General features: G+C 41.8%; 2 protein-coding genes across 3 annotated transcripts; one reads left to right on the top strand and one right to left on the bottom strand.

The window, feature by feature from the left end:
- Positions 1-37,021: 37,021 nt before the first annotated feature.
- On the top strand, positions 37,022-52,385 carry PDIA6 (protein disulfide isomerase family A member 6). Its single transcript, XM_015621121.1, has 13 exons — positions 37,022-37,097; positions 40,011-40,152; positions 40,987-41,044; positions 41,681-41,807; positions 42,298-42,404; positions 43,756-43,889; positions 44,304-44,418; positions 45,307-45,447; positions 46,598-46,682; positions 46,778-46,850; positions 47,853-48,011; positions 49,937-50,033; positions 50,770-52,385. The coding sequence occupies exons 1-13, from the start codon at positions 37,064-37,066 to the stop codon at positions 50,836-50,838; spliced, it is 1,341 nt and encodes a 446-aa protein (XP_015476607.1). The 5' UTR covers positions 37,022-37,063; the 3' UTR covers positions 50,839-52,385.
- ATP6V1C2 (ATPase H+ transporting V1 subunit C2) lies at positions 52,286-71,241 on the bottom strand. 2 transcript variants are annotated; one of them, XM_033513065.1, is made up of 13 exons: positions 71,116-71,241; positions 70,292-70,450; positions 69,068-69,135; positions 63,717-63,802; positions 59,556-59,650; positions 58,776-58,867; positions 57,072-57,170; positions 55,958-56,026; positions 54,944-55,036; positions 54,435-54,528; positions 54,041-54,138; positions 53,493-53,622; positions 52,286-52,681 (listed from the first exon to the last, which is right to left on the bottom strand). In XM_033513065.1, the coding sequence occupies exons 2-13, from the start codon at positions 70,418-70,420 to the stop codon at positions 52,586-52,588; spliced, it is 1,149 nt and encodes a 382-aa protein (XP_033368956.1). In that variant the 5' UTR covers positions 70,421-70,450; positions 71,116-71,241; the 3' UTR covers positions 52,286-52,585. The 2 variants fall into 2 exon arrangements, with proteins under 2 accessions (XP_033368956.1, XP_018861521.1); XM_019005976.2 differs by lacking the exon at positions 71,116-71,241 and having other exon boundaries at positions 70,292-70,831.
- Positions 71,242-71,675: the final 434 nt, after the last annotated feature.

Genomic DNA, 71,675 nt, shown 5'->3' with positions numbered 1-71,675 from the left:
TGGGAAGACAAATTCTATCACTCCAAACATCCCCACCTCATCCTTCTTCCCCCTACTTTATATACTGAGCATGCTGTAACATGGTATGGACTCTCTCTTTGGTCAGTTTGGGCCACCTGTCCTGGCTATATCTCCTCCCAACCACTCATGCATCCCCAACTTCCTCACCAGTGTGGCAGTAAGAGAAACAGAAAAAGCCTTGGCTCTTTGCAAACCTTGCTCAGCAAAACCAAAACCATCTCTATAGTATCAATCCTTTATTCAGCACAAATTCAAAACACAGCTCCATACAAGGCTGCAAAGAAAACTAATTCTATCCCAACAGAAACCAGCACAGACACGCCTGTACCAGGGGGAAGAGTAGGAGGACAGAAGCAGTAGATCCTGTCTCTCTACATCTAGGGGAGGAAACCACAGGTAAGGGCTACAAAAATCAAGGGAGAGCTGAGTCTGATGCAGCAGAGTAGATGGCCAGGAGAGATAAGTGCCATTTGCTTTTATTATGAAGATACTGTGATCATTGTTACAGAAGAGAAGGCATAAATTTTCTTGTCATTGTCACATAGAAGCATGACAGCAATAGTAAGGTTGGAAGCAATCAATAAACCCTGGCTTTTTGTAGGGAGTCAAACTCCCCAAAACCTCCTGCTGTAGCTTCTTTACTAGAAGCAGTTAAATCCAGAGACAGTGCAGCACCCATAGGAAAAAATGCAGCTCATGTCTCCAGGTACTTCTGGAAACTCTCACCAGCAATAACATCAGGAGATGACACCCAGGACCAGAGAAGAGCTGGCTCACACAGTTGCCCTGAGCTGCCTCCACTGCATCATGGGCACAAGCCCTCAGTGTGGGGCTGGCAGCAGTGCTGGTGTAGGGCATCCCATTCTCCTCCAGCATGGGGACATGGGGTGTGGCTTTGTCCCAAAGCAGTCTTGTACACATGACCTGCTCCATCTGCAAGACTGACCACCAGCACATGGACCACCCCTCCCATGTTCCTCAGGACTGCTGTCTCTCCAGGGCTGTGCTTGCTGCAGTCATGGGGCACTGGGGAGCTGCCTTGGACATTTATTACAAAGGAAGAAGAGACCTAATGAACCAAAATACAGAACTTAGGATGCAACAGCTAACAACTTGCAAACATGACAATGACATTTTGTTCCTGTTATGGAGCCTTGAAGATGATGTATTTCATTTTTAATATGTGTGTTTTGTACTTTGTGTTCCTCTCTCAGAGGTGATTTAAATATCAACAGATTCCCCTTCAATAAAGTAGAATTGAAATCTCCTCAAACCACTTTGCAAAATTTCTGACTGCAGATATTTAGGGGCCATGATCTTTATGTTCCTATGTCATCCCCTCAGAACATGTTTGATCAGCTGCAATTTTAGATTTTGTCTTCCTAATTTTTCCTCAAGACTGATGAGAAGTTGCAGGAGTCCCTGAAAGACCACATCCAGCAGGGAGAAGTGAAGTGCTTTGTTGGCAGATCAGGCAGAGAACACTCAACTGCTTCTCCATCCATGGTGGTGTCCCACAGGGCACAACACTCATGTGTCATTTATGTGCCTGACCACTGCCAGCACTACTGACTGACACCAGCTGTACTTGATGCAGAGAAGTGTTACATACCTGAATTATATGCCAAAAGTTGCACAGATGCTTAAAGATTTTCTGAATCAGAACCTCTCTCTCGAGGGCACAGTGGCACATGATGAGCCCTTCACTGAAAGAGACAGTTCAGGAAAGTTCTGTTCAAACACCTGCCATGGAGCCATGCCCACTGCTTTCATCAGAGGTTGCCTCTTTGCTTACAGTGACCCAGCATCTGTGAAATCATGCTGTAAATCAGATTTCTGAAACTTTCTAGCTCTTCACAAGCGTTTTTGGGGGTGACATCACTTCACAGATGTGGGCTGTGCAAAAACCGGACATCCCTTAAGGCAGACACCCAAATCCCAGGGATTTTGTCTGTGCTGAAACTTCAGCTCATCATCTTTAGTCAGGGGCAAGAAACAGAAGTTTTGAGGAGAGATCCAGCCCTGTGCCTTTGGATGATCAGTCTCTGGAGATGCTTGCTTCTCTCCACCAACATATCCAGAATGACTGTTGCACACTGATATTGGAACAAGGCTGGGTGAGAAAGTCCACTCAGATGTTTTTTTGGACAGGGCACAGAGGATGGAGCTATATCCAGTAACAGGCATGAACCATTCAGACTGATGTGGGTGTAACCCACACCATTCAGACTGATGTGGATGTATCCTTCCTCGGGTGTTGTCATGTCACATTCATCTTTGATGGCACAAGCCTCAGCTGGTGCTCTACAGCCACAGGAGATGCTGACTGCAGCAGACAGGGGCCTGTGCCTTGGAAAGGGGTCTCTGGCACTAATGGAATGCAGCAGGTGTGTGTCTGTCTACTGCCTCTGGGTGCCTCTCCTTCAGAGGAAGGGACACAACAACAGGAGTGTCAAAGAATACCCTAATACTCACAAAATGTTTCACGTCATGGAACAAAGGGACAAAATTTTGCAACTTCCCAAGGGGAGAAAGAAAGGGGGAAAAAAAAAAGACAAAGTATATCTGGGATCAGTGGAAAAAATCTATTCTAAATATCTCCCTTTGAATTTTACATTGCAGGGAAAGTTACATACTTAATAGGAAATATATTTATTTTTTACAACGAACACGTGTCTCTAGTAGTCAATATTGCAGTCTAGTATCCTAATGTACTAATAAAGTTGCAATGAAATGTTTTGGCATCTCCTCAAGGAAAGTTTTATAGAAATCAATTTGTTCCCATAAAACATTGTTTCAATTAAACAGCATTTTTCATTGCAAGATTGTTCTTTGAGTATTTTGAGGTAGCTTTAGTTATGACAAGAAAGATGCATAGATTACAGATGCTGCTGGTCTGAATTTGTCCCCTATATAACCATATTTCTTGTACCATATTGGATGTGCAGATAAATCTTTTTTCCAAATATAAAATAAGGGAGAAAAAATTCAGATTAAGAGAGATTATTTTAATCTTAGAACTGTTAGAAAATAGATTGATGTGTTGTCAGAGTGAAAAAGAGACCCAGAAAGTGAAAGCTAAGGCTGAAAATGTCAGACTTAAAATAAATCTAGCCAGGCAAGTTGAATTTCAAATTGTTCCATAATATTACAGTGACACTCTCAGCAATAATTAAGTTCTCTATTGTTTGCATTCCATGAAGAACCTTTTAATATCCTGCAATTTATCATTCTAAAACTGCATAGCAATATAATCCTTTCCATTCTAAATGGAGCTCTAATTTTTAAAGGAATGGTAAAATGTATCAGAAATTCACCACAAACTACTGACACCATTTTTCTTGGGACATGATTTGGTGATTTGTGATGAGATACTGAGATTAGTTCATTATGAGACAAAATCTGAAGGATTACTAAGCGGTGAGCAGAACAGAGATGCTTAGGCACCCTGATGAGAAGGTTTAGGGCCTCTTTGCTGCATCTCCTCTGGACATGGGCTCAAGGTCTGTTCTTGGCTAGACTGGCAGATGACTGTGCTTGTTTTAGTGGGTTATCCCCACTGAAGTGCTTCCTGGTACAGATAACAGCAGAACTGAACCCTTGCAGCAGCATGTGGACCAGCTGCATGTTGCAGCCACTCATGGTTTATGCAATTTGAAGATTGGTGCCCAAGCTGAATGCACAGGTGAGATCAGTGACTCTCCATCATGCTGAGGCACTGAGATAGAGTCACAATCACCCAAGTTTGGACACTAAAAGATTGAACTTTTAAATTCTAAGTTTGCCCCAAAGCTTACAACTATCCTAGGTCTTAGGACTCCTTCTATGTAAAGGTATAGAATTCTTCAAATAAAGTGATGGTTAAGTTAAACAGCTGCTGACAGTTCCCAATTCAGATTTTTGGACCAAGAGAGAATGTCATCATCTCCAAGGCAAGTCATTCTCCCACTGCTAAAATTCATTCTCTCTCCTAATGCATGCCATTTTAAGGTATGTCATTTTTAGCCTCCTCAAAGAAGCAAGTCTTTTGTCCCTCCTCCTACTGAGCTTCATCAGTTTTGGCTGCAGAGACCTCCTGGTAACTTTTGTGGTGCCCCTTCCATCAGGAGGCTCCTTCCAAGCTCTATAATTTGGGAAGCTTAGATATGAAAACCTTCAAGCTGAGAACTAAGTGCAACATCTGCAGTATGGGCTAGTGAACGAGCACATGACGACAAGTATCCCAGAAAAAGTCAGGGAAAAAGTGTGAGGATGTCAAAATCAGGAGAAGCTGATAATTCCCAGATGTAAAAGATGTGCATTAGTGGATGCAGGCAATCCACTAATGCACAAGGAATGGGTATCTCTCTCGTTCCCACAGCATTATTTATTCCTCAGAAAGTGGTTGCATACAGGCAGTTGCCCACCACCCCATTTCACACCCTGGAGAACTGAGCCAGTTCTTAAACATGGCCAAAAGCTGAAGGACCCCTGTCTTGAGGAGGGCCTGCCTTGTGAAGGCTGATGACTGAACAGAGAATGCACAGTAGAAAGGGGAGCCACAATGCTCCCCTCACACAGCACCTACTCATTGGTCCTCTGGGCATGAAATTGTCTCCAGGCAAACTTCCAATGAGTATCTCAAGAGACATGGCCTTCAGAAAGGATCTGTGAAAGAGATCTGTGACTGGAGAGTGGTTGAAGAGAGAAATCATACGTCAATGAATTAAAAGAAACCAAAACAGGCAGCTGCCAAAACCTGAAATATCTATAAACACTGACTATGGAGACATGGTTAAGATAAAACATAGCATTTTAGCATAGGGTTCAGTGAGTTAGAGACAAGACTCTTTGTTTGCTTGCTTGAGGAGAAGAACATGAAAAAACTGAACTTCTCATAATGAAGCAGCAAATAATTACTTTGTCTTTTTACCTTTAATCATCTTCTTTGTCTTTAATCATCTTCCTCTTCCCCTCAGCCCTCATGAGTTATCACTCATCCCAGTGCCATGTCACAGGTCTGCTAAGGGAAACCACAGTCTGCTGGTGATGCTATGGACCAAGCTCTCCACTACATAGGAAGAGCTAACAGTTCCAAGCACCCCTGTCTTCCCTCCTTGCCCTTGCTCTGGCACAGGGAAAGAAATGAGCTTGTGCAGGCAGAGAAACTGAGGGAAACAGCTATCCAGGGGGGCTGCAATGCCAGGATGCAGGAAAACCAGGGAAAGGCAGTTAACATTAAAGAAACTGTATGAGAACTTGGGGTTTTTCCTCTAAATTCCCCACATCCAGACTCTTTGGGCACTATATTTCCAAATTCACATACCCATCTATAAATATTTTTCCTAATTTCTAGACTATTTTTTTTATTTTTAGGAGGAAATTTAGTATTATAGAAAAAAAAAAAATGCTCCTAGGATTTTGAGTATTTTCTCTTTAATTCCACAGAAGTTATAAGAGACAGTAATTAGTGAGACATGGGACTCTGGTAATTATTACTATTCTTTCTCAATATTGTGGCTTAAAGTATTAAGTTTGATCATATTTATTATAAATCCTCAGCTGCTCCTACCCAACCATTCAATTTAAGGACATAAGCACCACAGGTGGGTAAGATGCAATTTCCCCCTGTAGATTTGTACTACTATAGGTTTCTGAATCTCAGCAGTATCAGAAAGCAAACTATTCTACCCTTTTCCCTTTTCAAAAGCTGATTTATATGACCATCTCAGAAAGAGAAGCACCATCATTAAAAATGCACAGTAATTTGCTGCTCTTAAAATCAATCAAGCACAGCCAGCACTGGCTGCTATATTGACAGGATAAAAACATGAGCCTGCCCGCTGCACCAGCTCCAGCACTGCTGGCTGCGATTCCATCAGGCTGGAGACAAGAGTGAACATTGCCAACCATGTCCCCATGGAGTTCGCAAATATCCAGCTAAGAGTAACTTAAAATGATCAAAATAGCTATTGACTTTTTACTATTCATTCTAGGGACAAAAATCTCATACGGCAACATTCCCCAAGGGTAGAGAAATATAAAAAGGAAGAGTAGATTTTAAATATTTTTTGTGCATTCTTGAGAAATTTTAAAATATAGAAAATTTAAGGAAAGCATACTGTTGATTTTTTTTTTCTTGGTTTAGGCTTTCATTGAAATTCTAGTAATCACTGGTTAGTGCATAATATTCTCTGCATAAGTACTAAATCACTGTGGTGTTGCCTGTGCTGAGATAAGGAAAATGCTTTTGAGGCTGTGGCAGATTGAAAGATGTGTTGTCCTACTGTGATATCTTTGCTAACTTAAGTATTGTAACCATGACATTCTTGCTACAGGGATAACAATACCCATCCTTCCATAAACCCATAGGATAGTTTAAAAAGTTCAGGGAAGATATACTACCTAGTAGAGCTCCAGTTTTTAGAATATTTGTGTATAATAAATGGTTAGGGGTAAATTATGAACAAAATACCTAATCAGTGTCACAGCTGCATCTGTGCTATCTCAGAACAATCTCTGCAAAGGCAGACATCCTCATTTTAACTATAGAAGACATTTCTCTAAGCTGCAGCAACTTGAATGCATCTCATTCATCTTTGTACTCCTGACAAATTGAGTCTAGACTACCAGTCAGGGGGTGGGGGAGAATCTGCCTCATGCAATTATCTGTGTTTAAAAAGTAAGTGTAGACATTGGGACTAAAGAGCAGGAAAAGGCTCTTACTAAGACTATGCAATAAAGGGCAATCACATTTGTGATTTGAGTTTCTTGTCTCTAACTTCATGAGTCAGCTTTGCCATTACTGTTAGCAGACAGACCAATGGAAATATTTTGAGTATACCTCACTTCTCCTTTACTTTACGCTGCATTGGATTCCCCCAAAATAAGTATTCTTAATATGATCAAATACTAAATAAGGTTTAAGGTTTTGTCCATGCAAGTGGCATTTAGAGCCAGCTGATTTTAACAAGAGTTTATAAGGGGCTTGACTCAATTCCACTACATTAGCTCCAGCTAATAATGGATACGGTTTTGTTGGGAAATTTAGATTTTTCACATAATCATTGAGATCCAGACAGTCTCTATTTACAGAGCTCATTTGTCCTTAGGAAAGCTACATTTACTTTTCTGAGCAAAAAGTCTGAATATTCAAAAGACATTGAAGACACCCTGGGGTATGAATGAGGGGCTATTTGGTAGCCTGGGAGCCAAGGTCTGCAGAAATCTTGAATCTAAATGTTCTCTCAACCCTCTGATTTCCAGGACTGCTTTCACATACAGCCACAAAAGGAAAATATTTTACAAAGGAGTATAGGGATAGAGAAAAAAATCCTACAACAATGTTCATACTACTTTTATTAAGTTACCCTGCAAGGATTAGATTCTGCTCTCATCCATATTTTGTATCATGAAATGCTATGACTTCTGTGATCACAGAACCACAGAATAGTTTGGGTTGGACAGGACCTTAAAGATCATTTAGTCCCAAGCCCTCTGCCATGGGCAGAGACACCTTCTACTAGACCAGCCTGCTTAAAGCTCTGCCTAATCTGGCCTTGAACACTGTCTCTGGAAAACCTGTTCCAGTGCTTCACCATCCACACAGCAAATAATTTCTTCATAGTATATAATCAAAATCCGTTTGTTAAAAGATATGCCCCCTTATCCTATCACTACAAGCCCTTGTAAAGTCCCTCTCCAGCTTTTTTTAGGCCTTCCAGGTACTGAAAAGTGCCCTTAAGTGTCCCCAGAACCCACTCTTCTCTGGACTGAGCAAGCCTCAACTCTCAGACTGTGTAGGAGAGGTACTCCAGTCCATTGGTCATCTTTGTGGCCTCCTTTGGACCCACTTCAAAAGGTCCATGTCCTCCTTATGCTGGTAGTCCCAGGGCTGGATGCAGCACTGCAGGTGGGGTCTCCCAGGGCAGAGTAGAGGGACAGAATCCTCTCCCTTGCCCTGCTGCCCACATGCTTTTGCTGCAGCCCAGGACACGGTTGGCTTTCTGGGCTGCAAAGACAATATTGCTCTTCTTGACCTCTATGATGATGCCCACAACTCATGTCCTAGTCCAAGTCCCTCTGTTTAATAGGAATATCTCCATTATCTTCAGTGGAGCCATTACAGAAAGCAATGTAATAAGCAAAACTGGGATTTCAAAGTCTGTATTTAATTTAGTGTCCTAATAACATTGCTTTGCTGTGGAAACTAAGGGCAAAGATCTCAGTTTCTTAAATGAAATCTTCCCTTAGCATTTGTGTGCCAAATCAAAATAGTCTGTTTAATCAATGAAATAAATGGAGCAGTTAAATACAAATAACTTACAGACATTCACTTTCTACAGCTCAGAGAACTGGGGAAGCATATGGTGTTAAGTGCTCAGTGAATTCTTTGGCAGATATTCTGGACGAATAATAAAGCAGGAAAGGAGACAGCAAAACATAATAGAAAACAAAGAACATACCACATATAAATGTTTAGTGCTGCACTTATTCAGAGTGGACCAACTTCTAAAACATTTGACATCAATTTAATTTGAAAGCTTTGAGCACTTACAGGACTTCTTAATGCAGTTAAGTAACTATATGGGAAGAAATTCTTTACTGTGAGGATGGTTAGACACTGGAGTAGGTTGCCCAGGTAGACTGGCAATATTCCAGCTCTGCAGATGTTCAAACCCAGGCTAGACAAGGCCTTGAAACCTGTTTTAGACAGAGTTGTCCCTGCTCATATCAGGGGAGGCTGGAACAGGTGATCTTTGAGGTCCATTCCAACCTCTTAACATGTTATGATTTTATTACACAAATCCCTAAAAGAACTGAATAATAACAATATCTGAAACATTAGAACCATTTTGTTGCCTATGTGCTCTAATGTCTTTGTGCTGGCCTGAATCCCCAGATATCTCAGCAGCTCAAGCACAGCAACTTTAAACAAGCTGCTGCAGGCACCTTGGCTGTCCAACGAGATGTTACCACCAAAATAATTTGCTCCTAAGGCACTACAAGAGCTACATTTCACATTAACCAAGAGTGCTAAAACCTACTACTAGGTTAGACAAAACACTTGCAGGCTCAGAGTAAATGGCACTGGCTGTGCTGATACACAGGCAGATTACACAATGTGCATGATCCACACAGCAGATTGCTGTTGGAAATTGCACACCAAATGCTGGCAGCTGTCTAAAGCCCTACACAGTGAGAATTAGGTATGGAGAGCAAAGCTGGGGTGGTTCATCCCTTCTCCTACTTTCTTTGAAGCAGCAGAAGCTATCCCTGAGAGTCACCACAACTAGAATATAATGCCTTATAATATAGGAAAGCTTCTTTTCTATCTTCCTTAGGACAGACATTTTTCATTTAAGTGGCATGAGGTATATATGTTCCTAGGTCACTTGGGATGCAGCTACTGTTCTTACATTAGGAGACATCCCATTCATGGGAAAATCTGATAAAATTCTGTAATATGCTGCAAAACCCTTCACAGAAACCACTGTCAGCTCTCAAAGGAGTGTTTGCCATCAGCCCTACCTCAGCCACAGCAGCTCCCACAAGGAGTTTGGCGTAACTGAAGAGGCGGCCAGGGAAAGGTCTGGCAGCCTATGAGTGCTGCCAGGGGCATTTTACCAAGTTTTCATGCAAGGATGGGGGAGAAGTACCCCTGCAGTTTCTCTACTTGCAAGCTGTGCAAGGATTGGTAGATCTGGCCTCATGTCTTGGAGCAAACTTCTTGCTCTCACATTTGCCTTGAACAGAAACCATTTACTTAAATCCAAAGGAAAAAAATATCTGGTCTTCTGATTTTATGTATCTGTGAAAACAGACCTGTAAACTGTGTGGTTTACCTATTTCATGTGTCATCCCACCACATAGCTGGCTCTAAGGCCTGTCCAGAAATAGAAGTGGAAAAAACCAGACAGGTATAAGACATCTCTAAATAAGACTTTCTGAGCCAGGGAACAGCAATCCATTCTAACCATTGGTTAGAAAGATACTATTTTCAGCTGCCAGCTATAATTAAACAGCTCATTTTCCTAAGGCAGAAGAAGATCACAAGCTTCCTCCACAGAAAAAGGTTTCGGTTTTTAATTAAGTTGCCAAGGAGCTGCTCTCACAGCCAAGCTTGTGAGATCTTGAGATTGTGGGGTCGGTCTGAGGCTGTCAGATACATCCACATTTCCTGAGAAAAACTACATACTTTAATGAAGACTTAAATGAGCAGCCTTTTAGGCATTTAACCTCTTTTCCTGCTTCGTATCTTTGGACAAATAAGTAGCAGTTATTTGAGTAAAAATGCTTGGAATTATCATGGTCTGCTGTGAGTCACTCTCTCACAGAGGGCATTTTCCCAACAATGGGAAGCAAACGAGGACTGCAGGCAAGAGGCAGGATCCCAGGGTGGCCAAAGGGGTCTGGAAGAAAAGTGAGAGGGGACTGCAGTCAGGGAGAAGCAAGAGTAGAGGCCCATCCATGGGACAGGCCTCTCTACACCACCTGTCCTGCTGGGAGCAGTTCTAACATCTGCCACCATCCAGGGCAGCCATTCTTCATCTCCCTGCCACCTGCTCTCTCCAGGACTGGGAGTCCATGGACAATCCTGAACAAGCTAAATAAAGAATGGCCATACCCCACAATGTTGGAGGAAGAGGAAATGTGGAGGCAGAGACAAACACCACTGTACAAGCCCAGTGTCATGCATGTCTGATGATATAATACTATTTTTTCCCCTCTCCCCCCAGTCCTACCCTTCATTATTTACTCAGATTTTATTGTTCAGATCTCTAATTTCACTGTTTTCTAGAGCATTTGTATAATAGTCAGTGAGCTAAACAAATATGCATTACATGGCATAGTACTTTAAAAGGATGGGCTCTCTTATGCCCCCAACAATTCTTCCTTTTCCAGTAATGTTTAATGTATGTAATTATGTGCCAGATAACAACTTACCTTATTTGACATTTGAGAAATGCCAGGGTTGTTTCCTTGAGTGCACCCACAAGAAAGGCAGCATTTCTATGAGACCAATATGCTGAAATGCAACTTGGCACTGCTCTGGTCAAAGGGGGCTGCTGGGATCACCCCCAAATGTTGCTCAAAACCCTCCAGCATGGCATGGAGGGCTGAGGGAAGATCAGAAGCCCGTTTTAGAGTTGTGTAGGCTGTGCTTGGTGAGGGTCAGAGAAGAGAGGCTTACCTACCTAGAGACTAAGTTTGCACAGGGTATGGAGAATTAAATGGAACTGTGACATTTCTGTCTGTAATTACTAATTTATTTTTTTTTTCCTAAGAACAGACAATATACTGCAGTTACAGTAAGGGCATAAATGCCTCCCCTTATTATTTTCAAGAATCCCTTTATTTTTTCAAGGACAAAAACATTATTTCATTAAATACATTCTGCTTTCCAACACCCAAACCAATACTTACTCTTTACTGACAATGTAGTCAGACTTTCTGCTTCACTTGATATCCATTTTTCTTCCTAACTTGTCCCATGTCCCTTCCAGTCCCCACCATTGCAGAGCTGCTATAGCCCCAATAGCAATGGCAGCCAAAGTTGCCAAAAGTGATGACAGCAGTCAATGCATCCAACAATTTCCAAAAGTAGTATGGGAAAAGAAGGACTTTCTGCATTCTCCTTACCTTAGTAACCCTGATGCATTCACTGGGTCTGCCCAGGGAAACCTTGTGATTGGGAAAATTCAAAACTTGAACTTCGCAGGTAAGATATAAGATATGAGGCTTTGTGTGATTTTTTTTTTTTGGTGGTATTAGGAAGCTGAAATTTGAGAGAAAACACTTGTATCTCTCCATTTGTCTTGATTTATATCTTCCACCCATAAATAAAGGTTTCTTTCTATGGAAGCAACATTAAAAATACTGCAGAAAGAAAAGGCATTTATTTTCCTACAATCCTTTTACACTCATTTGTCTCCCCCCAGCACTCTACTGGGAAGTGGGACAGCTTGCTTTATTTAATAACTCCTGTGTGTTCTGTGCATTCCTTTGAAGTTTTGTATTTCTAATACTTTCTAAATAAAACACCAAACAAACTCATCATATAAAGTGCATCCAATCACCACCTGAATTTTAATGCTCCATTTCTGAAATCTGTTTTCTGCCCCACAGATTTTTAAATATATGTTCTTATTGTGTGTCTGGAAAAAGACATGACTCAGTAACAGCTAAACCCATTTAAGTAGCCATTTGTCTCCAGATAGAGAAAGCTTGTGCAAAGCTTGCAAAGCATTGCTCTGTGCCCATAAACTGTATAAAGCCGGGGAATTAAGTGGAATTCCCTGACCTAAAGCTTATTTAGAAAGAAGGAAAGCTAATCATATTTAAATACTCAAAAATGAGAGAACTGCCTGGGTGAGATGTCCCTGTCATCCCAGAGCATGTCTCAAGAAAGAAGAGGGTGGACAGGATTTAGGTGTGTATACATTTGCTGTTCTCACAGACCTGTCAGGCAGGTGTTTATGGACTTCCTGAGCCAGAGGCTACATCCAGACAACTACATTTAATAGTTTCTGACGGACCTGGCCTCTACTATTAGGTACAATGCCTTTCTGAACTCATTTTCACCTGCTGTGACCATGGTGTCCTTCAGCAATGAGTTCCACAACTCTGCTTTAGGAAGACATCCCTGTGCAATGCATCTGACAAAGTCACAGGAGTGACCACTATTTTTTATAGCATACCTCTCACCTGCCTTACCTCACAGCTTTCTGTTCTCTCCTGCTTTACCTTCTGAGGCTGAGGGAATATTTGACTCCACTGGGTAGCACTGGGTGCAGCTAGTATTGGAGTTGTGGAGACTGATTTCTACAGAACCAAAATGACTAAGTATGTTGTTCTCATTTTCTTAGTAATTCCTAACGCTCCCTTTCCCTTTCAATTTGATGTATCAGCTCCTCCCTGAGTGCTGGTAGCTAAGTCATGTGTTTGTGTTTAGCTAGGGCCGTTCTCTGACTTGCGCATTATTTGCAGTCAACTAATAGAATTTCACCTGCCATTTTCTTACCAAGCCAGCCAGCATAATGAAATTCTCACTGCAAGATGTACTCTAGACAGCAATTCAAAAATTTAACCTGAAAACAAACCAACTTTGTCTGCTGAAGGGTGAAAATGAGAGAAAATAGTAGGATGAAAGCACACTGCTTTACAGCACCTCATCTCTAAGGGAGCTGCTGTTCAGCTGTCTGCTTGGTAGCACAATTTACAAATCCCTTTATCTTACCAGAGATGAAATTTCCAACCCTGCAAAGGATCAGTGTTCAAATACTTCCCAGGTTCTTAAGAGTGACCGTAAGAGGGACTTAAGTAGTGATTAGATTTTATATTAATCTCAAGACAGAGAACATTCTGTAAGTTCATATTTGATCAAGAAGCTAGAGACTTCTGAAGGAAACTTCTATATCCAAGACAGAGGGCACCAGCTCCACAGAGGCTGTGGCTGATACCACAAACAATTGTTTGTAGTTGCTGTGACTTTCATAACTGCAGCCAGGAAATGGCTCGTGGAAGGACATCCTGCCAAGAGTAGACTGCAGGCATCCTAGGAGCTGAGCAAAACCGTTTGCTTTCAAAGAAGTGAAATAAATACAAGAGAGGTTGCATTTTTGAGCCACCCTAGGAAGAAAAACAGCCAAATGAATCTGGGTTTGTGTATTGGTTAATTTTTTTTTAAACTGACACCAGAAAATATAGTGCTATATATAGCAGAAGCAGAAAGGAAAAATAGGAAATGTTTCTGTGAGCAACAATAAATCCCAGGAACTACAAACTCTGGCAGCTGTAATGGCACTAAATTTTTAACGTGGCTTTAGAAAGTAGAGACTCTACATGTGGAAGTCAGGTTCTATTTAATTATTAAAGCCCCTGTGGAATAATAAGAAAGCAGATCAATCAACCAGATATTTAACAGTGCACAGGCACTGGGACAAAAAACATACTCAAAAAACTACATTTAACCCTCTGTATGTATGTGCACACTTCATATGTATGCTCACATGCTGTAGCAAGCCCGTAAGAGTGCACCTTGATAGCCTATAAAAAAAAGCATTTAATTTTCCAGCTTGTGCTGGCAATGGACTTTCTTGCCATTAGTGTTCAGTGCTTGGGCACTTCTGGGCAAGTAAATTAATAGTCAGCAGGTCATAGTTCACACCCAGGCATGTAAATAAACTTTCTATTTTTCATGTGTGTTTCTTACAGAAAAATGTACTTAATTTGACCCACAGGAATTTAAATTTAACTACATTTTTATCTTGATGATCACAGTTAATTTTTTTTCTATCTCATATGTAAAACTATTAGGAATATTAATAAGATCACAGAATTATGTTTGTTAATTGATCTATGTTAGAGTTTTAGAAGGCAATGTTGTGCACACAGTTAAATATAAAGAGATTAAAACTAGGATTTGCTTAATATACAGGATTCCATTTGCAGAAGTGTTCAACTGAACTGAATGAGTTTGTGTTTTATTTTCTGAGGTTGACAATGAAAAAGTAGTTTTCATTTTGGTTAGAGGTGAAGGGCTATAATATACATCTTTCTCCTTTTCCACAATACTACTTGATTCCTCTGAACTTGAGCAATCTAAAATTTTTAATCTCATTACGATTAATTATGTAACTGTAATTTCAAATAACACTATACAAGTATTTATATAGAAAAGCAAAATGCCTGCTTTTGTTCAGAATTCAATTTGGCTTCTTTCCAGCAAACAAATTGAAAAATTTCAGTTTTCATTAACTTTCCTTTTTTTGTAGCTATTACTCATTTTGGTATTTTTAATCAAAAAAGTTCAGTTTTGGAACATTTTAGCTAATTTCATTAAATCTTTTAATGTACATCTCATTTGTCTAGATCTAAATAAATTCACTAACAAAAACTTTATTAAATAAATTAAATAACAAAAAGCCCAGATATCTAAGGAAATTGTTTCCCTGAATTTAATTAGACATACAGGCTTCCTCTGGACATCCTCCTCTCTACAAAGCACTTTGTGGAATGACTTCACTTCTGTGTTTCAAATGACCAGATTTTACAGGATATTCAAAGCACACAATAATAGAGTCACAGTCTTAATGACTGGAAAGTAATTGAGCAATCGTTATTCCAAATGCTTGTATAGACATACATATTAAAAGAAATTCAGATAAGTAATATTCAGCAATATTTCCTCTTATTTCTACCTAGAACTTGTTGCATCAGCTCAACAGCAATAAACCATTGCTTATTACCTATGTGTCCTCCATGCTGCTGTAACAGAGGATCACTGCGGTCTCTGAACAAATGGGTTTCAGCTGTACCTTAGACTATGGACTGTATACCCAGGACATGATTTAATTATCCTACAGTATGAAAGTTAGTTTTAATACTTTTAAGAGTGGGGATTGTCTAAATGCAAAGGTATTTAAATGTTCTTTAGGACTTGCAAAAGCATCTAAGTATATGAAATTGTCAGGAGTTTAGCCCTCCTAGACAACCTCCTACACAGCACCTACCTGCATTGTCAGGCACTGAAATGCTTGTTAAAATCTTGCCCCTTGCTAAGGAAAACTTTGGCCCAGAACTGATTTTTCAGCCATTCAATTTAATGTAATTATCATGCCAGTACTGGAGTTGACTCACCTTCCAAAGAACTGCTAGAGTTGAGAACTCATTCCTGTGATGAGCTTCCAGCCTGGACACTGAAAGTGATGGTGAAGCATTAACTTCAAACACCCGGCAGAAATAACCCAAGTCTGGTGTTAGGCTGACCCTAGACTTTCTAACTACTGATAAAACAGACTCTTCCCCTCTAAAAGACACTGGAATATATTTACTGAGGATGTTTTGGGTTTTCTTTTGCTGTGTAGGAGTTTTGCCCCAGCAGTAAGGCCTGAGCAAAGCTTGAGACTGACTCATATTTGCAGGTTTTAGCCAGGATGGCTGAAAGAGCCCCAGCCCTGCTGCTCCCAGGAGCTGCTGCCCACAGAGCAGAACAGCAAGGTATTACTTATGTTCCCCCTCGTGCAGAGCAGCACAGAGCAACACCCTGTGCATCAGCACAGCATGAAGTGCACACAGCTACATCAGGCTGTAACTTCTGGCCTTTGGAGGTGGACAAGCATCCTGTTCAGCTTCTTCTCCAGGGACACCAAGCACTGCAAGAGGAGTGGTGCAGACAGTGGGAATGGCTGCAGCTACACCCACAGCTCTGCCTGTGAACACAGGCAGCAAACACAGCTGGAGCACAGGTAGGCAGGGATACAACAGCGACCAGACTTCAGAGATATGGCTAAGAAGAGTTTTTTCAAAGCAGAATTCCTCAGAACAAGCAAAAAGCCCAGAATAGGAATGAGTCTTGTAAGAGTTATGGACAAGTTCTTTCTCCTGCTGTCCACTGTGATGAAGAGCTGGTAAGGAACAGCTACACCCTGCAATCCTGAACTGAGGATGAGGGTCTTTGTGGCTACATTAATAAATTAAATAATGCTGGACACCAATCCCTGGCAACTTAAACAACTGGAATGGCACTGTAATGTTCCCCGTGTCAAACTGGATCAGGAGACTTGTTAACAATTTAACTGAACGGATGACTGGGCAGCAGTGCTTGCATCTGTGCCATAGCATTTTCTTATCTATTAGAAGGAACACTGTTCTCATAAAATCCTCTACTGATATTCCTCAGTGGACACTAGTTGACAGGAGTTATGCAGCTCCAAAACCCCTTGTTTCGTTCTTGGTTTGGGAACTGATGTTTGCTGTAGCCACACCTTCCTGGTTTCCCACAAATTTCTGCAGACATTCAAACCCAAGGTGCTGGCACACTGCCTCAGTCTCTTGAAAAAGAATCCCCACAATAAATTACAATCCCCTCCACAGAGCAGGCCTGTCATTACCTTGCTAATCAAAGCAAGTACTGTCAAAGGACCTGCAGAAAGGAAACTTGCATTTTTACGACAAGTTTTTTCCAATTTAAAAAAATTGCTCATTGCCTAATTCATTAAACAGTAGGAACTAGAAATGAAACATTAAATTTAGCAGAGATTCTACTGCTAATTATTAACCACAGTCTCTCATTAAGCACTTGTCTATCATTCTAATATACAGTATGAACTAAAGAGAATAACACATAATCTTCTAATCAAATTGAAACCTAATGATATCCAATTGAACAGGCATATGGTCATTTTCTCAAAAGATCAACTAGTGGCTTTATCTTGCTATTGTTAATTAACTGAAGCCTCATTGCTTGGAAATAGCATGTATTATTTCCATATCACATTAATTCCTGTCAGGAATAGGATAAAAGTGTATCTCACACCTGAACAAGAAGCACTGCCACAGGATGTAGCTTCAATCATACTGCTTTATTTGATAAGGGACAATTATCTTTACAGGACAAAATCTCCCCTGGTTTGACTCTTCTCACGGTTGGTTAAAGGAGGTGCTTTGTGTAGACACTACATGATTTACTGCTCTGTTTGCTGGACTCCAAAGCAAAACTGTGCAACTCAACTGCCATACACATCAACTCTGAAAGGCAGATCAATATCCAATTGCTCTGTCCTGGTAGCAAGTTAGTCATTTAAAAATTACCTATTCATACTTGTGTCGAGGCCAGTGTTTCTCACTGCGAATGATGAAATTGCTAAGGTAACTGTTGTTGTGTGGAAATCAGGAAAATAGCTGAAGGCAATGTTTGCAATTGTCACTCTTCCCAAGAAAATGTAGATTATAATGGCCCATTTTTTTTTTCCTGTGAGGCTTGAATCAAACTGAATCCAATGGATAAGATCTTTTATTTGGCTTTCTCAGTTTTTCTATCTAGCTTTGCAAATCTGAAGTGGGGACAGGGTAAAAGAGAAACTTTGTGATGTATGTGAGATTCTGCTGTTGCCTTGGCCTAACTCAAAGGATTCCTAGGAAAACATATTCAAATTTGAGCTTGCTTCTAAAAATGCACAAATGGCAACTGCCTTCCTCTCCATTCCCATCTCCTACCATTTAGGAAATCAATTACAGATGATCCCAACTGTGACAAACCACATGAGAGCAAAAGCAGTAAGATTTAAATGATGTAATTGTAGATATTGGAAAATTAATTGCCTATGTGTCAACTGCTCAGCCATAGTAATTCACAATCAAAAGGCAACTGCAAAGAACAATTCATTTGACCCACCTCAGCCTGAGAGAAACTGCCTTCTCCAGAGAAACTGGAAAAGCCTGGTTTGATCCACTGACTACAAAAGTGTTTCTGCTAATTACCTTTGACTTACCCACCATCTAGACAGATAGTTAAGTAGAGATGTATGTCACCTTACATCTACCATTCAGGACATAAAAATGATATTACATATTGATCCAGTTTTCAATATGTAAAAATTTCAGGTTTCCAGCCTGCACAACTATTTTCTAGGCTGCCTCCTTGATGATTTTCGAGCCTGCCTCCAGTATTTCTGCCCTTTGACAGAAACAAATGCCCCTTGATTTGCCTTTACTTTTCAGCTCCACTGAAACGCACCAATATTTGAATATGGGTTTCACAATATTTGGGGGTTTAAGAGGTAGCTTTAAAAAGCCTCTATTCTGCATTACTTAGTTTTCAGTTGTGAGCACACAGCAATTCAACACTCCCTATAGCTAAGGGTTATCATTTTTCTTTGCTCCAGATGTTCATTTTAAGACAGATCCTAAATGGCTAAAAGGGCACTTCAAGATGGTCTTTTCTGAAAGAGACTGTTAATTAACCTTCTGATTTCCTGTGTTTGCTAAAATCCGCATTGTTCTTTTTGCTAATTCCTCATCTCTTAACCTGCCATTTTAGCCTGTGCCTTCAGCCTTCAGAAGCAAACCTCCCTGTTTCTTGATCTTGCAGATAGGTCAAGGGGCTGGTTCTTTAGCTCTTTCTATCACCCTCATAGATTTTGCTACAAGGAAGATTTTGAAAACTTCTGTGAACTGTCAGCATTTTTCCTGGTTATTGCCCCTCTCCTTTATTATCAGAAAATCGCAAAATTTATTACTATTGCAACACCTTAATTACTGTTAGATTTTGTGACTGTCTAATAAGTGATTTAGTATAAGTTTGTCCAAAAGATAACATTCATCTTGTCAGGACAGTTAAAGGACTAAAAATGAAAGAATTCATCTTCAATTGCATATTACCTAAAGATTTACTGTGAATACTGCATTCCCAAATAAAGCTATTCCTACTCCTTTCCTCCAACAAGAAAGGCTGTCATAGTCTCCCAGGCTGTTTCAATATTTTAATATTTTCCTCCAACATACTGTAAAACAGTGCTCACCAGAATCTTACCTGCACCTTTTGTGCTCCATCTCCCTCTGCCAAGCACTCAAATTTGCACTCTTTGTTGCCTGCTGCCTTCATATGCCTTCATACGCCTGGCATAGTTCAACCTGTAACCACTCTCATCACTGCTGATCTCATCACAGATTGATCATGTTAGTTTGCAATTGACTTTACCATGCTGCCTGATGCCTTGGAAAGTAACTTATTGTCTCCAATTCCAAGACAGTGGGATATTTGATTGTGTTTTTCACAAAAGACTATCACAGTTTTTCAGCTATAACTGCTTTGGAATAACACGGTTCAGTTTCAGTCTGACCACATCTGTGAGCAGCAGTGCTCATGTATTAGGTCTCAAAAAGAACATTAATAAAAGATGTCAGTGATAACAAAATTGAATAGCAGGATTATACAAGCAAACCTAGGTATTAAATCATAGGACATTTACCTTTTGAAGAGAGCAGGAATGTCTTCATGGCTGTCAGCGCCTCTATGCAGTAGGGACAAGATTCCAGTTCCACTCACACCATGGTCCAGTCTCTCTCCCTGGCCTCAGAGGCCCTGCTTGCAGTTGAACACTATGGCCATTGGGTATGTGCACACACAGGGAAGAATTTGTCTGGACTGATGCAGGTGGTACTCCATCTGAATCAGCAGGCTGTACTGCCATCATCAATGGCATGTAGAAGTTTTAGGCCGTGATTCATCTGATTTATTTTGATGTTGCTTTAAGATGACATGAATCACATGTTAAAACTGCCTGTCTCTCACCACAGAGCTGAGAGTGACAGTGATTTAAATGGATATAGATACAAACACCTAGAAGTAACATCCATACTAATGTTGCAAACAGTATCAGGGCCAGGCTGTAGGAGCAGGCCCAACAAATGCTCTCTCCACCTCCAAGAAAGGATGGTGATGTCCATGGGAAAAAGCCCTAGCCTGGGATCCCTCCTCAGTTCTTCTCATGAACTGTCTGGGGAAGTGCTAGGTGAATGTGACCAAAACTATGTCAATGACTTTTCTAGCAAATTTACAGTGTGGACAATCAAGCTCCCAGTCCTCGATCCATGTCTGGATTTAATGTATGTTCCCAGAGTGTCATAGCTACTTTTTAACAGAATCCTGATACCAACTTACTCTCTCAGCTTTAGGTGCTAAAACAGACTTGGGAACAGGAAATTTTGGTATCTGTATTATTTTTCTTTTCTAAGGACACCAAGGAATTTTCAGGATCAACACCTTCTCACAAACTGTATTGCTTTGTTGAACTGTTTTACTATTAGACAAATCACAGTTTAGTATCACATGCCATCACCCAGTAACTTCAAGGACTGCACACATCTCCATTTGTTATTAAATGTTTACTTAAGCCTGGAGGGAAAAATGTGCCCAAAGACACACACATGCAGAGGCAAAAGGCATTACTCTGTGATGCTGTTTCCATACAAGACAAAAAAAATTACTGAACCCTCATCCACAGAAGTTCTACAAACTGTTCTCCAGGACGGGAACCAGAGCTTCCCTGCCCACACTAACCTGCTGTCTGCTTACCCTGCCCACTTACAGATGAACCTTCCATCCCTTTGTTCAAGGAGGAACAGCTTCAAGAGGAGGGGTTCAACAGTCTCTTTTTCATCCAGAACAACGTAGCTCAATGCTTAGTTTCCATATATGCAGCATAGGTCTGAAGCTGCTCAGTCAAAGAAGATAACAGAATAAATGAGATCCCATATACTGTTTTATTGCTTTGGTTAGACTGAGCTCTATTGGGCATCTATTAAATCTGCAGAATTACTGTGTCTTGTCAGAATATGGCATGAAATAAATAACTCTGCACAGCCCTGTAGAAAACAAGGTTATTCTGGCATGCACAGAAGGAGTCCCAGCTCTTGCTGGAGCTATTAAAGAAAACTGAGCTGCCTGTGAAGCTTAAGTATCTCTGGCAATAACCCCATGGGAGTTTTGAAGATTTAAGTCTTTGATACCTAAGATACAGATTAAGTTTGGGTTATGCTCAAAGGTGTCAGTCATTTGCCCAATAGAGAAAGTGTCATTTCCTCATGGTGGTGTAAAAGGCTGACAGAGATACCTTAAATCTTGATATATTCATAACTGTGGGTTCTCTTCCTTCCAGCAAGTTACTTGGATATGCTTTGAGAGTGAAGGTGATCTTGGGCCACTGGTTACAAAATCCCTAAAATAGTCTTTATAATGATTTTTCAAGTTGTATAATTTGATGTTTGCAAGAAAGGCAATTTGAACATACCAAATATCTCAATGCAACCTGGTAGCAATGTCATAGCAGATGTTTCACTGAATTTTGTAATTAATGCAGAACTAAAACACCTTTAGTTCATACTTTATGATTAAATTTTCTCTGCAGATTAAATTTTCTCATAACCCCTGCAGTAACTCTTCAGGGGACTGTAAAATTGTCTGTATCATATTTTTAGAAAAATATTCCTCCAACTATTGCTATGGAACAATTTAAATTTCTCTATCTTGGATTTTAGTCTCAACTTTAAGGATTTCTTATCATCTGCAGGACAAGCTGCATACATTTTTATACCACTTCTTCAAATACAAATCATCTTAAAATTCATCCACAAGAATATGACTTCTGTATGTTTACCTGGCATAAACTCAAGAAAAATTTTTGCCCTTTTGGGAAAAGCTCAGACTGGGGAATCATTTCTTTTCTGACAGAACATAGCATCAAGTTCATAGCCTTTGTTATTTTGAGACTTCTTTATCCACAGGAAGTTCTCTCGTGCTGCCTTCCTGCTTGGCCTCAGGGAATTTAGCAATGAAGAGTCAGGATTTAGCATCTGCCCCACTAGAGACTACTCATTCTCCCATCTTTGTGGCTTATTTAAGGTATAGCCTCAGCCTGTATCAGCTTACAAGACTTGCACTGACCTGTTTTAGGAGGAGCAGAAAGTAAGACATGGGCAGGGAGATAGAGAGAGCTGCTATGCTGCAATGCAGACTCCCACACCCAGCTCCCGTTGCCCACCCGGCCCAGCTAGAGAGCCCTCTTCCTTGGTTCCTCACAGCATGAACAGGAAGAAGAGGTTTTGAATGACATCTCTTTATTTCCTTGTCTTCAGAATCTGCATTAATGAGATATGCAGATTAGCAAACCAAAGTTAATTATTTTCTGACACAAATTACGGGAGATGAATCACTGATTACTAAAGCAGCTTTGAGGTCTTTCTCTGTATGGCTTATGTAAAAAAAAGGGAAAAGTGACAGCCACACAAAGCTCTGGTGATGTCTGTAACACCCTTGAGGAAGTAAATAGAGGTAGACATTTCCACAAGTATATTTCACAGCCACCAAAATCAGAATCAATTGGGCTGGAAGGGATCTTAAAGATCATCTATTTTCAATGCCCCTGTCATGGGCAGGGAATCTTTCACTAGACCAGGCTGCTCAAAGCCCCATCCAATCCAGCCTTGAGCACTTCTAGAGATGTGCATCCACAAACCCTCTGGTCAACCTGTTCCAGTGTCTTATTAAAAAATAAAAAAAATTTAAAAAATTAAAAGAGAATTTCCCATATGTGCCAAAGTGTCTGGAAGAGCCAAAATTAGCCATAATGGGCAGGAAACCACTTGCTCACATTTCATCTGCCTGAAGGCTCAGTATGGCATTCAACCAGGTTCTTCATACAATTTCTGACAGAAAAGACGTAAGTGAGATTAGCAGTTACCTCTCTTAACTACAGAGGCAGCCTAAAATCCCATCATGGTTTAAATAACTGTTTGACATAGAAGTCAAGCAGACAGCTCCTGTTCTAGATGATTCCTTTTGCACATTTGTTCCCTGGGCTTTTAATCACCATGACAAATGGCTTCAAAAATACAGATTAAATGTTCTTACAAACACTTATTGGGTTTTGTGGAGGGAAAAAAGTCACGGGGAAATTTAGCTTTTCATCTTGTCTCCTGGCTCTGGAAGTCATGGATGAACTACACCCCCTGCAAAAAAACACCAAACTAAACTAATGCTTAAACTTGTAGGACTCTATTTGTATTAATAAATTAAGTTAGAGGCATAGGTCTGACCACTGGATTTTCTAGAGTGGCTACATCATTAGAATAATCCATGGCATAATTTTGTCTCAGACCAACTAGCACTTTCCTGCAAGTGAACACTTGCCACAAGCCTCAGGTACAGTTTTGGATTTATTGTAAACCAGAGATTTTTGGAATTAATGCAAGGCAGGGATCAATCAATAAACACACTTTCTTCAGAAGCTAAAGAGCTCCATACTGTGATAATGGCTACATAAAGTCAGTTGGCTTCAAAGCCATAAAGGGCTCCAGGTTTTGTTGAGTTTACCACTGGCAGTATAACTGCAGTACATCAGTAGCCCAAAGCAATGAAACCAAAAGATCCTTTTTGTTCCTTAAACATTCTGCTGAAATTGCACTGAACTTAATCCATTTGGTGGTAAAAGGAGGAAAACTGGCATTACATGTTTAAAGCTAAAGATAGAACATAAATCTAACCATAAATTAATCCCCCTGGTGAAATCTAGACTCTGGATTTTGTGCTCACTGTTGGTGTCACTGTTTCCACATGCAGCAGTGTAAGGACAGTCCTTGGGGTTTTTGAGGGGTTTAACAGAAATAATCTGGGCAGGTTACTGTGATAGCAAAGAGCTAGAGCGTAACACCAGAGCTGCACAGGCTCAGAGGTTCAATCACAGGTTCTAACAATAGTGATACTTGCCCAAATTATACCTTGCCTCCTGATAATGTGTATTTGCACACTGACCTTTCACTAATCACAATGCCATGTGTACCCAGCTGGTATGATCATAATGTTTACTTCTCATGAGGCACCTCCAGAGGCTAAGGACATAAATTTGAAACATAGATGGTATAAGACAGGCCTTTAAATCCATCCAATCTGTCTACGGTATTGCTGTCCTCTCAGATTTCAAAAGCTTTAGCAAAGAAATAGCTGTGACAAACAGGCTTTTGCTCAGTGTATTGGAGACTTGACATCTGAGCCACCCCAATCCAAGCACAGTAGATTTTGTGACACCTAAAGTCAGAGTCAGCCTTTTCTCCTCTGCCCTGCTGAAAGACATTATATTGGTGGCTGCTCACCTGAGAGCCCAACCTAGTAACTGCAAAGTGCTATGAATCCCAAAGGTGAATATGTGTCAATAAACACAAAATCAGCATTTTGTGAGCAACAGAGGCACACAGGTCTCAAGAAGTGAAATGTTCTGTAAGTCTCCTTCAAGTCCGTATTTCCACCAGTAACGGAAAAAGTCAGAAAAGTCTTTACATCTCACCCAAGTAACTGTTGTAAACAACAAATAAGGTTGTGGTCCTAAAACATCACATTTCACAATAAGAATACAGACTAATTTTGATCTTTCCATGTACATGATCTTTCAGCTACTCAGTGCTGAGTTCTCCTTCTGAACCTCTTAGCATCCACTCAGGACTCTGCTCATTAAACAAATGTCCTTCAACATTCAAGAAGCCACTTGTTCTAACTTCAGCAATGTAGCAAGGATATGTTCTTGCATTTCCCTTCATTACCATAGTGTCAGCCTCCTAAATTAAAACTCAAGATCCTATTTCCATGTCATATACAGAGGTGACAGAAGAATTTATGTGGTTGAATTTGAAATATTGCCTTGTTCCCTCCAATTATGTTTATTTCTCTAAGTTGGATGAGAAGAAAAATATCTTACTCCGCTACATCCATTTCTGTTATACCTGGTGATTCTGCACTAGCATTTGCCACATTAAATCAAATGTCCCTATATGACACTGATGATGTTAAGATTTGGAACAGAAACTTCAGGATCAATCCCAGTAGAGAAAGAAGACAAATGTCTGAATGTGGATGCACCATAATGCATGGAAGACGTGGGGTGTAAGAATGGCATGTATTGACACCTAGATTAGCTCATCATCAAGTTCATAGCATATCTACCAACAGTTTCTGCATGTCTCACACCCAGGCTGGGTTAAAAAAGGAGTGCCTAAAATAAAGAACATCCTACATCAAGACTAAAACAAAGATTCAAGACATTACAAGATGATGGAAAGAAGATGAGGAACAGGAAATTTCATTTAAACATAAAAAAATGTTTACCTGAAAGGGTGTTCAAAAATGGTAGTTGTGAAGTCTTCACTCTTGGAAATATTCAAAACCACCCCTGGCATGGTCTTAAGCAAGCTGCTTTGGTTAACCCTGCTTTGAGCAGGAGTATTGGACTAGATAATCTTCAGAGCTCCCTTCCAACCTCCACCATTCTGTGATTCTAACAGGGCTGGATCTTAAAACCTCTTCTTAAGGAGACAAATAACCATAAGCAAATTCTCTGAAGGAGATGCAATAGAATAGTGAGATGAGAGCAAGGTCACCATCAGCTTCTGTGGGTGCAAAAATGTTTATCCAAAACTATCAACTGGTCATGAAACTATGGAGAACCCAGGAAATTTGATGAGTACTCAGTAATCAGAGTCCTTTGTACATTTTCCCTCCACAACGCATATGGACCAGACTATCTTGTCTACCTGATCAGTTTGATCATCTCAGATGCCTAAATGGTGGGCATGTGACTTGGACACACATGTCTTAGTGCTTGAGATCATTCAGGTATGAGGATGGGAGGAAATGAAATAACCTTTCCTTCCATATAACATCTGCCTTTGAGCTTTATAATATTGTTTCTACAATGGTGTGGAATTATTTCCTACAATGATGTGATGCAGTATGCGGCAGTGTGAGCTTTTTCTTCTACAGAAGCACTGTAAAATTCAGTGCGCACAATTTAATGTAGCATTTCCTCAGATGGGATAAATTAATACTGACCCAGCTCTTGACCTTTGCTCATTTTTAAACTGCAATTGTGTGCTTGTCTAAAAGATAAGGGCTAGTTCAGATAGGGGAAGCCCAAGGACCTTTGTTTTAACCCAGGTCAGCCCAGACTATCAGAATGAACCCTTCTTGCCCTAGAGTTGACAGCTATATTAACTTATGAGTACTCAGTTAAAAAATACAACACATTATGTCTAATTTTGCACATATGATTTTCCATTTTAATGCTAGAAAACAGTGCAAATTGCCATGTTAATGCAGTAGCTCAAATTAACCTTATTTCTGTTAGCTTTCATCAAAATCTTAAGGACAGTGAGACTCAGACCTGTTCAACTCTTTTTACTCTTCCCCTCCCTTGATCTCCAATCTCGAGCCACAACATTTTTATGAACAGACTGTTTTGACAGTATCAACAGTATAATGATGAAATATGCTGCATGTCAAAGGCAAGCAGCACCATCTGCTAGCACTTTCAGAGCACTGCAAGGAGCAGCAGGCTTGCATCAAACTTGGGCAATCCTGCAGTAGAAGTGGGTGAGAAAAGGCAAGATGATATTTCTCATATATACACCAATTCTCTATAAAATTCTAGAGTAAAGATGTCTTGACTGTTATGTGCCATTAAGTCAGTTCATGACTCAAACTAATCAAGATTTTTTGAAGTACACCAAACTACAACATATTTTTCTGAACATTTTGATTTATTGCAATAAAAAGCATTCAAAGTAATATGCTAGTTTAATTTAAAGGCTTTGGGGAAAAAGATTCCTAAAGTCCAAGATAGATATCTGGCAAAAGAGACCTGATCACAGGCATTCATGTATAACCAATATTCTCTTGTCTCAGATGATCCTCTAATTTCTCCCCCAGAGAATCTCTAAAATAGAGTGTAGATGCTGTCTCTAGTCTACCCATTTCTATTCTTTCACTCCCTCCATTTGCTCTCCATCCCCTTTCCAGATGTGTGTGTCTGAATGAATGTCGCCCTGCACAGGGACAATTGGCTAGATATTTTCGAAATACTCATTTTAAAGAAACTTTTAGGAAACAATGGTTTTTTTCTGGCAATATACAAGTTACGTTAGTTATGAAAATAGCCTCCCCCTCTGAGGAGGAGCTGATCCAAGCCATTCTCCCTGATAAAAGAAAAAAAATTATTAAAACGTCAAAAGAAGATAGATCTCCAGACCTCTAGCTTCCACAGCATAAACACATATCGCAGCTCTGAAGCTGCTAGAAATACCCTTTCCTCAGAGTGCTCTTCTGTATAGTAGTGGGAATTAGCTTTCCGATGGATGACATGTTTTAATTAATGACAACAGCAGACCGAGTGAGGGGAAAGGAAGATAAGTTAGTCTGCAGATTTACAAATTCTGGCACAGAAAACATGTGGCACAGCAAGAACTAAAATCCAAGAGGATCCAAATACAAACACAAGGCAAACACATGCCTTTTCAGATGCTTAATACAGAATTCACATACTTCTATAAGCCATCAGTTGAGTCCAGACAGAGTACCAGCTGGTGTCTGGAGATAAGGTGTTTTGACTTCTAGCTTGTCACTCATTTGTCACTCAAATGAAAAACTGCAGAACTCACAAGATGACTCAACCAATATTTGAAAAATAAAGGGCATCACTCCAGAGAAAGCCAGTATTCCACATGTTAAACCAACAAGTGTAGGCAGAGGATCAGCACTGAGTTGGTAGCTGGTTCAACTCATATAGTATAAATCAAGCCTGTGAAATACTAAATAAAAGAGAGTAGCAAAAAAATATGCATCTGGGATGACCAGCTTCTGGCTCATCACACAACCTGCCTGGCCAGGGTGGCCAGTGGCATGAAAAAAGGGACCCCTGTGGCTTTCAATGATGACTCTGTGTTCCTTTGCAACATTGCTCATGCTCAGCCTCTCCTTACATGGGAATTCTGCAAATTGCAATGTTACTAACACACAATTACTATATTTAAATGTTTTTGTACTACAAGGACTCAAGTGAAACTGGCTGTTGTTACATTTTAGAATCTTTCCTTATAAGTTCTGTATCTTTCACATCTTTGTCACATGCACAGGGCTACCATACAGACCTGTGCCTGCACTGTAACTCCCACCATCTGTACATTTACAAAGATGAGCATGTAGCAAATAATGCAAAATGGAATGTGCATAGGAGAAAGTCACAAGACTATTTTCATGAGAAAAGCAATTTTTTTTCTGTTCTCCAATGTATAATGTACATATTCTCAGCTTCTTGATATTCATTAGCTTGATAATAAGTAACGCACACTATTTGCTTCTGGGGTTGTTTTATTTATTTTGCAAGTCCACCAAGTTTTGCAAATTCTCTCAACACACATGTGCACACTCACACAAGTCTCTTAAAAATTCTCCTTGTCAGAGATCCACCAACTAAAGTGAATTAGAGGTGCTGATTTCATCCCCATATCTAAGTGGTCTCTGACTAGTGGCTCGGCCTAGTGTTGGGTGCTGAGATACTGAGACATCCCAGAGATGCAGCTAGGGTGGAGCTGGAAAGGGGCTGCCAAAGAAAGCTTGGAGCTGCAGAAAGATGTATCCCATAGGGACTGTGTAGCTGAAGGAAAGGCTCAGGCACTTTGTCTAAGATCCAGCCAAGGATTATGTTTCACTACAGAGACAAAAGAAAAACTCAAAGCTACACCTATTAAAAGGCTGGAAGATGTCTTTCCAAGTAGACTAAAGACTGACACCAGAAGCCCTGGAAGAGTGCCATCAGCCCTGCTCCTGGAGCTCTGGGCTTTCTTGCTGCATCTCAAGAGCTGGTAGGAGATGCTGTTAGTGGGGTACCCTTGGATGTGACCCCAGTTAAAAGAATAATTCTCTCACAATCCCCTGCTGTTTTATGTACCCCAGTTACACCATCCCAGTTATGTCACTCCTTGTTCACGCCCCAAAGTTATGTCATCCCTGTTCTCCACACCAGTTCCAGAGTATTCCCTACTCCCATCTACCCTATTGGTCTTCATTCCCTGTCACTCTGCTCCTGAACCCTAGTTGGTTGTTAACCCTTAGCCACACCACTGCACCACCCCTGTGCCCTCTACCCTGGAGGGGTAAAAAAGCCTGGACCCTCCATTGTTCATGGTTCTTTGTCCCTGGTTCCCTTCTGTGAGAGCTTAGTAAACTCCACAGCAATACCACACAAAAAGCCCCTCTTGTGTCATTCATCGACCATCAGGTACCAGTGCAGTACTGGAGTGTCTGGTGTGCTGAGCTATCCCCTTTCTGTAGAGACAAAGCTCTCAGGAAGGTGATCGTTTCAGCAGCTCCTGCCATGCCACTACACTTCCTCTCAACCCAATACTGAAGTAAAGCAGTGGTATTAGCAGAGCTCATATCCAAAGAATTCTGACTGGGAAGGATAGCTGGCCTATGGCTTATTGCTTGGGACAGGACTAGATCTGAGAGTCACGGACCACAATGAGAGCAGGGATGGAAGATGACAGAAAGGTCTGCAAAAAGTATCTTCTTTGGACATGGTATAACTGGGAGAAGGTTTGGGCAACCCTGTCCAAGGGACACTCTAGGATTAAGTTTAGGGTCAGTTTAAGAGAAGAAGCACAAAACCATAGCTGTAGGGACCCAAGAAAGTATATTCCAAAGCAAACTAAGGGCTAACGCCCTAAATCTTCTCTAAGAAACATTCAGCCCAGAGGAAGCTCTTAGCTTAGGGATAGTGTGGTTTATCCTCACCAGAACATTGTAAACCTCATTAACGCTTTTTGATTTAATAGTGATTAAAGAAGTTGCATACAACAGCACTGGTAACATCACTAGGAGGTAACATCACAAAGGAAGCAACATGAAGCAATGCTGATTAGGTGACAATCTGTTAGAACACAGTAGAGGGTGCCATCTATAGGGGTTTTTGTTTTAATAATGTTTAGGAGCATTACAAAGCTTTTGTGTGTTTGTGACCCTATTCAGCAGCCCTGAATGTAGGTTCTACTGACTGTCCCCAGTGACTCACAGTCACAGGCAAGTGGCAACTCAGGCTGAGTACTGATCAAGAGGAGCTTATAGAAAAATATTGTGAAGTTCTTAGAGAGTAATGGCCACTGCTGTCTTCTCTATCAGTGCTGTCATAAGTCTCTATTGGATTCTATGTACACAAAGCTACTCACACATATCTCCAAGTGTTCTGCTGAGATCCCTGTGAGCTAAAAGGCATCAAGACTGCCACTGAAAGGAACATGCTGTTCTCGGGTCTGCAAAGGACATGTAGTCTTACACAGAGAAATGGCACAGTGGCATCTAGTGGTTATCACTGCCTTAGCTATTACCAAGAAGCAATAATTCTTGATGCCTTAGGGTCATGCCCTGCACTAGTGCTGTGATGGGGGAATATAAAAACTGTAGGGCTACAAAAGCTAAACTATGAAATATAAAATGTATTTCTGCGTCCCTCTCCCCTGCAAAGAAACCCCCTGGCATGTGGGGCCAACCCCAGGCTTGGGATTTTCAATAGCTCTTCCAACAAACAGCTTTCATGAACTCACCCTTAATTTCTTCCCAAGTCTCTCTCATCTGCTTCCACGTATTCCATAAAAAACCTTCTTGATCATATGGATATTTGTACTATACAGGTATTTGTCATCTATTTTCATTGTTTACTCATTATTAGGAAGCAGGTCAGTCCAACTCTTTCTAAACCTCTGTCACCTTGATGCCCCTTTCTAAAAAAATTTCAATTTATTGTTGTGATTTTTTTTTTTTTAGCAAAGCAGTTCCATTTTTTTATCATGGTACAAATAAAGGTAATCTTATATATTATTCAGCTAATGAGGGTCTTTATGTTGTCCATTAGCAACTCAGGCTAAGAAACTCCAGAAGAGCAAACCGGGTTGGTGGCAACTGCCGTACACAAGTTGTTTTCCAACCCCACCCTCAAAATAATCAATTCCTTAATGAAATCTAGATAAGCATTTGAAAAAATAGAACAGCAATATGAAATCAGGCAAAAAAATCAACCAGACTGTATCTTTGAAGAAAAATACTGCCTGCCGTTGTGTACAAATACTCTGGTGCATTGCACTGCCATCCCAGACTGACCAAGCTGAAAGGAGAGGATCAGGACAGGGCTGAAGAACCCTGTCCCATCAGCCAGCACCCCCAGGGATGCAGGTACCACTACAGCTGCCTGGATGTGCAGGCTCCCCCTTCCAGCCAGACTTGCTTCCACCAACCTGAAACAAACAACCAAACTAGTAGAGATCTACAACATCTAATAAGTATACCACTTCACTCACACTCTTGGTATTTTTCCCTTCATTTTAGAGTTTCCCTTGGTGTACATACACTGCTGTACTTTTCAACTCCCTCAATATCTGCTCTCTTAGTCTTGTTCCACCACTTCTCAAATATCCTTTAAAATCAACACTTCTGAAAGCTTTACTAAAACACAGGCAAAGCCAGGCTGGCCTTACACAATGTGTTTATTGGAGTTTAAGGCAAACTCTCCTGTTCAATGGTAGAAGAGAGCCAGTATAGCCCAAAGCAGCTGAATGAGGAAAGCTTCTATATTCAGTGACTTAGTAAAGCAAGACACCAAAAGGGGAAGCTGAGGTGGACTCGCAAGCTATACATGAGATGTCTGAAAACACTGATTTCTAATGAAACTCACAGCTTCAGCCCTTCAGAAACAACTAGAAAAGATTTGTTTGGTTTCAAACTCATTTACAGTCCCTCTAACACAATCTGACAGGAATATTAGGTCTGTAGTGGTGGCTCTTAGATTAATCAATGGGCTGATGCTTTGACTTTCTTGAGCAGAGATGTTAAGTGGCCATATGGATGCTGCAACACATGCATTTCTTGTCTAGCAGAGTTACAGTGATTCAATTATCTGTAGAATTACACAGAGTTATTAAGCTTGTGTGGCAAAAGCTAACCTCAGCAGAAAGACTTGCACAGAAATAGTTTGTCATGCAATAGAAAGCATTAACTCTGCTAGCAGTGCTGTGTTCACTGTACAGGTAGATGGCAGAGATGGGCCTTCATAGACCAATAGAGGTGACCTTCAGAGCCAAAGTTAAGTCTGCTTAACAGACTCAGACCCTGAGACTAAGTGCTCAGGGTCATATTTAGAGTTTTAATATCTCTAGGGATGAAGGTTGCAAAATCTTCGTGTGCCAATGCTCAGTCACTCTCAAAGTGAAAAATGCTTTCCCATGATGTAACCAGAATTGCCTTTGCTGGAATTTTCCTTGGTTGAAACATTTCCCCTGGTCCTTTCTCAAGACATAGTAGGAACTCAGGCTGAGGAGGCTTTCCTCACCAAGGAGAACAATCTGTGCTCATGGGCATTCAGACTTCCAAGGCTTTTCTATGAAACAGGTCAGCCTATCTGTCATACATTCAAGTCAGACCTATTTTTCTTAATGAAAGATAGATATTCTTTACAATATTTGAATTTAAAATAAGAATAAAGCTATTCTTTACTTTATTACAACAGATTTTTCCCCTTGGCACAAACGGTCAAATAAAACAAGGCAGTCATTAACGCTGAAAAATGTCAAGACACTTACTGGAGTTCCATAACATTAGGTACCCACTGTACTTGTCTTTTCTTGACAATCCCAGAGTGACTTCCAAAGTGACAGATAGTGTGGCCTGCCATACAATTACACATGACCTAGTCAGCCCTGAGATTCATGAAGAGACTGTAATTGTATGTTTAGCACAGAAGTGAGGCTCAACTGGAGATGCTCCTAAAGGATCCTCTGAACTGCAATATAGTCCTCTGCATGAAGCATCATGTTTACTTCCTGAAAATCTTATTGGTTTAGTTGGAATGGTTTTGTGTAATTTTTTCTTTCAATACATAATGTTCTGGTAGATCTGCCAGAAGAGACAAAGGATTTTCTGTTTCTGTGCTGTCAAGCCTTGTTAGAAGCCAAAAGGTTTGAGACTTGCTGTGCTTGGAATCAGGGTGAAGAAAACAGGGAAATGGACCCAGAAGCAACTCATTTTTTTTCAGCAAAACAAGAATTTATTTTTCCATTTTGTTCCTATTCCCTCTTTGGAAATGTAAGCACAGGAAGAAGTGTCATTATGTACTCTTTGGGACGAATTTTGGGAACTCCTCTCCCATGTAACTAACTGAATTTTAAAGGTTTTCATGCTTCTAGACTGGATGCTCATGCTTGCTCTCTCTCTGATATACTGGTATCTGAGACATCTCCTGCATCATGCATTCCCTTTCTTCTCACATGTTCAGCAGCATCCTCAGCACAGAGGCATCCTCAATAAACCAGATCCTTATTGAGTATTTTCCATTTGCAACTGAAATTTGAGGGTTAAGTCTGTGCTAACTTAAGGTATTAGAAGTCAGAACTATTGGGGTCCTACCAATAGTTCTTGCCTCTGAACCTGGCCCTTCCGTTGTGCAGACGTTTCAGGGAATTTAGATAAATTAAATTTAACTGCTGGATACAAAGCCATGAGCTGCCAGCTAGGTCTCCCCCCATTCCTGCTGTCACTGCTTCCAGCAGCACCAGAATGAAATGGGGTCATACTAGTTACACCTCCATCAGCAATGGCCACTCCTCCCAAACTTCTTCATGAACAACACGAAAACTGGTCTGGCAGCTAGTAATGTTAGAAGTACTAAAAAATAGTATTTGCTGCTCTTTTGAAGGAATGGGTGCATCCTCAGATCCCAGGAGAAGCGACACTTCACAGCTTGAGGGGCCTCTGACAGGTATTCTGCATCAAACAATATTCTAGAAAATGCCACTAGAAATCCTTCTGATTCATCTTAAAACCTTGCTGTCTCATTTGGCCCAGATGAATAGCAGGTGACTTTTCTGCATCAGGGTGTGTCACTGTTACCTATCTTGCTTGCTATAAGGATATAACCTAAGAGAGGAGGCATCTGGGAAACATGATACCTTTTGTTGTCATGAATAAAAAATAAAACTCATACTGCAGTAGTCTGGGCTGTGGCTGCATGATCAGATCAGACTGGGTGCCTCTAAAACTACTGAGTTTTCAATGCCATTTTGAGAGTCCAGAAGTGATGACAAAATGGCTGTGAAACATGCTAATCGCAAATAAATTATGATACAAAGCAGTGGAATGACAGGTCCCCCTGGGAACCTGAATGACCACAATAGTAAAGACTTGGGAGACAAAGGCCTGGATTTGAATAGGTGAATGCTCCATTTAAACAACAGAAGAGGACAGATGGCTAATTCCAGCCTTTCAGTAACTCCAAATGACTAAAATTAAATCCATGTTAATAACACAAATGAAAAATATTCCTTCAGGCAAAGCATGTTTTACTATGAACTGCACTACAGAAATACTCAGCCCCATCTCAATTTGGAAGTCAGAAAGCAACCAGAACTTGTAAAGCCAGAATGTCTTTGTGTTACACTCCTTATACTCATCTGCCAAGGCAGGAAGCAGGCAAGACCCTCGGAATACAAGGTTATTTGTTACTTTTATAAACTTGATTATCTCGGTGTCATATACAACTGTTCTTCAAACACAGCATTTCCTTTCTCAAGTTTGGTGTCAGCTGGCTCCCCTGCATGCGTCCATGAGGTGTCACAGGCTCATATATGGAACAACATCCTCATCAGCCTGCTGACCTTGGAAATCTGCAGTCCCTTCTAATACTGTCCCTGCAAATTTCAACCTATCTTTAAATGTAGACTCAATAACTTGTCTCATTAACCTCTGCAGACAAAGTATCTTTCCTCTATTCTCCCTTGTATGTATCACAAGTCACATGAGACTTTTTGGCACTAATACATCAAAGCTCATGCTGCAATGGAGAAACGGCATCTAAATCTCTGTCGAAATTCCATTCAAGCACTGTCTTCACTGAGATAGTAAAGCCCCATGCAAGCTCATTACCACCCTTAATGCATTTTGCCTGAAGGCAATGCATTTATCACATAGCCTCTATCATTTCCCTGTTTCCATTGTTATCTGTCACTTGACTAATATTTGTCATGGTGCAGGTTTTTATCGGCACTATCTTATGCATCATATTTCCAGAACACAAAAAATGTTAAACTGTTCCTGTAGAACCATTTCCTGCAGAACTCACCAGGAATTTGATGAGACAGTAAAAATTTGTCTTAAAAAGTTCTTATTTGGCAATAAGTACTTTAACACATGCTTCTCTGTGCTACAGAAGTGTTAAATACAACAATTCAATTTACTGTAGCAGACACCCGTGGAAAAGAAATCACTTTTATCTTTATGCAGAATCTTCTTTTAGCCATACTCTCCCCTCGCCTCCAATTCTCAATTTTCTCTGCTAATTTACATGCCATGAAACGATTCTTTAATGATTTCTGGATTTGAGAATTTTACCTGGAGTTAACATCATGCTAATTGCTCAATAGTGCCCTGACATCTGTTCAGTTTTTTCACCATATCTGTGGAAAGTATGAGACACTTTTGAGAAATACTCACTGATGGTCTGCAAAGCAGCTCCCGTTTGCTTTAGGAATCAATAAAATAATAGACATGTTTTGTCTTAAGACCTACCAAATGCCACAAACCTGAACCCATCTGCTCAGCAGCCTGCCCTTTTACAAATGGAAATGCCAAGACATCAGTATTTTGTAGCCATCCTGATTAAAATGTTTATTCCAGGTATCTGTGTGTCCCCATTTCTGAAAAAACTTGAGGGTGAAAACAGCTGTCTGTTCTTTCCATGCTAACAACTTCATTGTCTCAAAAGACAGGACTGAACCGTACTGTAAAGTGCTATATGTGAGCATGATGTACTGGGGATGTGGATGGCGATAAAATTTAGACAACTTCAGATCCAGCTGCTGAAAAAATCTATTCTAATGGTACGTTAAATTCAGCCACCATTACTACACTATAAAACTCACTTAATCGTGTAATCCTAGCTCTTCAAAAGCCTTTGTCTGGATCTGTGCCCAATATATAGCCCCAAGCCCTAGGGCCCACCTGCAGTGTGCAGTCTTTGGGGGGGGGGGTGTGGAAGGAGGGGAGTGGAATACCAGCTTTTCGAATCAGTCGTTTCTCGTGTTTTTTAACTGGGATGCTGACTTTTCATACTAAAAAGCCACCTACATGTTGTGCTGCTGGACACAATTTTCCAAGCGTCTGTCAGATGCAAGCAGGTTACCCGGGGTTTAATTGTCCTTTCATCAGCATGCACCAGTCCCCTCCGGCTGCTTGTATTCCCCCAGACTGCAGCACACGCAGCCGGCTAATTTCTAACTTCAACAGGCGAGCTTGATACTTGAATTTATTTTTATTTTTTCTTTTATTTTTTTTTTTTTTCCAGATCTAGATCCCTGCTTTGGCTTTCACGGAGACTGTAGGAAAGCAACTCGGCCACCTAACAGGATAGATCCCTGGCATGCCTTCCTTCTCCCTGAAGGCCTGCGCGGTTCTGGCCCAGACCCGGGCACCCGCCAGCGCTGAGGCAGGAGCGGCTGAGGCGGGAGCGGCTGAGGGCGCCTTGGACAGGGCAAGATCCCAAAAAATTGCTGGAAGCAAACTGAGAGAGCTTTCCCGGGAGCACCAGAGCTGACCAGAGCCACCTACAGGACAGTCGTGCCCCCGGCAGCTCCGAGACTCTAACCCCACCCCTGCTGTGCCCTGCCTTGCCTTACCCTGCCTAGTCTAGCCACCGCCCTCCGCCTCCTCCTCTTCCTCCTCCGCCCCTCAGCGCCTCCCCAGCCCCCCGCGCGCCGCAGCAGCAGCTGGCGCGGCCGCTCCCCATTGGCTGCGGCGCTGCCCGGGCCCCGACGCGGCCAATGCGCGGCGGCCACGGCGGGGCGCGTGGCGCAGGCGGGGCGGGCCGGGGCGGGGCGCGCAGGCCGTGGCGGCGGCGGCAGCCGAGGGAGCGGGGCAGCCATGGGGGTGCGCGGCGCGGGCCGGCTGTGGTGGGGTAGGAGCCGTGGGGGCCCGGGGGGCGGCCTGAGGGGGTAGCGGGACACGGCGGGACGTGACTTCCCTTTCCCCGGCTTTGCGGGCCCCGTCGCGGCGGGAGGGAGCGGGGCCTGGGGCCGTGCGGCCGCTCTACAGGCCGGCGGGAGGAGCGGAGAGCCTCCTGAAAGGAGGTTGTAGCCAGGTGGGGATCAGCCTCTTCTCCCAGGCACTAGGACTAGAGGATATAGTCTTAAGCTGCGCCACGGGAGGTTTAGATTGGACATTAGAACTAATTTCCTCACACATAGGGTGATTAGCTGTTAGACCGGGCTGTCTGGGGTGGTGGTGCAGTCACCGTCCCTGAAAGTGTTTAAGGAAAGACTGGACGTGTCACTCAGTGCCATGGTCTGTTTGACAGAGGGGTGGTGATCAGGTGGCTGGACTTCATCTCAGAGGGCTTTCCCAACCCCACTGATTCTGTGGGGGCAGCGCTCGCAGTCGCGGTCCGGCTGTGGCCGGTCTGTGGCGCGGGGGCGGGGGTTGCTCGGTGGGTTAAGAAAAAAAAATAGTTATCTCTCACCCTAATCAAAGACTTTCTTTGGTTCGAGTGATTTGAGGATTTGAGTAAGCGGCGGTGTTGTGGGTGCCTGGCTGCCCTGCCTTGCGATCTGGTGCTTTGAGGGCAGCAAGAGAGCAGTGACCGAGATCAAACGGAGGGTTCCGAGCGGGGCTGGTGTTCCCCTGCCCCTGCTGCTGCCTCTTGTGTGCCGGAGGAATCAGTAGACGATTCCCACTCGGGCCCTTCGATGGACACGCCGATGGTGCCGGGAGCTCTGCCCCAGGCTGTGGCTCGCCGAGCGCACGTGTGCAGGCATGTGTGGGCCTCGGCACACCGAGCACTGCTGCAGGAGGGGGTAACTGTAGGAGGAAATCCACAGAATCGTCATCATCCCGTGACAAAAGCTTTTTTTTTTTCAATGGATCTCCCGACTTGCAACTCTGCGGTTCAGTTAGCACTAGTAATACCAATATGGAGCTGCCTTAGATGGTTTATTGATGCTTCTGTGTGATTTGCTTACATTCGAAAACAGATTTTGAAATCGGGTTATCTATTTCTTTTTTTCCTTAATAACAAGGGCAGATTTGCATTTATCTGACTTGATGCTTGTAGGAAAATGATCCTTTTCTTTGCTGAAGTTGAATTAAACCTTGACTGTTTTACTATAGAAAGGAAAGTTATACCATCAATTCATGACTCATAGTTTTAAAAAAATGCAGTGATGGGGGACTAGGTGAATTTCACCATGTACTTTCTTTTGTGAGTTCTCTTTAGCAGATGTATTTACATAAGCTAGAACTTCTGTCTTTCAAAGACAGAAATGGCTGAGTGAACTCTGTCTTCTGAATGTATTCTGCCAGAGATCACCTAAAAGGTGAAGCAAGAATATACTGATTTCAATTTAATGGTCTCATTCTCTCTAAAGGTTTTTTTCTCTTGAGCATGACTGTAATATTCAAGGAGGTTTTACATTCTTATTTTCTTACTCTACCCCAGCAGCATCTGCTACTGCTAGGGCACTGTAACATGCTGTGACAGCCTCAGGTCGCCTTGGAAGTCAGTTGATCAATGCTGACAAAGTGCTGCTTGTGTATGGGTGTAATGAAGAGACAAAGCCAGTCTAACACATACAGCTGGTGGTGGAAACCGATTTTGGTCACCCCAGAAGAAAAGGGTTGGGTCCCTTTGCTAGAAGAAACCATTAGGATTGGGTAGTGGTGCAGCAGAGAGGGGCACTGGTTTATAGTGTGCCAACTTAGTCCTGATCTCTGCTTGAGTAACCTGGAAGAGGTTGCTTCTGTCAGCCTCACTCTCCTGCAAAATAGGGGTAATGAAACTGGCTTTTACTGTGTGGAACTGATAAAGTGTAGGTGATGCTGTATAGTCTGTATAGTATGTGCTGTAGAGTTTCTGCATCATTGACCTGTTTTTCTCTCATGTTGAGTCTTGAGAGAGAATGTGCAGCTTCCTGTTCAAATTATTATCCACTTGCAGCAAAGCTTTTTTATGTCTGGTTCTAACTTGGGTGTCTGAGCTTACTCCCTCCAGTCTTTAGTGGATTAAGAAAAGTCTTTTGCAGGGTAGATTTTGTTACAGAAATGCTTGTCATCTCTCAATCTCCCTGACTAGGTAGAAGGAAGGATGATGAGGTTTTATGTACAAAGTCTCAAGAAATAATAAGTTCCAGAAATTATCAGAAGTACAAAGCCATAAGAGAAAACAATTTCCTTCTGTCTTTTAATGTTATTTTTTTAGCATTCTCAGGGTGCTTGAATTGTTAATCAGAGAGATTTAGCTGTTGTTCTCCAGTCTGTTCCTAAAGGCATAAGTCAATGGTAGACTAAGATCCTCATGAGCAAGAATGATGCACTACTACGGCATCAAGCGCTGGTCCTAAAGTCAGTGTAACTGTGCCAAGCCTAGTTGGGATAGTCCTGTGTGATGTGGTCCTATAGAAGGTGTGTTTGAGTGCCTGCTGTGCAAGAGGTTTGAACAACTGGCTTAGGAGTTTCTAAGAACTGAAAGAAAACATATCTGATATTGGGGATCCCTGCAGAAGTTCTGGTGGTGTAGTTAACCAGCAGGAGTTAGGGTAGGGGCTTTGACACAAGTCTCTCTGGAGAGCCATAGCAGGAGTGGCGTAACTCCAGATAGCTTTAGGCACAAACCCTATTTTACATGATCCTATGAAATCATATTTTAAGCGAGGAGGGAGAGCATATATCTTGCGTTGATTTCCTTTATGATGTGGTCTAACTGGAATTCCTTCCCACCACTGCTGATTTGCGAAGAGTGGGGAAATGATTTAGCCATGGCAACAGGAGGGACGTAAATGTTCAACAGGACTGCTGATGTCTTTTCTTTTCCTTGTAGGCACAGTGAGCTGCACATTTTTCCTGGCAGTTAACGGTTTATATTCAGCCAGTGATGATGTGATAGAGCTCACACCAACTAACTTCAACAAGGAGGTCATTCAGAGTGAGAACCTGTGGCTCGTGGAGTTCTATGCCCCATGGTAAGAACTGCAGCTGTGTACTTGCTTGATATTAGGACAGAGGAGCAGCACAGATGAGGGCACTGGAATCTGCTGCTGATCAGCTCAAGGTTTCATTCAGTTGTTGGCAGCACAGTTATTGATGGCCTCATGACTAGCAAAATAGCTGTACTTGGGATTCCTGCTTTAAATATTTTCATGAGGAAAAGAGGCAGTACTCGGCATTTCAAATTGCCAAATGGAGCCTGGTAACAAAACCTATGCCATTTTTCTACTTGATTTTTTCTGGTTAAATTAGTGTTAAAAATGGCTGAAGTTCAGTAGGTAAGTGAGAAAGTCCCTCACTTCTGTGTTTCTGAGCCTGATTCTGATGTGAAAGCACAGATCTGAATTCACACTTAAAATTTCCAATTTCCATGTAAAAGTAATGGCTTTGTGCACCTTAATTTAGCATCCTTTGTCTCCTGTTCTGCTCAGGTCCAGAGTGTGGAGTCTATTACATTTAAATTCTGGTGATATGTATATTCTATCTTTGTACAAATCCTCTGTGATATTGCCATCTGAAGCTCCACATTCTGGAAAAAGTGGCCTTTTGTTGCCACAGCTTGAGTCTGTCTGGATTAAGAGGTTGAGGGGGAGCCTTGGTGTGCCTCTTCCAGTGTTGCTGCAGTCTATATAATGTGGAGGTTGTTCTTCAGAAGTCTGAGAGATGGTATGATCTTGTGGCACAGGCTCTCTTCTTCTTAATGAGTAAATCCTCAGTCTCCTACAGTTTGCTGTGACTGTGAAATAGTTGTAAGATCTGAATGACATTTGCCATTTTTTGTTGCTTGTTTTTTCTTTTTTCCCCAAAAGGTGTGGTCATTGTCAAAGGCTAACCCCTGAGTGGAAGAAAGCAGCAACAGCTTTAAAAGTAAGTTTAGCTTTTCAAATGTGCTTGTGGAAGTGGATTAAAGAGAGTTTGGCTTTTTGACATCTGAATGTGGAGGGGTTTGGTCCTTACAACCATTATCACTTTAATCATATTTGTCCAGCCAGAAAAGTGTTATTCAGGTACTTGATAACTCAGTATTTTTGTTTGGTTTGGTTTGTTGTATTATTTTTAAAAGAAGCCATTGAATTGTAGAGGAAGAAAGTCAGTTCTGTCCCTGTGAATTCCCATTACTATTCTCTAGGAATGAAAAGAGCTTTGTAAGCCATTGGTGTTGACTATTTTTTTTTACTTAGAGAAAAATTAGTCATGTTGTGATTAGCTAAACTCTTGCCTATGTAAAATATATATATTCTCCTTCTTAGAAAACCAAACCAAAATACCCAACTAAATAATAGCCCAAAGAATTCAAAATTTATTTTGTCATGCTGAAGAAAGAAGTGGACTTTTATAGTGTTCTGTAGCCTAATGCTTGTGGGGTAAAGCACCTCTGTTCTATTGTAGTCCTAGTAACTTCCCCTCTCTCTTCCCCCTTCCCTTATGCCCCCAGCATAGAGTACAAAAGGTCTTAAATTGCTGTAAAAGTCTTGGATGTAATTTTTTGGGTTTTTTCGGTAGGGTGTAGTGAAAGTGGGTGCAGTGGATGCAGATAAACATCAGTCCTTGGGTGGACAGTATGGAGTCAGAGGATTTCCAACTATCAAGATATTTGGAGCCAACAAAAACAAAGCAGAGGATTATCAGGGTAAATGCAATGAATTTTTAGATGTTGCATGCCTAAAAACTTCCCTGAATGCAATAATCATGGTAGCTGTTAATGCTGTGTTATGTGGTTTTTCCTTCCTGTCTATTGCTTGTAGTAATGGAGAGACAGATGTGTGGGAGTGGTTTGACCAAATTGTGTATGTCTTAGCATTGTCTAGCAGTCCCACCTGCAGGTCATAGTTGTTGGAGCTTGATAGGGAGTTTCAAGGAATTATTCCTTTCTTCCTGTTTATTTAAAGGTTGCTCTAGTCACTCCTCATCAGAAAAGCCAGGTAATGAAAAGGTGTAGTGAAGTCAGTCTTGCTGCTTAAGTCAGATGTCCCACCACTAATACTGTATCACTCATAGCCCGGTCCTGCTTTTCCTGAAAGATCATTAGGGTGAGGGAGGATTAAGTTTGTAATTAAGTTAGGAGCATACCTTAAACTTGGCCTTTTGATGGTTTGATCACTTATTTTGCTGCGCCACAGGTGGAAGGACAAGTGACGCTATTGTTGATGCTGCTCTAAGTGCTCTTCGGTCCCTGGTGAAAGAACGTCTGAGTGGCAGAAGTGGAGGATACAGTTCTGGAAAACAGGTATTTGAGGGAATGTGAGTTTGTTTTTCAGATGGAGACTGCCTTGTATGGGAGATCAAAGCTCCCAACTGTTGGGGGAGACACCAACTCAGTCACAGAATTGGAAGGGGTGTCTGGAGTTTTATCTAGTCCAGGTGCCCTGCCCAGTGCAGGGCCAGCTGGAGCAGATTGCTCAGGGCTGTGTCCCTTAAAGTTGTATATCCAAGAACTGAGACTCCAAATAGACTGCATTCTCCAGGCAACCTGTTCCAGTGTTTGACCATGTTCACAGTAGAAATCTTTCCTCTTATGTTATAGGTTATAGAATAATAGAATGGTATTTCTTGTGTTTCAATTTTGTCCCTTCTTTTTCTTGTTGCAGTGAAGAACTTGACTTTGTTTTCTTTACTCTCCAATAATCTCTCATCACATGTCAGATGCTCAAAGCCCTTAATCAGTACTGACTGTTGGCTGGACTTGCTCCAGTGTGTGCATGCCTATTCTAAGGGGAGCCTAGATCCAGGACTCCACATTGTGCTGAGCAGAAGAAAATACTGCCTCCTTACACACCTTCTGGCAACTCTGCCTAGTACAGCTTAGGAGGCTGATGACTGCCTTGGCCACAGGATTGCAATGCTGGCTCATGCTCAGCTTGTCCACCAGGACACTCATGTTCCTCTTTGAAAAGTTGCTTTCCAGCTAGTCAGTTCTCAGTGTATACTGGTGTATGGGACTGTTACTCTCCAGATGCATCTCCCTTTGAAATTTGGGGTTCTGTTAGCCCCATTCTCCAGGTGGTTCAGGTACCATTTGTCTAATCTAAATTAGACAGATTAAAATTCTTTAACTTGGTAGTGTTTTTCTGAAGTTGGTTTGCCAGATTTCTCCCTGATGGTAGATTGAAAAGCTTCCAACTCCTACTACTGTTTCTGAGTCGTGGTGCAAGTAGTCTGACATCCTCAGGGTGGCCACATAGAAGACCTGGGTGGACTGTACCCTGTTGTGTGTATTGCACACCACATATTTGTTTTACCTTGAAACCAGGACTTGGTTCCAGATGGTGGGGGGGAGCACTTTGTTCAGATTAGTGCATGAGGAACTGAAAAAATGTTTCCACATCTTGCTAGTTAGTTTGTCCCAGTTTCTCTTCTTTCAAGAGAGGGTTCATTTGCTGTGTCTTGAAAATACTGTGGGGAGTAGGCTGTGTGTACTGTCAGATTTAAAAAGGGAAAGTTGTATGACCTAACATTGCCTGTTTTGTATCTTGCTCAAATAAAGATCATTTGGTTCAATGTGACACACACGGGAGTTGGCCTGTGTGGGAGACCAGTTTTGGTTACTTCTTACGTGAGCATCTGTTTGTTTCTTACAGAGCCGGGAGAGTGGAGGTGGAGATAAGAAGGATGTGATTGAGCTGACTGATGACAGCTTTGATAAGAATGTCATAAATAGTGACGATGTGTGGATGGTGGAGTTCTATGCCCCATGGTGTGGGCACTGCAAAAAGTAAATTAGGTTTTACTTTAACAATATATTTCCTGTTATTGCCTGTTTTGTGTAATACCTTTAATCCCCTAAAAGAGATCTTGCATCTCTAGTATACCAGAAGTGAGTTTTTTTGTAAGATGGTCTAACAAAAACTTGTGGGTTTCTGCTGAGGGCTCTTTAGTGCTGCTCTGGCTGCACTCCTCCTTAGCAGTAAAATTCCCAGTTACCAGTAGAAATAAGTTCTGTGAATAATATAAAACTTTTCATTCCTTCAGATGAAGGACATCAGTCTTGTTTGGATAACCCTCTTAGCTGTCAGCATTCTCAGCATGAGACTTTTTCTTGAGTAAAACATGCTACATAATGTTGAAGTGTGGTATACTTCTCTTAGCTCTGAGAGAGCTTAGGGAACTTATACTCTCTGTTTTTCAGCCTGGAGCCAGAGTGGGCAGCTGCTGCCACTGAGGTGAAGGAACAAACAAAAGGAAAAGTAAAGCTGGCTGCAGTAGATGCAACAGTCAATCAGGTGCTGGCAAGCCGATATGGGGTGAGTGTGCTCTGCAGTCGTTAAAATTTCCTTTCCATCTCTTCCAAGTCAGATTTCTCTTCAATCCTTACTGAACTGTTCCTCAGTCTGGTAGCATTTAAATGTTTTGTGCTAAAAAAAAGTGATACATTCATTTATTTACCACAAATAATTAATGAATGTCAGTAACAACATAAATGGAGAAAGAGGAAAAGAATTACTCTGGATGTTGCTGAGAAGGACTATTTATTTCCATAACTTCTTTTATATCTTTATCGTCTGGAGTGAGAGGTCTCTTTCTTGAGACTGTAGGCTAGCTGGGCATCTCTGGAACACTTGGAATGATCCCAGTTATCAGAGATCACTCTGACAATATCAGCTGCCCAGATCAGGTGTGTTGCTCACCAAAAGAGAGTGGATACTCTTGAATTTTTAGGACAGTCCACAGAGCTTACTGTGTGCTGCATAGTTTCCCTCTAAGTGCACATGGCTGACAATGTAGAGGGAACACTGAGCAAGACTTCCAGGAAGTGTAGCCAAAGGAGCTACAGTCCTCTTGCTGCCGTGTCTGGCCAGTGTTTTCCACCCCCAGACAAATCAGGAAATTAATGTTTAATAAATGTCAGAGGTAAAGATAGTCTTCGTAGTGCTTAAACCTGAAGTGTTTGGTGCATCTAAATTGAGATGAAACCAAAGCTGGTTCATCAGGCCAAAAGCCCAAAGCAGCATTTTAGTGTACGTTAACCTTGTTTTGAATTGTTGCAAAGGTAGGAAGCTACAAAATTCAAGTCGAGTCAGAACATGTGAGACACAAAGATGTTGAATTTCCTCCCTTGCTCTTAGGATAGAGGACATCAAATGTTTTCCACCATAAATATTAGGAGCTGATGGTTTAAATTTGTCTTGCAGATTCGTGGATTTCCCACCATTAAAATCTTCCAGAAAGGAGAAGACCCTGTTGATTATGATGGTGGGAGAACTAGATCTGATATCATTGCTCGTGCTCTGGATCTGTTTTCTGATAATGCACCACCACCTGAGCTCCTGGAGGTACCTATGCATCATTTTCTCAAACTGCTTTTGCATCATACTCTTGGCAGCAGTTTTTACAGGTCTATATGAACTGTAAATAAAACTGCCTAAGTGTGGTGCTTCTGCGCTATTTTGTCCCAGAAAGTAAAGGATGACAAGCTTTGAATAGAAAAAAGCTGAATGTTCATTTCTATAATCAATTTGTTGTTTTCTGGAAGATGATCAAATTTGATACAGTGAAGGCATTGACAGGATGGTGCCAGGGTATCTGAATCTGCTCCTGCGGAATGAGTGAAGAAGTTGAGTTCTGTGCCCCATCTCTTTTTTTACAATAAAAGGGCAGGGCCTTGTCATTTGCAAGCTTTCCATTAGGAGATGAGTTTTGCTTGTTGTCCAAAAAACTCTGTCAGGTGACTTCTTTTTTCAGCTTGCTATTGGTAGATTTGAAATGGTGATCACTTGTCTCCAAAGTGAGGTGCATGCAAGACAGTCTATTGGGATGCAGGAAGGAAAAAAAAATTTAAAAAAAAATCTGTACTATTAATAAACATAAAGATATTTTTATATGGTGCTTATTTCATCTTTCTTATCCTTCTATGCTTTCTAATGTTAATACAGCAATATATTTTAAATATAATATTTATAATATAATTGATTATATCAGAGGCTGCATGCTTATAAATTTATTTACTGGTGGGATGCACAATCAAAGGTTGGGGACCACTGATGAATCCATTTTTGAGACAGATCCCACAAAACCAGTGTTGCTGTTACTGTTGCTTGAACATCCTCATCCATAGCAAAGGTTGGCTCTGCTGGCTCTCCTTGTGCTCGCAGGCATTTGCATGGGCCTGGGGCTGCTTTTTCCAGCCTTGAGCAAGAACAGTGATTTCGAGTGAGAGGTGACATCTGACTGTGCCTTCTGTAGGCCTTATTTGCTACTGCATAGTTTCCTGTTGCTGCAAGTCTCAACAGATCATCTTGTGAACTCTAAATTACTCTTGTATTGGGGGACCGGTGAAGTAGAAGAGACTTGTAAGCTTTTGTATCAAGTTGTTTCAATGCTTACTACCTTGCAGGATGGCGTTATTAGGCTGTTGGAGGGAAGTACAGTCACAACTGAAGAACCAGGTCTTATCCTTACTGACTTTCTACTGCTTTCTTCTAGATAATTAGTGAGGATGTTCTGAAGAGTACCTGTGATGCTCATCAGCTCTGCATCATTTCTGTCCTGCCTCATATTCTTGACACAGGTACACACATACAAGCAAGCTGACTTCTGTATGAATTTGTCGCTTAAAGCATGTAGTTGTGTTTTTTAATTTATCCAATTCTGTTTAATGAACAGGAGCTTCAGGGAGAAATTCTTACCTGGATGTCATGTTAAAAATGGCTGAAAAATACAAAAAGAAAATGTGGGGGTAAGTGTTATTGTCCACTGGTAATCTTGCAAAAGATGTGAGCATTTCTGGGGGAAATGGGATAAAATTTGTATGATACCTGTTTAGCAACAGAAAAAGTTGTTCCTTGTTCAGGGTAGCATGTCTTGGTATTCCACTAATTACTAGAGAAGGGAATACTGTGACTTTAAAATGGCCCTTTTTTTGTTTTCATCCACTTCTCAAATTCTGCATTTACAAGTGATACCTAAGCATTAATGAAATTAAGCATCTCTTATTCTTGTCCTGAGCACTGAAGTATTTTAGGGAGGTTTCTTTTACCATCTTTCACGGGTTGGTGAGTCTGCCAGTGTGACTGTTGAATTCGCAAAAAACCCCAAGTAAATTGCAGCTTATTAACACGTTTCATGCTCTAGAAACAGACCAGCAGGCTATGCCTTTACTCCTCCTTCTCTCAGGTGCTGGTTAGGATCTCTGGGACTTCTCAGGAAAGTGAAAGCTGTTCCTGTCACACTGACTGCTGTGAAGAGGAGCAAAATTGCCTGAAAGCCAGGGGGAAAATGCTGAGATTGGCTTATTCCAGAGGTTCCTCAGGGGACTTGCTAAGATGAGAGGAACTGAGTGTCCTTAGCTAGAAATCCTCCATAGTGATATTTGGCCAGGACTTTGTAATCATTAGATCTGTGACTTGAGTACTTTTAAACCTTCTCCTTAATACTGGCTAAGTGTAGCAGTGTGTTCAGGTTGCTAACATAGTTCTTCCCCTGCACTGTGTTTAGTGGCTGTTCTTACCCAGCTTTTGGTGGCTGTGTGGGTGGGACTGGCCTAGAGGTGCTGCTGAGAGGGGGCTTTCTTCTGTTGCAAGGTTCAAGATCAGGACTCTCCTTTTCCCTGCTGATTTTGAAAGTGTCAAGGGCAATACAGAGCCTCACTTGAACTCTGCAAGGTTGCAGGATATGTGATTTGAAAATTATTGTAGTGCCTATCTTCATTATTAATACTCTATTTCATCTTTTCCTCAAGGTGGCTGTGGACAGAAGCAGGTGCTCAGTCAGATCTTGAGAGCTCTCTGGGGATTGGAGGCTTTGGGTATCCAGCAATGGCAGCTGTTAATGCTCGGAAGATGAAATTTGCCCTTCTGAAAGGATCGTTCAGTGAGCAAGGGATTAATGAGTTTCTCAGGTATGAAATCTTTAAGTGACTTAAGTCTTTCTGTATCTGGGGCTATAACTCTTTAGACCACAAGCAGACTCTTCTACATCAGACAAGACTTGCACAGTTAAGAGAATTAAGATAAGAATCCAGTGGAGTAAGGGAATGGTTTCAATGGGGATTACAGTAGAGTAGTCATTACCTTTTTGTGGTGTGCAGAATTAAGTTGGCCATTTAGCTTTAGATAGGTAGTTATAGTACAATATTTGAAAAGAGAAGTGGACTTTGATGTTGAAAAATTCTCTGGTAACTTAAGAAGTAACTCACTAATGAATTCCATTTAATTCAAATGGTGCATTCTGTCTAGTCATTAGTAATTGGAATATCCCCAATTTGGGAATTCTAATGGTTACAGTTGAAGTTCTTCAGGTTGTATATGTTACTGTTCATCTTTTGTATTCAGTTTGGTCCTGTCTTCACCCTCCCACCTTTCCATTCTCCTGGCACTTGATAAATTGATTGGGAGAGTTGAAACAATCCATCCAAAAAGTCAATAGCTCACTGCTCAGTACAAGTCCTGTGAAACTGCCTCTTGTGTAGCTGGGCAAGAGCCAGTGCTGAGAATGGGAGAGGAAACAGAGGGGATGACAGAATGTGGCAGCAGCACTGAAACAGAGCAGCTAAACTTAAACTGTTACTTTAGTGTGGTCTAAGTGAAGTGGGAACTCTGCTTCTACATAAAGTATCAGCTGCCATAAGTTATGCAAAAGCCCTTGAGACCTTCCAATAGAAGTGTTATTTCCATGTCTATCCTTGGAGAATGGCAGCAAATGCAAATACAGCAGCATCTCATCACCTTGCCATAAGAAGCACATTAATTGAATGCAGTTCCTACTGGATTAATGGAATTAGTGCTATATTCTTACCTGTGAAAGTGATCAGACTTTCTTCTTAATGTCAAAAAAAAAGGAACATTCTTAGGGCATCAAGTTAAATTCAGGATACAGAAGAAAGAAGAGAAATACCAGATAGTTTATACTAATGTACATGAAAGTGCCTACCTTTGTCAGACATGGCAAATTTTCTTAGTCTATAAAGTCCATCTTAGTGAAGCCTCTCCTGTGTGAGGCTGGATGATGCTTTTAGGGCACAACAGCCAATTTAACAGCTTACATTGCATTAGGTAATTGGTTTGGTATTGTCTTATGCAGCTCTACTTGCTAGAATAATCTCTTCCTGACACTTGAGCTCAGCTGTGTTGCTTAGAGAAAGCAGTATAACCACAGCTGGTGTGGCTGGCCATTCACTCAGCTGCTGTAGGCAGCTTCTGCAATCTAATAGGCAATCTCAGCACTGCTGACTGCAAATATGGAAACTGGTACTGTGAAGAGCATAAAAACTGAGAACTCCACTTGAGGAGGAGTAGTAATTTACTCTTATTTGCCTCCAAAAGATGCAAAGGAATTAGCTCCTCTGGGTTTTATTGCTGGGCTTACTGAGCAAGCCTAACTAGCAAGTTCAGGATGGAGTGTCTCAAACAAAGCTGGTTACCCTTGTACCCTTTGGAGCCCAGGGATGCTGTCTCCACTAAAGAAGATCACAGGTGATTGCAAGTAACATTTGCAGGTGACTTCCAGAACAAGATTTACAGGCTCCCCTTGGAGTTGCCGTAAGTGATAAACTGTTAAAGAGGCTGCACTTATCTGTGATTTTTACACTGCTGAAATATAAAATAGTGTATCTCAGATGTCTTTGAATGCAGTCATAAATTTTCAATGTTGCTCAGAGGGCTCTGTGATTTTCTGCTTCTTGAAGTTTTTGCAGCCAGACAGTTTAGATCTACTTAATGAGATGAAATCTTGAGCTTGTATTCCCCTTATCTGAAGCAGGCTCTGTTCCAGGTGGATGGAGGTTGGGGGAATTTCTTAAATTTAACTTTACTTGTTTTTCCTCAGGGAACTCTCAGTTGGTCGTGGATCTACAGCACCAGTGGGTGGTGGAGCTTTCCCCAAAATTCATTCAGTTGAACCTTGGGATGGCAAAGATGGTGAGGTAAGAGGTGCTCCATTTCTGAAAGTGTTGAGGAGTTGCTGTGTTCAGCAGTGATGGGATAGAATAACTAACACCTGTCAGTGTGAAAGTTCTTGTTCTTACAAGATTATGGCAAGTTGTGTTGATGGTTTCCCATTATCTTAATCCTGCCAGCAGACCATATGTTACATTGATCATCTGACATTGTGGACCAGATGTTCCTGCCTAACTGTTAGGATGTGATCTGAAAGCTGGATCCCTTGAGGCAGAAATGTATTACCAGTGCTGACTAAGGGAGGTGGTAGTGCATGCATTCAAAACCCCACTGTTGTGGAGACTTGGGTTCTGCAATATGCTGATCTTGCCATCAAGGTCTTAATGCCAGAAAGCTTGTCAGGTAAAGCCTGTGTAATAAATACATGGTGACAAAGTCTACCTTCTTAAGGTAAACCAAAGTTTTTAGTTTTTGCGGTCCTTTGATCTACTTCAGATAGATAAAAACATGGAATATGGTATATTTTTGTTACATAGTTTATTTGTATAGCCTTCATCTGGAGTATTTTGGTTAGTAAAAAACAACCCTCTAGTCTAAACTCTGACCACTTGTCCTGTGCTTAATGCACTTGGAGTTTTCTGAATGAAAGAGATGACAGGAGAGAGCTTTACTCCCAGAATGAAGTAAGAATCTTTCCAACTCAGGGTTCTCCTGGCATTAAGCATTTCTAAGCATGTACTCAAAACTTTCCCTTTTTAACAGCTTCCAGTTGAAGATGACATTGATCTCAGTGATGTGGATCTGGATGACTGGGATAAAGATGAGCTGTGAGATCTTCAGAAACTTCTTTTCTTGGGAGAGACTGCGCAGCAGTTTGCAGCCTGGATCACAATCAGACAGATATTTCAGTGGCCTTTTTATGGAGAAGTAGCACATGACACACTGTGCTGTTGGATGCACTGCAGCAGTGGACTGTACGCATCTCAAGAAAACATTGCAGAAATTCTATGAATTGTCATAACCAGTAAACTTGATTGTATTCTGTGTAACAAATATTTTGAGGACAACATGGATATTTCTTTGGAACATCTTGGGTTTTATTTTGTTGATAATGTGCTGTTTGAGTGTTACTGGAGGCTGTTAGTGTAACCAATTTTAACTGTAATTTTTTTCATGGAGGTGGAACCTGCTCAGCTTCTGTTTCAATTAAAGAATAAAATATTTTTTGACACACTGTGTTAGTGTTGTATAGAGTAAGAAAAGTGCACATAGTACAAGCAGTCCCATTTTGGATGACTCTTGAAAGTGAACTGTAGAATAGAGGCTTGTGCAGAAGGCAGTCCTAAACCACCTCCTTGCTGTGAGATCTTGACAGTTTGGCCTAAAGCCTGGTAAGATGGACAATCTTAGTTTAAATGCTCTTCAGTCTTCCTTTTCCTATTCCTTCTCAGGGGCTTTCTCTTTATTTGTGCCAGACTTCATAAGATCATTAATATAATGGAAGTGGGGTTGCTGCTGCAGTGAGAGATGCTGGGAGCAGTTGATCTTTCCCCTGGATTAGTGATGAAGCTAATCTGTGTTCTAGGGCATAAGGATTTCCAGGTGCTAACAGAACACCACCCTGGTGCTGTCTCCAGCAAATTGGGTAATATTTCTTCACTTCCCATCTGGCATTGTTTTGATCTGAAATTGCTATTTCCTTTAGAAGGGGAATCAGGACTGTGAATAGGGATGGATAGTGCTGCTTTTTTAATAAAAATACTATTATTTTATTGCTCTCCATGTCTTGTATATTGGTGTCTAGTGAAGTGACCCTGATGTGATCAGCTTGTTTATAAATAATGAATGAAAGAGCTGAAAGATTCCCCTTCTTTCAAGGAAATAACATAATATGGATATTTGTCATCTGGTGTCTGTAAGAGATTGCCCATAGCTCATCCCTGTGAAAGGCAGTGCTGGAACCATGGGCAGCCAGCAGTAACTGCTAATTCTGTGCAGATGTGCTGCAGCTCTTAAATCACCACAACAGATGAGCTGTAATGGAACTGCTAACTGAAATATCTTTGCAAAAATTAAACTCATGAGTACTTGGGACTGTAAGTCATATTATGGTAAGTTCCACAGCACATTTGAGGATCTTTCCTCTTCAGCTTTTGGGGTTTTTTTTTTGTTAAATTAAAGGAGCTTTGGGCTTTGCTCTGATGCTTTCTACTTTTTCTGTTTGGACTTTTTTTAAGTTTGCTTTGTTAGAAAAAAGAGGACTGTGTACACCTAGTAGTTCCATTAGCCACCACACTTTTTCAATTGTTTTATTTCAAGTCCAGTAGGTATTCCATCTTTGTAATTTACCAAAAAAAAAAATAAATACTACCATAGTACCTCTGCCTCTGAAATATGTTTTTGTAAAACTATGAATAAGAGAACTTACATTGTAGTCACTGTAAAAATTACTAGAAGTGGTAGGAAGATCATCCTGCTACAGCATCTGCATTTCAATTTGACTTTCAGCAGCTAAAGATTGTTTTACAGTAACATGAGAGTCTTGAAAATTAATAGATGAAGCTTGAGCAATTCTTCTTTAACTGCAGTCAAGAAGACTGAGGTCAATCTTGAAATAGACATAAGGATAGTATTCTTGATTACTCAGTTGTAACCCAGGGATGTCCATGCCAGGCTGCAAAAGGAAAGTAATGGTTTTAGTACCAGTAAACCTGTGCAGTCCCAAGCTGCAGGGGATTGCTTTTGTGCTCCCTTCTCACAGGTGCAATGGAGCTTTGTATGTGCTGTGCTTAAGGTGGGGAATTCACCACAGAGAATATGCTCTGCTGCTTGTTTCAGGCTGCCTAATGTAATTGAGAATTCATGCCTATGCTGTTATGAACTTGGAGCATTTTAGAGTGCTTCAGCTCTACAGCAACCCATCTCTGTTCTCACTTCATGCAGTAGGACCTGTGCTTGCTGGTTTTAGGCTGTTTTAAAGGCCTGCTAGCTCATTTATTGCTTTAGCCTGAATTGTTTTGAATTGTAATTCAGGATATGGGGAAGGAGAAAGCAAGTACTGCTTCTTGTTGAGGATCTAGGTTATTTATGAATGACAGCCTTTTACAGGGGACAGAGGCATCACAGTCCTAAGATTTAGTTCCAAATTAATTTTTTTGCTTGTGTTGATCTGAATGTTTACAGTAGATTTTAAGCTTTTTACATAGAGGAGTGGCCATAACTGAGCAGACCTATTTTGTTCTGGTAGCTGTAAACATCAGATGCTTCAACAGAACATGCAGGCAATCTCTCAGCATCTTCATCATAATCTGAGCCTACCCTAATCCAGTCTGTAACCAACTGGGATTAGAGCTGCATCCAGGGCTCCTACCATTGCAAGATGTGAGGAGATGCATGCTTTAACCCCAGGACAGTGGGTTCAGTTCAGGACAATTCATTTGGCTGAGAGAGGCTACAGCATGTGCACTTGCAGTCCAAATACATACATCCATTATACTTGCTGCTGCAACTTCATCCAGATGTTTGAAGACCAGGTTCAGGACGTCTCTCAGGCGCTTCACAGACTTCCTATTTGGCTGCAGCAGCATTGCTTGGAAATTCACAGGGAGGCCATACCTCAGAACACAACATACATGATCATCAGCTGGGAAGGGACACAGCTGTCTGCTCGTGCCTTTCTCCCTTCTCAGCCTCCAGACATGCCCTCTGTGGTGTGTTGTGGAAACAATGCTGCCTCTTACTGGAAAGCATTTCTTTTTTGAAGCCAAAAGTCAACTAAATAGTGTCTTTTTGTTTTTCCCTTCCCTGTAAGTGCGCCCAGAGAATTGTTTTTCATCAGATTCATATGTCACCTTTTTTGTGGACATCTGTATTGTCCCCTGTGAGCTCCTGGAGTGAAGTGTGTAAGGCACACACCTCGAGCAAGACAAAACAAGGTGTGTAAGGATTCTTCCCACAAAGGAACTGCACCAGGAAGAGAGCTGTACATTTTGACTTCCCCAGGAACCTCTGCCTGCACTCTGTGTCTACTCACCTCAGCACAGATTCAACAAAAACTCTCAAGGCTTTCACATGAATCCAAGCAACAAATGCTTCACTGAAATTCACCTTCAGCCAGCGCAGTAAGGGGCCCTGTGAGAACAGAACAGTGCTGTGATCCCTTCACTGAGTGAAGCAGCTCCGTAGCTAACACTGCCACTGAGGCCATCATGGGCTGCTGGGATAGTTCCCAGGCAGCCTGATAGTGGCTCCCAGTCTATCAGAAACTCGAGTCACTTTGGGCAAATCATGTTATTTTTTCCATGCCCCAGGTTTAATGGAACTCACCAGAGACTGTTGGAACCATAAAACCATTTCTGAGAGAGGTGCTTAGGCTGGTAGCAAAGGCTGCCACTATGGAGGCCACCAACTAACAAGGTGCTACTTACATATTGTTGTTTCTTGTCAGAAGCTAATTTCATCAGCTCTTCCTTTTCACATTTCAGTTCCTTCTCATCATAATAAAATTCTCGAACCATGAACCTACAATTGAATGACATTTGCTCTCACAAGCCTTAGTCCAAGCAATATGCACATTCATTTCTTCTTTGCCGGGAGAACCAGGTATGGGAAGTTGCTAGCCATTTAACAAGTTAAAGTATGTGGGGGGTGGGAGTTGAAATCACCCCTAGAAACACAGCTTTCTGCTGTCAGCAGAATGAGAGCCAAAAGGGCAATTCCAGGATCTGTAACTTGGAGCTTAAAGAACAGGATCACTGATTTTGCTACCACAGCTCCTTCCCAACCTGCCCTCTCAGAGGCTTTAGGACCAAGAGCAACTCAAGCAGTCAAGAAGTCCTAAAACAAGTGATGGATTCAGCAAGCTGCACACACAGCAAGCCTCACATGATTCTCATCTCTTGCTAGCTTGTCCTGCCCAGCAGTCAGGGCCTCTTACCTGTTCTCCCGGGCTTTAGCCTTAAAGTCATCCATCACTTTTCTAAACAGGGTCACAGTGAAGAGTCCTCCCTCTGCATCCTCAGCAATCATTCTGTGGGAGGGAAATCCACTGCTGTGATTTGACATGGCAAACCCCTCATCCCTTTTTTGCCTACCTCACCTTCCCCTTTTGCAATTATTTTTTAGTTTCATTTATGATACTGAACAATGCCCTTCTTTTTGAAAACTGCTGTGACAGAAACAGGGAACGATGATTTGACTTGCACTGGCTACTCTATTTCAATGTAAAACTCAATTTGTTTAGTTCCTGAACCAATAATACACACACATTCTGCCTGTCTGCCTGATTTTTCTGTTTCCTGGTATCATTCCCCCAACTTAACATGGACTTATGTTTTTGAGACAGGCAGTAGGCAAGACAGCTTGTTTCTTTCTCTGTGCTTTCTACCTTCTCCATTTCAGGTAATACCACTGTCAGCTCTCGTGCCCTGGACTGGATCTCATAGTCTGCATGAGCTGAGCAATGGAATATTTAAGTCCTGTGAAAGATTTTTTTACCTGAGGTGAAAGGATGAATTAATATGGCTTTTGCTAGTGCAAATAACAGTATGCTGAATTATTCTATGCTACAACAGGAAGCAATTAAAAATGCAGATTTAGTTTTTCATCTTTTTACAAAGTACTTTCCATAAAGCTCTATGTGATTGCATGTGTCTGAACTATACCTCCATTAATATAATAAATTGCCTGTTTTACACAAAAAGAAGCAGCAGCCTGGTTGAAAGTAAAAAGAAACAGATTACTGGAAAAGGGAACAAGCTAATTGTAAAAACAATTACTTTTTCTTTCATCTGTACTTCCTTTCAACAAACTAAATTCTATTTGAATTGCAAATACATTAATGTGGAGCCTATGCATTAGACCAGTGATTTCCTCCAGGATCCACTAATTTGAGAGGCTGAATCATGACAGGGATCACTGAAACAAATACAGAGCTTGGAATTTCACTTACTTGGTGGAGCGAGGTACTACCATATCTGAGAGTGATTCATAGGTCTTCTGCCACTGTAGGTAGCTCGACCTTTGAGCAACACAAAACAAAGCACAGTAAATAAATACTATATACTGGAAAGCAAATGTTGATATATGTCGTTAATTAAGCTAATAACTTAGGTTAGAAGGGTTGAGCTCTTTGTGCTGGGTTATGTCATTAAGACACATTAAGCCTCTCCTATCCTTTCTTCTCCTAGTCACCAGCTGAGAAGATGCTTTCCTCAGTGCTACACCCTCAGTCTTCACTGAGGATCTTGGCTGGAGGAAGGGTCAACATCAGTAAGCTGATGGTGGGAAGAACATGGCATATACTTCCAGACTGCCCACACAGTATCCCTTGCTCCAGGACACCTGCACAAGCTGCCCATGGGTAGGTGTGCTACATCTGCTATGTGAAATTCCAGAGCTGATCTGGTGCTAGACTGCACTCCTGGTGAATGCCAACACTGTGAGAAAGGGAACAGGGGGATGGTAAGAGTTTGCAAAGAGAGAAGTCTTTTTTTAGTGTGAATAAACTCAGATAATGAAGTCAACAAACTTAGATAGCTTTTTGCAACCTGGTTTTCAGAGACAGAAGAGTGATGGTGCTGTATGTGTGTGTTGGGACAGGGCTATATGGAAAGGAAAAGTTTTGTGTAGGGCTCTGAGGAGAACATGGTGTAACTTCCCCATTGGTAGCAGTCATCCTATGTATGGGCACTTAGAAGGGCACAGACACCAGAGAGAGACTGTGAGCTGAACAGGTCTAATTCCTTTTAGAAACTGGTTGTGCTACTGTAAGCATTTCTTTTGGCTCATACTATTCCTATCAGGAGACTGAGAATCCACTAATAACCATAGAAAAACCTACATGTTAATTGTCCTGCTCTAACTTTGACACAGTCTTTGTCTCTCTCTTTTGTGCTTGCACTGCTCTTGGGAGAAACTGTTCTTTCTTCTTTGCTAAGGGCTCCACCTGTGTCCCAGTCAGGGCACTCATGTGCTGCCCCAACCTGACCTGGTATCACCTGGTTCTGGAGCTTAGGCCTGGCACTCAGTGCCACACGGGGTGTGTGCACACACTGTTGCCTTACTTTGGCACCACGACGAGCAGCGTGATAAGATACTCGGAATTCAGAACAAAGTCTTCTTTGTGCACAATGTCTGCCAGGGTCCGAGTCAGCAGATTTCCCCTACAGTGAAGAAGACAAAGTAAAAATAACAGTAGCAGGAACTCCTCAGTGGAACATTGGAGGCATTGTGCTGTGGGTGGAAATGCCAACAGTATATACTGGGGTAGAAGAAAGCCCAGAAGGACGTGGCTAAAGGACACAGCTACACTTCTGAAACGGCTGTTTCATTATTTTTACTACAACTAAAAGAATCAAAAAGTAACTACTAAGAACACAATATTGGTGACTAGCAGGAGGCCAGTTTATGCCCTTTATGTAAAATTACACCTGCTGTTCTGCTGCTGTAAGGATGTAAATACTTGGGAAGTGCACATCTGCTCCCAGTCATTACCACATCTTGTGGGAATCACCTGCTCTCTCAGGAAGCCTGACCATGCTGCAGGGAGTGAGCCATGTAAGTACAGACCTAAGCCATCACAGCAGCCTGGCATTCCTGGTCTGCTGTGGGCAGGCACACTGAGACACTTCCTGCTGAACAGAAGCAGGAGCAGTAGTCAGTCACACACAGGAGCAACCTGCAGGAGACTAAGCCCACCTGACCACATTAATTCCTAGGACATGAAGGTAGCCAGGGCTGGCTATATAAGGCTGGAAAGCACTAGGTGTGAAGAGGAGCTGCACTCCCAGTCACTGGTCAGGAGTGAAAAAGGACCTAAAATAGTAGTTTTGGTTTGAGATTCACTGGGCCAGTCTAAATATTAACTAATTGGCTAGTTATTTTGCTAGATATTTGTTCAACCCAAATTATTTGGCACTGTAGACACCAGAGTTGTTGGAATTTAAATGTGGATGGAATGGTGACAGAAGATTGTCCCCGGTCACGAGGTCTCCAATCTTCTCCCTCCTCATGCTGCTGGAGCCCTGGCCAGCAGGCTGCCAGTGTGGTTGTGGTGTCAGGCAGCCACCTGTGCCCTGTGCCTAATCCTGAGTAGGAACAGTGGCACATATGAGCCTGTGTTGGGTGAGGGCTTGCACAGCATCATCTAAGTTTCTTTAAATTTACTACTTACTGGATTTTACCAATCTCCCCAGTGATATCCTAGAAAAAACCCCAGGTATCAACGCTGACATAGGCAAAGACCATAAGCAGATGAAGACAGGAGAAAGAACGTTTGGGAAGCCTGAGCAGTGCATTACCTGAACTAACAGAAGGAAAGAAAGAAAACAAAAATATAAATGGTATGCTGGTGAGGTGCAGGATCAAGCAAGATAGAGCTGTTTCCAATGGGAGCTTTGCAAATGCTGCTCAGAACATGTGCACAGCTCCATGTGGCAAAGGAATCCACCAGCTGACACAGTTCAATTAATTTCTGATTTCCTGAAGTCACATCAGAGCAAAACAGTTGACTTTTTCCAAGACTGCCTGCCTCACACTATCAATAAAATCCTATTAGGAACTTAGTCTCCCTGAGCTGATTTTGAAAATATGCTGACCACACCTGTTTTCACTGGGTCTCTGAATGCTCAGCATGTCCCAAAGGAAAAAAGTTGTTCCTACCAGAACACACATGGTCCACTGCACAGCAATGAACCCACTGCACAGCTGTGAACACACACTGCCCTCATTTCAGCCATGCAACAGCATCCCCAGTGCAAAATACTTACATTGTTTTCTTCTCCAGGCTTTGCAAATTTCCTTTAATGTTGTTGTACGCAGCTGATCGGGCCTTTAGGTCTGCTTCTATTTGAGTCACTTGCTAAAACAAAGTGAAAAAAGGGAGTCAGTGCAGTGCTTGAGGCCTTGTTCTCACCTTTGTCCCATTACTACAGCACCTTAACACAGAGACACAGCTGCCAGCTCCCCTAAAATCACTGAGAGAGAGCTTGGGGCCAGAGCTCCCCTGGGGCAAAGGCTCCTGTAGAAAGTAGTCAGCTGTTGCTGTTGGTGTGCTAGAGCTGTACCTAAGGGGCAAGTTCATGGTTTTATTTGTTACCTACACTGAAAACAACAACACATTATGCCTTTCTGACTGAACTGACAATCTAAATAATTCATTCAGCCTGAAGGCATTTGATTTGTCAGACCAACAATTTCACAAAGAACATCTCCAAAGTGGAGAATAATATGACACTATATGAAAAAAAAAAAAAAAGAAAATTAAAATGAAGGGGATTAAAGTGCAGAAAACATATCAATGAACTCTAGTGAATCTGATAAAGTGCCATATACTTACAGACTGAATAGGTTTCAATATATGTATCATTATTATTGCAGATAAATTAAAATAATATCAACTGCTTCAGTACAAAGTGTGTGCTTCTGAGCTTGTTCCTGCCCAAACCAAAAGCAAAGCTCCCACTGACTGCCATGAGAGAAAGAATCACAACCAGCCAAAAAGACATGCTTCCCCATGCTGACATCTTAAAATCATGAGTACAATTTACCTTTGTTAATGCTTCTGATATATTCTTCAGTGGCTGCTTTATGGGATATTTGGCCATGTCCCACTCAAACCGTGTCAAGTAGCTAATTAGGTCAACTGAAAATGCAAAGAGATGCATGAAAGCAGATAGTGTATCAGATGGCAGGTCAAGGTTTGAGAAGTAGTCCCCACTATAGCTTAGGCATAGCTTTGATTAACTTTAGAGTGTTAACTAGAAGCCCACCTCTCAATTATTATAGAGATTTTATCTAGAGCAAATATGCACAGATCCTATGCCCAATATAATCAACTTCTTAAACATCCAAAAACTTAAAAGTTAAACCAAAAATCTTTTCTGCATTGCACCTAACAGTACAGAAAAAGTGTAAAATTATCTGTATCAGTGGGACACAGCAGTGTACAGCTGTTCTTCTTCACAGTAAAACAATTTTGTGTAATCTCAGTCTTGATTTCTTCAATATGCCTGAATTTAATCCCAACAACAGCTATCAGAAAAATACTTTGTGCTGGGGATCAGCAGTAATATTCAGGGTTGCTGAGTGCTTGATCAAAGGTATTAAGAACATAGCAGATGTCACTTCTCTGTGATTCAGTCAAAAGCTCACTAGAAATCAAACAAATGCAGGTGCGATGAGGAATTCCTCATAGACTGCACACAGAGGTCTCCATTTTACACTAAGCTAGAGACTATATATTAGATAAATCCAATCACAGCATCCAAGAACAGAAATTCACAGCAAGGGTCTGTGCATGCAACCCCCAAAACAACGCACAGGAACCCAGGGCTTCCTTCCAGAATGAAGGGGAAATGAATGCATACAACAACCAGCCCCAAGAACAAGATGTTCCTGTTTCACTGTTTGAAGATCGAGGGTTCTTGATGTTAGAAAAAATTTAGCCTGAGTACATTATGGTGCCGAATAAGGAATTCCCCTCCAGCAGCTCATTAAATCAAACAGCTCTTTGTCTGAGTCCTGAGGGCCTTTGGATGTTGAACACACCACTACACAGTGCTCTTGCAGACCTTTATAGGATGGAGCAAAGTCATGCATCCTGCCACAACAAGATGGGCTGGGACTGCCCCCCAGAAGGTTAGGGAGACAAGGGGAAGGCAGAAGGCAGGGTCTCAAGGTCTAGACAAAGAAGCCAGAAGCACTGTCACCTAAAGGGTGGGCTACCTTCCAGACCAGGAGGGTAAAAATGGAGAATGTCTGGGAAGTTGCTCTAAGGTGATAGGGAACAAAACAGCTCAAGGTGCCAAGTAAAAGGACATGCATGCTGGGGCCCTTCAGTGTTCTTTGCTGCCTTGTTCAGGGAGTGAATTCAGTCCCACAGCAAGGTTTGAGCACAATTTCTTATGGTTTACTTTGAGGTTTAGAGGAAAACTTTATGAACCAAGATGCAGGAGAAGGAATGTGAAAAACTGTGTAACTGCCATACCACCAGACTGAGGGTACTCTGCAGTCTCATGTGATACTGAACACCCTTGGCAGGAGAGCACTATCCTTTCCATGGGCTTCTCTCACCCCACAACAGAGTCAGTTTACCCTATTAGATTTCCAAAGCATGGAAAGTCTTATGTTAGGAGAAATAGGCTTCTTAGCAAGAGATAAACTGCCTGGAAGGCAGAGAGCACTTGCCTTGGCACTGTTCTCCCCCTCTTTGAAAACCACAGCCGTGTCAATGTCCCCTACATCCAATGGACAAGAGTCATAGGGCAAAGATCCAACCCTTCCTGCTAATATCTGATCAGGAACAAGCAAATTCTGTACAGGGAGGGTGTAGAAAAGGGGCAAAACTGCAGAAGATTGGGAGAGCTATGACACAGCTGCTGCATGCACAGCTCTCCGTTGATGCCTGCTCATGATCTCTGTGGGGAAGGCAGAGAGGTCGAAAACACTTCAGCAACAAAGTCCACACAGCATTTCAGCATGGGGTACAGAACACAAAGATTTCACCCTGCTGCCTCTCTGCTAAGCTCATGTGTGTAGGCTTTGCAGACACAGGCTCTTTAAAGGCAGACACTGACCTATTTATAGCTGAAGAGAGATAAAAGTTCCCTGAAGAACTTCACATGGCCTTTCTATCCTTACATTTCTTGAATCTCAGCAGCATCCAAATGCTGGCCAGTTGAGCACAGCATGAGTTCTCAGCCCGGTTTCTCAAGCTCACTCCTGAGTGAGCTTGCCAGTGCTAGCTGGCACTGGTGCAGGTTAGTTAAGCAGCCTAACCTTGGGGATGGCACAAACTACTGTCAACACACTAGCAGAGCTGTGTTTAAAATGCCAAGCAGCCCCAGCACCCTGATGCTCCTGGAATGGCATCCCTCATTTATGGAACCTTTCGAGTCACTTTCAAAAGGCTTCACAAAGCTGCCCACCCAGGACAGACGATTCCTACCAGCTCACAGCTGCCCACAGAACCCACAGCCTGAATGTCTCATAAACTAACTTACACACCCAGCTCTAAAATGCAATGTTAAATACTTCCTCTCAAAAACACTTAATTCTCCAAAAATTGTTATTTTTCCCATTTTGCTTTGTTTTGGGCTTACGATAAAGAATGGAATTATTCCACCATTTACCAAATTTTAATATTAATTTAGGTTTAACATTTCCATAAATGGATGAAAATTTGGTATGGATCTTTGAAGAAAAGCTTTACTTACATTTCAAGAAAGGTTGTTTATGCTGTAATGATATATTAAAAGTTTCTATATTACACAAGCACACATTTCCCTCTCTAAGAGAGAAATTTGCATGTGGCTGCTTTCAACCATTGTCCACTGGAAAGTTGAGTGTCTGTGTATGTGTGTCTATGCAAGTTCATGTAACTAAAAGTGATGTATTTTTTACTACTTTGCAATTTTTTTCCTACAAATATAGCAAAAAAGTTTTTAGACACACAGCCATGACCAAACTGTTTTGGGGGTTATATACAAGTGAGCAACATGCAGTGTTACCTAAAACCATCTTGGTATGGTCGAACAGTATGAAACCTGACCACACAGCAAGAAATTGTGTCTTATAATTTTGTTTCTGATTTCACAACCTCAAGGAAGTCTTCAACTTTATAGTTCTTTTGCTAATAAGAAAGGGAAGGAGGAAGAATTGGTACAGTAAAGTTGCTGATGCTTATGAAGACTGACACAGGAATATTAGGGGAATTCTCATATACTAAAGCTGACTTCATTTTTTAAGATGCAGTCAATAATTTTTAAAAGGTTAATGTCCTAATTCAATATGATTTGTTTAGATGACCAAACCCAGACAGAGGAAATTAGTAAGAAATGCAAGCAATTTCCATATCCTTCTAATACAACACATGCAGAGCTGATAGGGAAAAAAATGGTGTAAAAAGAGGAAACAAAAAAAATTAATAAAACCTGTTGTTACTCAAGTCATAGGGATATCGTGATCAAGCTACGAGGTTGTTACTTGAGAAATCCATCGTAACCTGATCACTGTATCTCTACAACCAGACCAAGACTTGTGTCTAGCACTAATATACACAAATGCATGCAACAACACCACAACCATCAGTTCTCAACATACTTTGGAGACATTTCATTTTATCCTTTAGCCCTGAAACACAGTAAGTGTGATTATTGTATTTCTCAAACAGTTGCACTCATCAAACATCAGTTTTATATAATTCAAGGACATTTCTAAGAGAACTTCCTCCCCATCCTTTACTAATACAGGTCTGAAGTACAACATTGCAGAAAAGGGAAATGGAGTGTACACTCTTAGTTTATCCAAAAGCATTATGCTGCAAGTCTGTAATCAGCATGCATACCACATCCAATTTTACATTGTATTTTTCCAGAATAACTGGGGTATGCAAATTACTGACAGATCACTGACAGTTGACACACAGCCATACAGAATGAGATTTAGGTGCCCTTAAGAAGTCAAGCCCAGTCAGGGCACAGAAATGTGCTAGGTCATGTTAGGAGTGAACAAGGATGTCTCTTACTTTCATCTTCACTCCAAAGTTAGCTTCTGCTGAGAAAAATGGGAGCAGGCTAGACATGTTGTTATAAAATGTTGCCGGTGGTTCTCCTTTCTAAAGTGTGTGGGTTTCAATTCCACACATTCATATTCTGAAGCAAGCAAAAGCAGCATCAATGCAATTAAACCCCCACATTCACAGCACCTACCTCCATTGGCCAGAAGGTTTTCCTGGACTTTATCTTTTGAGTCTTCCATAACTTCTCCTATGTACTGGGCTATTTTCCTTATTACGCTTAACAAGAGAAACTTTGTTAGTGAAGAAACAAAATTATTACAAAACAGATTCACAGTGATCTGACAAACACAGAAATACCCAAATAAAACACTTCTGAAGCAGAGCAGGTTAGTTTGCAATTCAGATGTTGAAAAACAAAAAAATCTAGGACACAATGCAGACCCTTTAAATACACTGATCTTGGCAAAAACAGAGGTAACGTCATTTTGCCTGTGCTCTGGACTTAGAAAAGATCAAGATTCAGTCTTCTGTACACTCATTATACACATAGCAGAAACCAGAAGGCAAGACAGGTGAGAAACTCATGTTTAAAACCTCCAAGGAAATTTAGGGAAAGGAGATTACATACAGACATTGACTAAAGATCTGTTCCATAGGATGCTAAAAAAGTCCTTAGAGTTCACTGAGAAAACGTTCTCAGAAAATACTCAAGGGAAAATAGCAGTGTTATCTTGCTTGATGAGGATTTTTTCTTATTCCTTTTCTTTACAGGACTCTTTTTCTCTTCTCTTTTACCATGGTGAACAAGACACTCCTTTAAGGTGTAGGACAACTAGATTCAAATCCTTCTGTCCAATTCAGAGTAGTGATTTGTAGAGAGGCCCTCCTAGAGAACACTGTCTCCACTGTACCACTTACTCTTTGCTTGTTTTAAGAAATGGATTAATCAAGTCCCTCTAGCAGTAGCTCCCCTTGTCTCTAGTCAAAGCACCTGTCTCATACAGGATGAGAGACTTTCTGGTTATTTAAGTATCCTTTTACACTCAAAAATATTCACAGAATTTGGCCTGCAGTTCCCTAGCTGTCCTAGGTTGACTACACTTTGAAAAAAACCCAGCAGCTACCATGTTACTGCCTGACCATTAAACTAGCAGAGACATGAAGTGGACACAATCCTTGGCATTGTGACAGAGAGTGTAACAGCAGGCTTCATTTCTGCTTCATTTATCTTTCCTTACTGAGGGGAGACTACTATAGCTGCAGATGAGCTGGAGACTGAAAGGGCATCTACAGTGTTTGGACAAGATGTGTTGCTGTGACCAATCCTGTGGTTTTCAAGAGCAGGAAAGGGACTTTGGGCCAGGTGTAGATACCAGGAAAGCATCAGAGAAGAGGATTTTTCTTTCATGTGCTGGAAAGCAATTGCATCTGTCTCTGTTATTGTGAAGAAACTTAAAGTCTTGGGAAAGGTTTTCAAGTCCTATGACAGGTAGGAAAAATCAGATTTCTAATGTTGTCAAGAATGCAGTACTTAAAATTTGTGCTGTTTGGGATAAATTCAGTCTGAAGAAGAGAAGATCTTCTTGTCACCTTTCAGTATATAATGGGCTCTTATAAGAAAGTTGGTCAGAGGCTTTTTACCAGTGCCTGTAATGACAGGACAAGAGGCAACACTTTTAAACTAAGAGTAGATTTTGACTGGACATAAAAAAATAATTTTTTTACTACGAAGGTGATGAGGCACTGGCACAGGTTGCACAGGGAAGTTGTAGATGTCCAGTCCCTGGAAGCATTCAAGGCCAGGTTGTATAGGGCTTTGAGCAGCTTGGTCTAATGAAAGATGTTCCTGCCAATGGCAGGAGGTCGGAACTAGAGGATCTCTAAAGTACCCTTTCAACCCAAATCATTCTTCTCATGACCCTGGACAGGCGCAGTTCAGAGTGCCTGTAGGAGGAATCTATACCACTGTGCTCCAGTTCACATCCCTTTCTCAGAGCTGCTGCAGATTTCACCACCTGGCTGCAGCCCTGTAGGGACCCGGCAGCAGCTGGGGGTTGCTGGAGTACAGCAAGTGTTGCCCACACTCAGGCTGTGGGGGGCTTGAGGGATCCAGACAGAGGTTCCCTGACAATTGCAACCTTGCCAAGCACTTCTGCAAATTTCAGCTTGTAAATAAAGCTGGTTGTTGTCTCCTTCACAATGCTCAGAGAGCCCAAAGGAACTTGCAACAAGAGAGCATTGGTAAAACCATAACAGAAGGCTAAAGACATTATAGAGAAAGTAGTTCAAAGGAACATGTGTAAACCAGGAGCTTCTCCAAAGGGCCCAAGCTGTTTTCATTACTCTTGAGTGCATCTGGTGGCTGACCTGACAGGTGGGAGACAGGTCTGGCCTCTCTCCATGGATACAAAGGGTGGGACAGGTGTGTGCTCTCATGCACCTGACAGTCCTACCTGCCCAGGCAGGGCTTGGCTCTCTTCCCACCCACACATCCCATGGTCCCTGCAGCAGGATACAGCCACATTGTGTGTAATACACTGTGCCAGAGGAATGTTCTCCAGTCCTGCCTTAGCCTCTGTGCACATCCTGTGACATGCACACAGGATTCACTCACCCAATACACTTCCTGTGCAAAAACAGAACCCACCCCCTCCACACCACTGATGTCTGGGACAAATGACAGGAATCAGACTCCTGGAGGAACCCCACTGACTACACTGACATCCAACAATGGGAAGCTTTCACAGCCAACCATCAGATCTCTGCCTTTAGATGAGATGAATCCCATCTTGAGCAAATGTCATGATCAAATGATGCATTATAAAGAGTTTCAGCAAAACTGCTTCAAGAAGTAGTAATAAAAATCTATAAAGGCAATAACTCCATTTAACCTACTATTATGTCTTGAGACTGTGATGTTTTGCCTCTGCAATCTGATTGCAACCCTGCATTGTCATTAGCTTCCAAAAAAAAAAGTCTAGCACTCTTTAGGCAATAGTGAGAAAGAAAGGGTGCTATCCACCAGGCCTCTGAAATACTGCAGGGAGCAGAAGTCCTGCAGTCTGAGGCCACTCCCAAGTATGCCACTGACCGAGGAGCAGAGAGAACCCCCGGGTAAGAGTGACCCAGGAGACTGCCAGCTTTTGAGAGAGCTCCATGCTACCACAGGATGACATGGAAAAACACTCCTCCTCCCTGTGTAAATAAATAATAAAAGTATGTGGAAACAATAGCTCCTGCAAACTCTTGCCCCTTCTCTGCTGTCCTGGCAGGAGGCAGTGCTGACAGGTTTGTGCTGCCTGGCGTTACTGGCAGCTGTGTTTATCCAGCAACAGTTCAGCAGGCAGCTCTTTCACGGGACCAGGAATATAAATGTTCAGGTCATCTGAAGAAGGCTTGTAACCCTCTGGATGCCATTTACTTCAACCAAGTGAGAGTGCTTGGCATTTTAACCCTTGAATCTCAATCTAGACAAAAAACCTGAGCGATTTATTTAATACAAAATTCTTTTGTATGTCCTTGTGGGACTCAATCTCCTAATACCTTTGATTATTCTGTTATTTTCTGTTACTACTTGAATGTTACTACTCTAATGCATTTTTCTTATTTTTCAAAACCTCTTTCTTATATTTAAATCTTAATGGTTACCTATCTTGACAGGCAAATGAGACAAACAGGGAGAGTCCTTGCCTCAGCAGATCACAGTGGAAGGGCCTCACTGACCCTCCTGCTCCATGCCTAGAGCCCATCTGAGGGTAAGAGTCATTACTGGCATTAAAGGGACAATTAGTGGAGTAAAGTGGTGTTCAGCTTTAGCAGGCAGCTGTATCATGCTGGCAAGTACAGACAAAGATAACAGAAGGAGTCAGTGAGCCTAAGGAGCTCTGACAGATATTTCACTTCTAACTGCTTTCCATGGTCTTACATGGATTCTGCAGTCAGCTTTTCAGAGGTCCTAACTCTTCACAAAGCTGAGAATTAGTTATGCCTTTCTGAAAAATTAGTTCTGATGATTTCTGGAAGCCCTCAAACCCAGATCAGACAGTTGCTTCCTATCTGCTACCCTGACTAGAGACTCTAGAATCACAGAATATTCTGAGTTGGAAGAAATCCACAGGAATCATCCAACACTTTCCATTAGAACAGACAGCATGTATTGGCACCATCTCTCCCCAAATTTGCCCCCATTTCCACTTCCTCAAGAATTTCTGCCAGTGAAGAAGAAGCTGGAAACATGCTACAAAGAATATGGGGCAGTATTTTTGGCAGGGTCACAATGGAGATGGTTTTGTTGATAAATTAAGTTGCTCTGTCTTGCTTAAAGTCACAGAAAAGCAGTATGGTTTAGTTTTAGGTAGTCCTGTGAGGAGCAGGGTGTTGGACTCAATGATCGTAATAGGTCTGTTTCAACTCAAGATAGGAATCATACTCTATGATTCTAAAAGATCAATCTTGTGTGGAACCCAGAATTATCTATCAGATGCAGTCATTCTAATACAACCCTTATGTAGCATCAGTACAATCAGAAAAAAAAAAAAATAAACTATGGAGAAATGTATTCTAGCAGACCAACTTTTACCTGAACTGCCTAGCATAGATGCAAACAGTTAATATCAGGGTTTCTGTATATCTTTGCAACTGCCACACAAAGATCTATGAAAGGATTGAGCATATTTAGACAAAAGAAAATGCTTATCAGTCCAGACTGGGAGAAAAAAGGCAAAAAGATCCAAAGCTAATGCATGTCTCTGTGACCAAAACTACATGTGAGGTAAGCTGCCAAAGCAAAAAAATAGAACAAAGCAGAAAAACCCAGCAGCTTAAACCTTCACTGCCTCAAAGTCTACCTTGTGCCATATACTATCTTAAAACCTGGCATTTTCTCAGTTTGCACATCATTCTTTTGTACACCCAGGTCAGTTTGTCCCAAAAGACAAACTTGCCAATTGTCAGCAAGCAGATCATGTGAGTCTTTGCTTAATTAGGTTTGATGCAATATGAGTCAATATTCTGTTTTTTAAGGAGTTTAAAAGCCTGAGAGGGAGAGGTCTGGACTTCATTCAAAAGAATATAATCCTTAAAAGTCGTCTATCTAGTTGAAAAGGGATAAAAGGTTCAATAGAAATATTCTGTCAAAACAAAATCAGGAAGGGCTTCACATTCTCTAAGTGTTGTTTTATCAAGTTTCTGGATGAGATGGGAGGATGTTCTTTAAAACAAAAACAAAAGCACAAAACAGAACGAAATAACCCTACAACCCACCATTTGAAGCAGTTTCCTTATGAGAAACAGCTTCCCTAGCAGTGCCATTTGAATGGATTGCTATGCTGACAAAGCTACTATTCAGCTAAATTTTAAGGAATGATCCTTACTTTGTGATAACTCCATGACAGTCAACAGAGGGGTTAAACAAAGCCTAACCACTTTAGTCCAGTTGTAGTCCAGGCTGAACTGAGTCAGACGAGGTGAACACAAGGACATATCATCCCACAAAAACAATGACATTTCTCATTTGTAGGTGGTAAATAAGATCTATTTTACCTTTCAGCAAAGCTATCAAGTTTCCCCAACTCATCTGACAGACCAACAAGAGCATCCAGTGTGCCAACCTGTGTAAAAGATGAGAATTAGGTGAAAGATCCACAACTCTGTTTAAGGCTTTTGTAGGCAGACACTAAAGGAGACTGACTTGTCCTCAGTACATGTGAATTCAACAGTTTGGCAGACCTTTATTTACTTGGTGGAAAATAGTAGCAATTCCTTTACCCAAGAACTAGGGCATAAAAATCCCTTTCCAATAAAGGAAAAAAGTATGTGTAGTCTCAAGATTACACATCAGTGTCTTTCTTCCTGTTTTCACTTCATCCTCTATCATCAAGCTGCATAGAATAGTCTTCAACCAGACAAAACAGTGACTGGAAATGCACACAAATAAAGCACATATACAAACAAGTCAGATGTACTGAGAGAACAAAGGGAAGCAGCACTTATTCAAAAGGGGGTGTCTGTCTGTGTTCTCTATTATTACCAAAGCAAGTCTCTCACAATGTCATTTCTGACCAACATCTGCTTTTTGAATCACTGTCAGTCATAACCCCGTATTTATGGTATTGCAGCATATTGCCAAACCTTTTCGTGTAATGTTGCCAGCTCAACATTGTGTGGGGTCAATCTAAAGGAGAAGAAACAAATTTTATGTAGAACAAATAGGATGTGAATGGGCATCTTCAGATACTCCAAATGCTTTACCTCCTTCAACATAAGAAGACTGTCACCAACCCCAGTGGGGTAAGGTCCACAGATGGTAAAAATAAGGCCCATGGATGATAAAAATCATATCAATCTCAGGTGTGCATACAAAAAAGCAAGTCTTTTATCTGTCAGTAATCTTGCTGCCATGGCTGTGGATAGTCAGCATTAGCAATGCATGTATTACTTTGATGACTAGGAGCAAATTGGACATGGAATGCAAGAGATCAGTTATTTAACATCTCAACATATTCATATATGAATACGTCATGAATAACATATTCAACAACTCATGTTCCTTATACATGTACACTTCCAATGTGAAGCTCAGCTTCAAGCACAAGTACTTATTTCTTTCTGATCCATTTTCAGTTGACTGAACACAACTCATCCCCCAACCACAGTCTCCTTCTACTGTCTGCACATTATCCCAAATGATACATTCCATATTTATCCCAAATTTAGCCCTGGCCAATGCTGCTGTATTGCCCATACACAAACCCCTTCCTCACTTACCTTTAAGTCTGGAATATGGAATTTACTGTTGCTGGACAGGTTGGATTTAGATGTCACAGTGTTCATTCTCTCCCATGCCTGCAGATTTGTTTTGTCTCCCGGGGCAGAAATTAGCCAGAACTCCGACATGATCTAATATTTTCCCTTCACTGCTGGTCACTGTAGAAACCCAAAGCAGGTAAGTGGCTAAAAGAGCACCACACAAAATGCGTTCTTCCCTAAGAACAGAAAGAGGTAGAACAGATCACTGATTTCTTTTCTTCAGAAACACCAGGAGTGTGAGTCAGTTCTGTGTCTCAGGCTGAAATGGAACATGACCTTCTCCAGAATGTCACGGAAAGAGTGTGGCTGTTCCTTCCTTCTCAGGATTGTTCCATCCAGTTTCTGCCTGAAGAAATGAAGCTTTCTCCTCCCCTTTTCCCTCCCAGCCTGTTCCATTTGCCTTGCACTTTAACTTCAGTGCCTATTGTGGAGCTTGGGGGCTTCACCGAACCACACAAATGTAATAAAGAATTTCTGCTTGATAAATATTCTCTCTCAAATTGTTGGACATTTGCAAGGAAAAATGAAAGGAAGACCTCTGCTGAGCACAGAGGTCGCAAAAGATACCACTGGCAAGACGATATTTTGCCCTCTATATTTTTTCTTCCCAAGATAGGGAAGTCCTATCTCCTCGATAGGAAGGAGCTGGAGGAAGGCAAGTCCTGGCGTACAGGGACGGTATCGGCAGAGCCACGCAGATGGAAGTGTGGCGAGAATAGAGGGACAACTACTAGAGGGAAGCAAAGAGATAAGGGCAGAAGAGCGAGTAGCTGGCACCAGACCGCAATCCTCCGTTCCTCCCCGAGAGCTCCCGCGGAGCATCCCCGCCGCACGCCCTCGCTCTCAGCTGTGCGGGACAGGGCAGGTGCGGTCCTCGGTCCCCGCGCCGGGCCCCGCCGTGCCCGAGCGCTGCCAGCGCGGCTGTGGGGGGCTGCCGGGGCTCCGCGGGGCACTGACCGCCGCCTCTCCTGCCCGCTGTGTCACCTGCCCGCTGCTTTACCTGCCCGCTGCCTCCCCCGCCCCTGCCGTGCCCGCAGGCGCCGCTGCCCGTGCCCGCTCCGCTCCCGGCGGCTCCCGGCGCGGACATGCCCGGAGCGGCGGCCGGGCAGGGTCGGGGCGGAGCGGAGCCAGGCGCGGGGCGGCCGCAGCATCCACGGGTTGGGACAGGGAGCTCCCGGAGCACAGGGGGCTGCTATGCCCGGTGACCTAAAAGCTCTGTCACAGCTCTGACTAGGGCAGCTTTGCATCTTCTTGCTGTCTTTTAAACTGGCGCAAATAATGCAGAAGCCATTTGTTTTTATTAAACATTGACTACCTTTAGCAAATCTGAAGGGTTTGGAAT

Source organism: Parus major, chromosome 3, assembly GCF_001522545.3.
Source record: "Parus major isolate Abel chromosome 3, Parus_major1.1, whole genome shotgun sequence".
In the NCBI taxonomy this organism is placed as follows: Eukaryota; Metazoa; Chordata; class Aves; order Passeriformes; family Paridae; genus Parus; species Parus major.
This window is presented reverse-complemented; position numbering and strand designations above follow the sequence as displayed.

What these genes read in the sequence shown, in the direction of transcription:
- ATP6V1C2 (XM_033513065.1), bottom strand. Translation starts at nt 70,420, where the DNA reads ATGTCGGAGTTCTGGCTAATTTCTGCCCCGGGAGACAAAACAAATCTG. An exon ending in AAACCTTCTGGCCAATGGAG is followed by an intron (nt 59,651 to 63,716) that starts GTAGGTGCTGTG and finishes TTGCATTTTCAG; the next exon opens with TTGACCTAATTAGCTACTTG. An exon ending in CAGCAGCAAGTATAATGGAT is followed by an intron (nt 52,682 to 53,492) that starts GTATGTATTTGG and finishes TTCCTTTTGCAG; the next exon opens with CCTGGCATGGACATCCCTGG.
- PDIA6 (XM_015621121.1), top strand. Translation starts at nt 37,064, where the DNA reads ATGGGGGTGCGCGGCGCGGGCCGGCTGTGGTGGG. An exon ending in CGCGGGCCGGCTGTGGTGGG is followed by an intron (nt 37,098 to 40,010) that starts GTAGGAGCCGTG and finishes TTTTCCTTGTAG; the next exon opens with GCACAGTGAGCTGCACATTT. An exon ending in TGCTGGCAAGCCGATATGGG is followed by an intron (nt 44,419 to 45,306) that starts GTGAGTGTGCTC and finishes TTTGTCTTGCAG; the next exon opens with ATTCGTGGATTTCCCACCAT.